Raw genomic sequence first — 72,089 nt, 5'->3', positions numbered from 1 at the left:
GTAAAGGTACCCTGAGAATTCATATTTAATCCGATAAGTTGCTTATTCACCTGCTAAATTTTTGTTCGGAAAGTCACTGACAATCAGATCTTACATCGATTTCATCATCAAATACCTAAAGGCTAAAACATTGGAAGTATTATTTATGTTTGCATTATTCAGATAACTGTTAGTAATGGAAATACCTGAAAAGGAAAGGACTGAAATACCTTTAAATCACAAAATAACCAAAATACCCCCGAAGAGTAAAATAATCCAAAATATCTCTAAGCCTGGAATGACTAAATTGTATGACATAGTTGAACTGAATGTATTCGAATTTCAGAAATGATCGAATTACTCTAGAAACTCAAAAGTAACTGGGATAGACTTGACTATTAAATGACATGCGTACCCTCAATGACCTTTAATTAAGCGAAAACTTGGATAAGTCTGGAAACACTGATGATTATATATATATTGTACCGTCCCTAAGGATTATGAGCCACGATTCAAGCACGTCGACATTTCTTGATATCACTGCAATACAAGAGTGAAATAAATACCATTAAAATTACATGTTCGTCTCCCTAAGATCCATTCAACAAAGATTCTAAAGATTATCAGTTCGACAAAAGTTGTCAGTATTAAAGTGTGAATACCTTGAAGTGCAATGATTTGACCGGTTGACAGGTATCATTTCTGGGATTGTATAGTTCGAGTTAACTTGATATTCTGATATATTTATACAAATCGTAAATGCCTCTGATTTATAAATAAGGGAATCACTCCTATCATACATAAAAACACAAGTAACTCTGTTGCTTAGGATTTTGAATACATTTCTGATTGCATAGTGCCTCTAAAAAATATCTGAATACTTTATGATCCTGATAAATCACGTTCTGAATAACTGATGATTCTGTTAGCTAATGAACTCTTTCGACAGTGATTCCAACTTCCGGCATTTTATCGGTATACTGAAGATCCATATTTCCATGCCTAATAATATTATCAAGTACCTCTGAATAATATCTGGAACCTCTAGTGTGTTACCTGATCACACAGATGCTTTCTCTGATTTCTGTTCTGATTTCTGATCTCTGCTCTGATTTTGATATCTCTATTTATTGGTTGAAATTAATTTTTTTTGTACTGGTATTCTGGGATCTAGTATGAAGACTCTGGTAGGTTTAGTCGTCTTGGTAATTCCTGGTATAAGTTCAGCACCAACTGGTAATTCCTTATGGACCTAAGGTGACCATTGGGTAGGCTTTGTGGCCCCAAGAATGTTTCTTGGGTAGGCTCTCAGGCCCCAAGGTGCTCCATTAGGTTATGTAGTTTTGGGGAACTGCATATGTTGTTCGGTTAGAGGGTTTTACCATGGTTTTTGAAAAATACGTTTTAAACTACTTCTATTTTAAAAATATATACTTTTTCACCGGTTTTGTAGGAACACACTGGACACAATTTTCTGATCTCTTGAACCCAGTCATCCGAGACAATTCCACTAACTGAAAGCTTACTGTCTTTCACTATTTGAGATATTAGTGGGCCTCAACTCAGTATAAAAAGTCTGTAGATGTTTGAATCAATAAGAAAACATATGTTTCTGTTAACTGCATGTTATTCTGCATCATCTGGTAGTACTGTATTACTGCGCTTCCTAAAGCTCACTCAGTTACTCACATTTTCATGTTAAAATGATTGAACCAGTGCAGTTATCGTCATCAGTATTGGAGTTCCATCGATTTTGCTTGCAGAGTACAATGCATGTGTTTAGGGGGCATTTATGTTGTGTTTTGTTTTTATATCTGAGTTTGGAATCTGTTTTATTCATGAATATTGGCAAATTTTACTTTTGTATTTATAAATTGATTTATGCTTTTAATTTTTTTAACAAAAAATTTAATTTTTTCGAGATTTTATGGTGGGTCGCTCCGGTGGCCCTAATGTGACACCCTGGATCGGATCGAGCCACCCGCATTGGTCTGAGGGAGTTACAATTGAATTACAATTTTTTTTTGCATTATGTGGTGATTAAAGATAATATATGTTCATAATATTTTTTTAGTTATTAATAATATATACACACCCTGTAAATACAACTGTATAAATTCGGGACATCTAGAGAGAACAACATTCCTTTCAACCATTGATATCACTGAATGAATTATCATTCAATACAAATTCTAACTCTAGATAAAAGCACGATGCATGAGTTAAATAGAATTTTTTTTTGTTTATAAATGGAAGTTATGGTTTTGAAATAAGAGAAGGGATTATAAGCAATGTTATCAAAATCGGACTGGACTGGCCAATTCGACCGGTTGAACCGAGAATCGGTTGCCTGTCTGGTCCGGTCAGCCTCCAAAACTAGTTTTGCAATGAACCACTAAAGAACCGGTTGAAACCTGGCAAAACCAATGTGAACAGGCGTTTCACACTGTTCTATTTCCATCTTTATGGAAGAAAATTCAAAAGCACACTTGATAATTGTTCATCATGATTAAGCATACTTATACATAATATGGACAACTTTTTCTTTTTGGAGGGTGGGTAGGGTACATACAAAAGCTTGATTAAGATATATCTATATATATTTGTTCGTCTGTTTTATTTGACTGAAGTTTCACGGTAAAGCTACCCTTAGAAATAAACCCTTTTCACCTTTTTTTTCCTGAGAATATTATCATTCTGTTAAGTAATTTTTTGTTTCTTTAATCAGGAAACTATCTTTTGTATGGGGACTGAATCTGCCGAAATAGTGGAAGTAGTCGAGACTTTGGCTTATCCTATCTCCTTTAAGGTACAATTCATGAATATGTTTTTTTTAAATTAAACTAAACGACGTCGTTTGTTATGATTTTTTTTTCAGCCCCAAAATTATTTTTTGATTTTGCCAATATTTTGGAATTTGAGGGAATCAATTTCAATGAATATTATGATGATTGATACTTGTATCAATTATGTACTTTTTTTTATTTAGTTGTTGATGAATTTCATTAGGTATTAACCTTAAATATTATGTTGTACTTGATTTGAATCTTTTTGTTTCATTTGATATTATGGTATTTAACTTATATATGTTATGACTGTGATATTTTTATACATTTTAATATTGTAAACTTAAAAAGAGTGTTATATATATATATTAATATTGCTTTGAATATTATGTAAAATTTTAAAATTTTTTTTATATAAACCGGTTCAACCGCGATTTAACTACGGTTGACGGTTGAACTAGTGAACTAATATATTCACCGGTTTAAGGTCCGATCTGATTTTAAAAACATTGGTTATAAGAGTGGAATCTGAATCTTATACTTACAAGTCATCTTTTGAAAGATAATTATATGAGTTATTTAAGTTTTGAGCTAATCAAAATTTCTATTTATAGATAAAAAGGAGATTATAGTCACAGACCCCAAAAAAATAGAGAGAGAGAATATAAGGGAAGAAGATTAAATTCCAAACTTCTTTATTATCATCTTTTAAATGTGATCACGTAGAAGTATATTAAATAATGGAGTTCATGAAAATTCTAGTGGGGGTTTAAAAATTAGGTTAATGAAATATGTATTAATATGGATATCCATATAAGCAAATGGAAGAATTAGGTAGCAAAGTAACATGGATTGTTTCATATGTCCAAAAAGGAAAATAAAATTGGCCAAGTGAGAATCCGAGTCAATCACTAATATAAAAGGGGTAAAGTACACAAATTGTACCCAACAATATGATATTATTTTGTTGAGTTATCCGATGATTAAAAGTTACGAAATGCTTTCTCGACTAAAGACATTGCTTTGTTGAGTTCCTCGACTATTAAAAGTTACAAAATGATCACCCGACTGTTCATATGTTCCAAACTTGTTCCTTTTCGTTAAAAATTGATGACAATCTGAGCTGGACGTTAATCTGTTGTCTAAGATGTGATGGTCGTTTGAGATTTTATAATAAGATTTTATCACATCACAGTCAGCATATCAATTTTCAGCTTAGACTACCGTTTTTTTTTAAAAATGACGATTTGAAACAAATGAATATTTAAGCGACTATTTTGTAACTTTTAATAGTCGAGGACTCAACAAAATAATATCATATTTTTTTAAATCAATGAATTATTTCCTAATTTTCAATAGTCGATAACTCAATAAAATAATATATTATATTTAATAATTGAGGACTCAACAAAATAATATCTTAAGAGATCATTTATATAATTTATAATATAAAAAAACTACTGTATGCATTAGAGGCAAAATTTTAATTATTTTTTAAACAAGGGAAAGAGGGTAAATTTTGGCACATCTTTCGTTTAAAATATAGTTTTTTGAAAAAGAAAGAAGGGAATCCAAATATTTCCAAGCACTCCCAGACAAAATGAGGTTCAGAATAGAAAAGCAACCTTTGCTTTAAGAAGAAAAGGAGATTTCAAACACCATAAACATTAGCTTAGGAAATTGCGTGGTTACTAACCCAACCACCTCCTTTACCTATATAAAAAATATATTCACTCCGTCTCACTAAATGTAAAGTTAATAATTTTAAATTTTATAAAAATATATATTTAAAAATTATTTGATTTAAGATTTTTAAAATATATTTTTTATATTTTATTAATAATAAATTTTAAATAATAATGAGTTAAAGTTAGAAAAATTAATTAAGAAAAATCAACAATGGACAAATTTAATAGAACATGAGAGTAATGAAAAACACAAATATAAATATAATAAGAAAAATAAACATAAATATGCATTCTCATTTACATATTGAACATAATTTAAATATAATTATGAAAAAATAAAATAGATTAAGATAAATTCGTTGAATAGATCTAATAATAAAAAAATAATATTTTTTATTCTTTAAAATTTGCGTTCGAATAATTGTGTGTGTAAAGAGTGTGCACATTGTCATTTCAATGATTAAGAAGATTTTACATAAATGATATATTGTAAAGGACTTATCATGTGATATAGTGTTTGCAGAAAACGTTGTTCTATTTAGAGATTTTAACATGCAAGTTGTATATGATGTCAATAACTAATAAATATTATAAACAGATACTAGTTTACAATCATATTAGATTATTTTAAAAAATAATTGTATCTTATAATTATCTTGCATTATTAAGAGAAAGAGACAAGACTACACAAAATCTATAGACAAGTTTGATATTTCTTTCTTATTTTTTTGGTCTATATTTAGTGCACAAATTTGGGGATGGGGAGGCATCATCCTTCAATCCCCACAGGTTGTTTCTTTCATTTATCCCAACAGAAACAAATTGGTTTTTTTTAGAGCTCCACAAAATTTAAAGCTCAAACCCTATACTCGTTGCCCTATAAGTTCCCTTCAACTCCCACTTCCTTGTCTGACCTCAACATCTTCTCCTCTTTGCCCTAAGTTTCTTCTTTGCCTGTTTTCTGCCAAATCAAAAGGTTTTATTTTAAGAAATAAGAAAATGTCTGATTAAGACATTGAAGCTTTGCTCTTTGCCTCTCAGATCCCCATAAATACAAGCTTTGTACATCCTTCACATTTGCATCTTTAATTTTCTTTCCCATGTTTTTTTCCATGGAAGATATAGATATGAGCTTTGTCGGTGAGAAGAGATTGAAGGAGAAGATGGTGTTCATCATCACCATTCACCACCATCATCAATAACCATTGCACTTCCCATTCAAAGCACAATATATATATACATATATTCATGTGCATGTATTTTAGCATCAACATGGCATATGTATATGCCTGGCTCCCTGTATGCCATTTGCAGAACCCATCGAACATCGACGGCCCCCGTGAATGGCGTATGAGGAGCCAAGCATATGATCCATCTATGTTAGACATACATACATATATCATGTCCTTCAATATTCTTCTTTTGCTGGATTTTTCTTTCTTTGCCAGGCGCTGAAGACCAATGTAATTTTCCAGGTTCTTTCTCTTCTTTCCTTTCTTTTACTCATCTATATATGAGAATCTCAAGGTACTCCATCATGTTCTTATCTTTATATTTAATCATTATATCACTTTCTAGGCTTTCTTTTTCCTTTTGATTTGATGCCTATTAAGTCTATTGCCTGCCAGATATTTTTAAAGAATCTAAAAAACCAAATTTCTTTTATCAAAGTGTCTAAAATGATCACTTTGGTCAAAATAAATACTTCAATTATTTTTTGAATAAAATATGTATATAAAGTATACTATTTATTTCATTTAATTATTTAAATTATTTTTTAATTAATGTCATATATCAAAATTTTAAAATTTAAATAATAAAATGTATTTATTTGTGATATAAACCTTTAATTTAAATAGTTTAAAAGATACTTTTAAAGTTGGGTTTTTAAAAATGAATAACTAAAGCTAGCCCGGTATAAAAGTTAAAAGTGAATCGCAGGAGCTTAGTTAATGTATGTATATATATTTCTTTTTCTTTCTCTGTCATAAACAAAAAAAAAATTAGTTAAGGAATATTTGATTCAAGGAAAATATTTTTTTTTCTACTTAGATAGTAGAAATATTTTTTTGTTAATTTATATGTATACAATTTTGATTCTTTAAATTAAAATTATTATTTTTTGTATAGATTAACTCTTTAATATAATATATTTTCATCTTAATAATGTAATTGTTTTTGTTTGTATAAATTAAAATAATTTATTTTTCATCTTATATAGTAGAAATATGATTGATGTGACAAATTTTTAGAGTATCTTGGATTTTTTAAAATTTTTTCAAGTTTTAAATTTAATATCGATTATAAATAATATTATATAAAAATAAAATACATAGTATATTACTATAACATTACAAATATACTAAATTAATTATGCAAAAAACTTTATGAAAGAGAAATATATAAAATATATAGAGAAAATTAATATACTTTTGAAAATGTATTCTTAAAAAATAACATGAAAATTTCTAAGTATATAATTATTATATGGTATTCAAACTAATTAAAGGTTAAAAAAATAAAGATATGATATTGTATTTGAGAGGCGAATAATCTACTATAATAGCAACTAATATAACACTTTTAATTTCGTATTACAAATTTAACTTATTGAAAAATATTATAATAGAACAATTAATTTGATATATATTTAAGTAATTTTATATTTCTTCACTTGGAAAGGAACAATTAAATGGGTTGGTGACAATTTCAAGCTGGAGGTTTTTTTTTTTGGCCCTACAGGGCATCTCAAAATTTATTTTGGGATATACGACATTTTCTACAGTGCAGGAGAACTCGTCACATCCATGGGATATATATATATATATATATTTCGGGCCCAATATTTTAATATTTCCCGTTGAACTCTTCACCTTGAGGTGAGGATTTCTATTAAAAATTATTGTTTTTCAAGATTATTATGTGATTTTTTATTAAAAAAATACAGTAGAACTTATCAGCTCGAGGGGACGAGTCCCAGCGTTCAAATGCTTCTAATTTTAACTATAAATAGAAATTGGGTTGGTTGATAGAGTTATAGGAGAACCAAAACATGCACTTGTGAGAAGAATACTTCCAAGTAATTTTAAGAAGATCATCTTTGGTCTGATTACTCTTTAGATGATTCGGATTCAAACATGTCTTCAGATGAGGAGTGGGTGAAAGAATCAATAAAGTCTATTCTTGATCAACATAAAGAGTTGAAAAGGGAGGATGAGAATAATAATAAGAAGGAGGAGAAGGAGGAGAAGAAGAAGAATGAGAAGGATAATGAGAATAACAAGAAGAATGAAGAGTTAATGTCGAGACATTTCTCTGCCGGCGACAAAGAGTGCAAATAGTACACCTCAAAGAGTGTAACTAGTCTCGAAAAAATGAGTGTTTATCCTCCTTGAATCAGATGAAACACCAAGTTGTAGAGTCGCTGCCAATCTTTTAATTTGGTGAGATTGGTCACTAAAATGTCATATTATTCTAATAATATTCCTAAGAATAATATTAAAATAATACAACTCGGGTCTGCTTATTAGAAAAATGAGTTCGGGAGTCGTTACGCATGGGGAAGGATTAGCACCCCCATAACGTCCAAAATTGGTACCAGTATTTATTAATTAGTGTCTTTGCAATAAATTATAAATTTGTTCTTTAAATTTAAATTTACAAATAACATAATATAGATAAATACTAAATATTTAATATAAATATTATTAATCCTATTATAATATTTAATATTAAAACCATATCAAATTAATTTAATAAATTATGTATGATAATAATCCTAATACTAAAAATATCAATAGTAATTAACCATATAATAATTATAATTAATGATTAATATATAAAATAATAATATTAACTATTATAATTCGAAATAATACTGAAATAATGTCCTAATTATGTAATTTACCCTAAATTACTATTATAGAATCAAAATATAAACTTTTAAATATTTAAGGACTAAACATGTAATTTAACCTAAATATATATAAATATAATAGTGACTAAAATATAATAAAAAAATTGAAAAACCGAATTAAAATGCGAAAGAACCAGTTTTTTTGACCAAATTATGAAGAATACAAAGTATAGGCTACATGTATAATTTACCCCTACGTGAATTTACCCAAAGGTCTCTCCCCAAAACGACGTTGTTTTGGGGAGGGTATAAATAGCCCAAAACCGGCCCAAAGGGAGACATTTCTCTCTTCTTTCTACTCTCTCTAACCGAGAGAACTCTCTCAGTTCTCTCTAAATTTCCTCACCTGAGGAAGACCTGCCACCGGCCGGCGGCCAATTGTTGTCGTTTTCCGCCACTGCCGGCCACCAATTACGGTGGTCTAGAAATACTAAACTCTATCAAAAATAGATCTGCTTTCCGTCGTCCCAAATCCGACTTCTAATTTTCCTAAAAGCCTTTAGATTGCCCTAGATCTAAAAAATACCGAAGGCTTTACCTTCGATTTCACGGTGATTCTGACGACGTTGAAGCTTCGACGGTTGGGTAAGCTTCTCAGACTCTTCGTTTCGCTTTATCCTTGCTATTGTGCTATCTCTATCTTGTTTTATGGTTGCTTGCTCTCTCTTTGGTTGCTGTGTGCTCACTTTCTCTCTTTATTTTGTGTTTGGCTCTGTGTTTGTCGTTGTTGGTTGATGTTTCTATCTCTCTTGTTGTGTGTTTCCTTGTAGGATCGGGCTATTTATAGCTCTCAAAGATCATCTGTAATGATGAGAAAATCCGGTGAGTCACCGGACCTATGGTGGTGACTCACTGGACCTATGGTGGTGACTTACCATAGACCAATGCATTGTGCGGTCATTATACGTCTTCTGGATCTTTCCATCGGAGACGAAAATGTCGTGGCAGTATTGGATTAGAGGCATTGGAGGCGGTGGCCGAAATAGACCCTAGGGTGGTAATGATACCCTAGGGTTCATGCTGGATGGCAGTATACCGTTGGATCTGGAGATCTGCTGGCGGCGGTTGCTAGGGTGAAAACCATATCTGATGGAAGATCTGGACCCTCCATCTCTACCATGATCGAATGGCTGAGGAGGCTTGGTTGCTGATGGAGAAGCGTGGGAAACCCAAGATGCTGATGGGCTCCTCAAGTTGAACTGGTTCTGGGCCTCTCGGGTCGGATCTTCTCAAGTTGGGTTTCTTGGTCCGATCTGCTCGGGTTTGGTTGTATTCACGGGTCTGATCTTCTCGGGTTTGGATCTGCTTGGGTGTATTGGGCCTTCGGGTTGCATTATTTTTAATATTGGGCCCCAAATTGGCCTTTGAATTATTTAATAATAATAATATAATAATAATATATCTAATAATAGTAGTATAATATATAATTATATATAATAATAATAATAATGTAATAATAATAATAATAATAAGACCGGGCAAAAATGACCGTCGACAACAGCCCCTCTTTGCTTATTTTTGTGTTAACAAGAATAGAGCAAAGATAAAAAAAATAAATTTTCATCTTACTGACTTATTATTATTAGGAAAGAATAAAAACATCTTACCCTGAGGTTTTACAGATGACCCAAAGGATTTAATTTTCTAGAACATTAAATGAGAAACTTTGAAAATCGCTTTCTCATTTTCATACGAAAACATCCTATCCTGAGGTTTTACAGATGACCCGGAGGATTTAATTTTCTAGAACATTAAATGAGAAACTTTGAAAATTGCTTTCTCATTTTCATGCGAAAACATCCTACCCTAAGGTTTTACAGATGACCTGGAGCATTTAATTTTCTAGAACATTAAATGAGAAACTTTGAAAATCACTTTCTCATTTTCATGCGAAAACATCCTACCCTGAGATTTTACATATGACCCGGAGGATTTAATTTTCTAGAACATTAAATGAGAAACTTTGAAAATCGCTTCCTCATTTTCAAGTGAAAACATCCTACCCTGAGGTTTTACAGATGACCCGAGGATTTACAAATTCGTGGGAAATAATTTACTAGGTAAGAAACTTCTTACTTTTCAAAAAATTCATTTTCTAAAGGGATTAAATGACAACCTTTGAAAATTGTTTTCTTATTTTTCGAAACAACTTGTTGGTTGGGCATGCCCAAAATTAATGTTTTCTTTGCGGATTGTGTCCATCTATTCTTCAGATGTTTTACCTCTCCTAACGTGCTTCATGTATTTCTGATTTCGATTCTACCTTATACTCGTAAGGTATTTTGTTCCTACATCTTCTTGTAAAAAAATGTATTCATGCAAATGTAATCAAACATATCAATGAAATGCATGATCTTTTATGCAAATGATGTTTTTATGAATGGAAAATATCAATTCAATCTTCATTTGACTTCAAAGTTTGATCTTGTTCCATTTGATTATTCATTTCCAGGGCTTTTTCGAATATTATTGTAGCAACTTAAGCTTTCAAGTTTGCATTTCTGAATAGCAATCTGATCAACTTGTATCTTTGTGTCTTCTTTACCTGAACTTGTGTAGAAATCCAATAAAACTTTCATCTTTGAAAAGAGAATCTATCGTCCTTGCAGAATGTAGATGTAAATATGCTCAACTTAGCAAAGATTAATCAGGAGAGCAACGTCTGTTCTGATTTGACTCTTGAAACACTTCACAAGAAGGATTTATCCTAATTCCTTTCATGTCTCCATATATAATCAGATCACAAACAAGGCTATTCAGACCATATCATGTCTAGATGCTTAACAACAACCCATCGTTCAATCTTAGTTGGTTCCACTAATTCTTGTTGTTAAAGTTCCAGCGTTCTTTCGAGGAAAGAAATCTTCATCATTTCTCATTCTGACCTTGGGATTGAAGACAAACTTCATCTAAGAATACCACATGATCGTAATATTCGTTCAGCACCATAATTACTGGTTCGTAAAATTTGACAAAACATTCATCATTTCCTGTGTCTTCTGTCTAGATTTTCAACCACGAAACTCTTTGTATGATGTTCAGAGCTTTTGTATGATGTCACAATGATATTCCAGTAAGAATACAAGTGAGATGCTTTAACTTGTTAGCATTATATCAGGGAATATTTGACAACACATTCATCATTTCTTGCGGCTTCTAGCTAGATTTTTAAACTAGTGAACTTTTTGCATGCTGTTTGAAGCCTTTTGTATGACATCACAATGATATCTAAGTAACAATACAAATGGGATGCTTTAACTTGTTAGCATCATATCAAGGAACATTTGACAACACATTCATCATTTCTTGTGGATCCTGTGGGGATAATGTAATCATATCGTGGACAGAACAGTGATGTATGGTCAACTCTATTGTCATTGTTTCACCATTTTCATTCTTCATACCTTTCTATTTCAGTGGAAATATTTGCTCAAATCGTTGATCCTTCCATAGGATGATAAGGGTTTAACATGCCCAACATTTGCTTCTTGTTGATGTTGGTTTTCGAAATGTGCTCAACATTGTTTCTTGTGACATGAGCCTTTAAAAATGCTCCAACATTGATGCGATCGTTCAAAATATCCTACTTGAATCATTTTTTTCTGAAATGGGCCTTCAAATGCCCCATATGGATTATTTCTGTCTGATATAGGCTTTCAGGATGCCCCAACATTATTTCACACTGATATGAATCTTCAAAATGTCCCAAAATTATAAGTTGTAAGGTTTTCTCTCAAAATCTGTTTAATTTGGATTTCATGCTTCTCATGAGGTCCCACTTTGATAATGCCCCCTTTGTGGGTACTCGTGGCTCTCTTGATGCCAAAACTCTTAATCTTGAATGCTCTCATTCCTTTGAAAAAAATGTTTGATAGACATGCATCTTTCGAACGAGGTAATCATCTATTCCTTGACTGGTCGCATTCTTACCTTTTTGCTAGGCTCTAAGATATGTGCCTTTCTTTCGAATGAGGCGATCATCTTTTTCTTGACAGGTTATCACAAAGGAATGTTATAAGTCCAATTCCTCAGACTTTGGTTTCTCGGGCCACTTGGTTTCAAGAATGTGAAATGTTTCATCGTTTTGGCCTTGCTCATTTTTCTTCCCAATAGGGGTAGAATAGGCATCAACTTGATTCAAGATCCTTTCTCGTTTGAAACCATCCTACTGAAAAACATTTCTTATCAAAGAATGAAAGAATTTTGTAAAATATTGCACCTTACAGGTTCATAATATAATCAAATAATAAATATGAGTTCAAAGAATATCAAAAGAATCAACAACTTCTACTATTTCAGAGTTATAGTTCTTTGACAAGTATCAAGATTGAGAGGATAGTTTCAGGTTGGCTTCCCTATTTTATATGGTTACATCTTAGTGAAGATGTCACTCATCTCTCGCTCTTTGTGAACATTGTCACATGTCTCACTTTCTTGACTTGGTATTTTTAACCGGATGCGTACAAAATGACACAACTAGCACAACAGTTACTAAACCTTCTAGAATACTTCCATTTCAATTCTCTGAAATCCTCGATTCTATCCAAAGCAGTGTAAAAGCATCGATCTAACAATGAAATTTCTATGTGCACATGTGTGAAGTAGACTATAACAGGTATTTTTTCACTCTCTTTACAACAACTTTTTCTTTTGCCATTTTGGCTAGCTGAATTTAGCTTTTTGAAATTAGCCTACATTGGGCTAGCTGAAGGATTTATTTCATCACAAAATCTTCGACTTGACAATCACAATGGAGCAAACACCGAACTGCCGAGTACCCGAACAATGTCATGTTTTGAACATAATCTATTCATAAAGCCGGGGTTTTTGAGTTTCCTCTAGAACCAATTGTTTAGTGGAATAACTCAACTTTATTGACTATATAACATCATGGATATATGACTCCAACGTTTTAAGCTCGTTAAGAACCTTTTATAATCTATGTGTTGGTGGAAGTTAGAAAATCTCATTACCAAATTTCAATTCCCAAGGAACTCACTCAGATTAGAAAAAGTTTCATCGTCAAACCTCATCAATAGAAAGGTAATCTAGTCAGATTTGCAATGTTACAAAAGATTCCCCACGTTGTATGCTTCTAAATATCAATACCAAGCCTTTTGTCTAATTCCTTGCATTGGAGAAGGTTCTCTCATATTAGTGAGACGGTGCAATGTTTGGGTATATTTCATCTGAGGTAAGGTTAGGGTCCATTATTTTTACTAGTTTTCAATCTTGATACTTTGTCAAAGATGTATAACTCTAATTGTAAAGAGTTTTTAATCCAGTGATATTCAAATAACTGCAAGATTGCAAAATTGATGCAATGCTCATAACCTTAAAAGCAACACATTTTTATTATAAAGGCAGAGAAAGGAACAAAAACATGTTCAAACAAGATGTTATAAAATAAGATAAAGCTCCATGACTGATGAAATGATATATTCTTTGATCAGGATGCCCCATTATTCATCTGATGTGATGACAATTGACTTAATAATGCTTTGATGCCCCACTTGAGTTTGTCATCCATTGTTCCACCAATTCTCATGTCAAGCAATGGTTGGGTATATTTCATCTGAGGTAAGGTTAGGGTCCATTATTTTTACTAGTTTTCAATTGATACTTTGTCAAAGATGTATAACTCTAATTGTAAAGAGTTTTTAATCCAGTGATATTCAAATAACTGCAAGATTGCAAAATTGATGCAATGCTCATAACCTTAAAAGCAACACATTTTTATTATAAAGGCAGAGAAAGGAACAAAAACATGTTCAAACAAGATGCTATAAAATAAGATAAAGCTCCATGACTGATGAAATGATATATTCTTTGATCAGGATGCCCCATTATTCATCTGATGTGATGACAATTGACTTTAATGCTTTGATGCCCCACTTGAGTTTGTCATCCATTGTTCCACCAATTCTCATGTCAAGGTCCCATTGTCAATAAGCATCTCTATCTCCTTTAACAATGGTCTACAATTCCCTATAGAATGCCCGAATACCCCTATGTGGAAATCAAAAACACTATCCTGATCATAACTATAAGCAGAACATAACTATAAGCAGAAGGGTTTGGTGACACTTTTGTTGGCATTGGTGTGATGTATTGACTTTTAATCAAATGAGGGTACAGATCTGAGATAGAAGTTTGGAACACCTCCAAAGTATTTCTTGATCGTGGGATTTTCTTTGGTCGGTCTGAACCACTAACTACTCCTTTTCTTTTGCGATTGCGGGGACTCTGGATGTGACATTCATTCACATCATCAACTTTTTCCTTTTGATTAAGTGGGCTTTTGGATGTGACTTTTAAGTTTCCTTCCGTGATTGAATTTTCAATCAATTCTCTACTTGTCACAAGATACTTAAATTCATCCTTTGAACTTGTCAGCATTAACTCATAGAAAGGAGCCGTAAGAGAATTATGAAACATGTATGATATCTCTTCTTCTATCATAGGAGGCTGAACTTGTACTGCCACTTTTCTCTATTTTAAGGCATATTCTTTAAATCTTTCATTGGCTTTCATCTTTATTTCTTAAAGATCTTTACGTTTGGGAGCTAACTTTTAACATATCGATATTATCCCAAAAATGCATTACCTAGATCAACCCATCTCTTGATCTGCTCTCGGTTCAAATGATTATACCATACTATTGCTGGCCCAACGAGACTATCATGGAAAGAGTGAATTAACAAATCATCAAGATTTAGGTAACCTTCCATTTTTCTGCAAAATATTCTCAAGTGGATTAGGGGACAACTAGTGCCATCATATTTTTCAAAATCAGGCATCCTGAATTTATAGGGAATAACCAAGTCTGGAACCAAACTGAGTTCTCTTGCTTCTAGTTCTTTGTAGGAGGCATTAGCACCTTTCAGAGTTTCAATCACTTCCTCTACTTGCTTGAATTTATCCTCATATTGTGCATAGTTAGTGAGGTTATTCTTTATGTTCGAGTGGGATGCCGAGGGTATGTTATCATTTTTTATGCATCAACCTGATAGCATTGTTACTCTTTAGTGATCATCTCTTCTTCATTAGTAGTCTTAGTTTCCATTACTTGGACCATATGATTCGATCTATCCTCTAATGTTTCATTATTTATATCTTGATGGAACTCGTCAAACTGTTATTGCAGTTGATCTTATGATCCCTCGTGTATTGCCTCATTATTTCCATGATGATGACACAGTAATATGAATGAATGATATTGGTTTTACTGTTACAAAACCTTTTATGAATTATTTACATGTATATAGCAATACTTAAATAAGTAAATGTGATGTAAATGCAAAAAAATGCAAAAATGAGAATACAAAATGTGCAATGGAAATGTATGTATGCAAAAGTTATCATTCGAGAGTGATTATCTTAAAACAAATTTTATTGAACACAAAAGTTTTGATATATCAAACAAACTTTACATATAAAGGATAACTTTAACTCCCAATTTTTCTATTTCCCTTAAAAGCCAAATTAATTTCCACTCATGCTCAGGTGTAGAGTTGTCAATCTGCTTTGATTCTTGCATAAAGCCAGCTAAATCAATAAGTTTATGAGCCACATTGCTTGCTTGGGCAACGACTTCCTTTATGGCATTATCTTTTTCCTCCAACTTACATGTCAATTCCTGGATTTGTAAACAATATTGTTCATTTTTCCTTGTAAGGGAATCTTTGTGATTAATAAGCTCTTGTACAGGATCCAAAAACGTCATCAATCTCTTATTTTTGGCTTTAATGACTTCTAATTCAACTTCAATTCCACACTGATGGATATGACATGAATATTCCATGTTGATTATAACCTTATTCAACTTTTAATTTTCGGCTTGGCATCTTTCCAACTTGATGTCGGATGTATCGCACATTTCTTATGCAACCAGTTGATCATGAAAAAACTTCTTGCCCTGGTCTTCATGTTTTTTGCAATTCTTTTTCAGTTTGGTGACCCTTGTTATCCACTCTTCCAGGGTATTTCCTAAACCAACCTTTTGAAAGACTTGACTGATCCTTTGGAAATCCTCATGCATGGTTTCCATCTCTACGCTCAATTTTTTCTTTTTCATTCTTCAAATAACGTATTTGATCCACATTCTTCAGCATATCTTCTTCTTTCTGGATGCCCACACTATTACTCTTACCTTTGACTACCTTTGATATCAACCTGCCAGGATAATCAGTGATCAAACTAGATTGATCATGAGTTTCTGAAGTTGGGAAATGATTCTTAAACGATGATGAGTTCTGAATACATGGTTTCTTTTCATATCTGGGAACTTTTACAATTATTTCCTTAGGTCTCCTGACAAATTGTTGGTATGGATGGTAACTTTGCAGAATTTCTCACATTGGTTAGGATCAGAAGTCCCTTGTATATCAGAAATTGCAGGATTAGGTTCATTGAGTCCCTCTTTTTTTGTGCATGAGTCTCTTTTTGTGCACGAGTCTCTTTTTCATTGGTTAAAACATATATTCTATCCATCATCTTGAACATTTGCTCATTTATCTCTTGCATCTCCTTTTGCTCTTCAACGGACATACTATCTTTGGGTATGTCATGATTATGCAATGCAAGCAAAAGAGATTAATATAAACAAGTTAGAGTAAATAAAATGTATATACATAAAAAATCCTATTCTCATGCTTTCTAGTTCCATGATTTATTTAGAAATAAACCTAACCGCATGATTTCTAGTTCGCATGTATTTACTCAGAAAATAAAATAATAGTAAATAAATAAAAGACTCAACATGCTTTTCCTTGTGTACTAACCTTTCAAGATTTATTTGGGTTAAGTTCCACTTATAATTGAGTCCTAGGTTTATTATATGATGTGTTTTGGCTCTAGGGTAAAAGGGTCAACGAATTGTCCATTTTTGGTTCCCTCTTGGACTGCCAACCCCTCAATCATGGTCCATTACATATTTTTGGATTAAGTTTAATTCGAAGGAACACACTTCCTTATGTCCATACGGAGGTGAAAACCACACGGGGAACAAAAGGTGTGAACTCAAAGAATGGTCCCCTATCCCATACGGAGGTGAAAACCACACGAGGGAGTAGTTTCTCATTCGCTTAAATAGGATAAGAGTGGAGTTTTAGCTCATGTCATGAATGTAGTGCATAATGGGTGAGGAAAAGCCTAAAAAGGAATAAAGTACTTTACACCCTATTATTCTATTTTAATGACCCAAAATTAAATATGTACACATATAAAAAAACAAAAGTTAGTAAAATAATAAAAATAATTATAACAAGTAAAATAATTTATTATTTTATTACAAAGACAAGTAATTAATAAATTGGTGACCAGACTCTATTTTTCAAATCCCCAACGTAGTCGCCAAGCTGTCGAGACGTTTCTCTGCCCGGTGATGGAGAGTACAAATAATACACCTCAAACAGTGTAACTAGTCTCGAAGAAGTGAGTGTTTATCCTCCTTGAATCAGATGAAACACCAAGTTGTAGAGTCGCCACCAATCTTTTAATTTGGTGAGATTGGTCACCAAAATGTCATATTATTATAATAATATTCCTAAGAATAATATTAAAATAATATAACTTGGGTCTTCTTACCAGAAAAATGAGTTCGGGAGTCTGTTATGTATGGGGAAGGATTAGCACCTTATTGGTACTGAATTTATTAATTAGTGTCGTTGCAATAAATTATAAATTTGTTCTTTAAATTTAAATTTACAAATAACTTAATATAGATAAATACTAAATATTTAAATTAAATATTATTAATCCTATTATAATTTATATTCAAACCATATCAAATTAATTTAATAAATTATGTATGATAATAATCCTATTAGTAAAAATATCAATAGTAATTAACCATATAATAATTATAATTAATGATTAATACATAAAATAACAATATTAACTATTATAATTCGAAATAATACTAAAATAATGTTCTAATTATGTAATTTACCCTAAATTACTATTACAGAATAAAAATATAAACTTCTAAATATTTAAGTACTAAACATATAATTTAACCTAAATACATATAAATATAATAGTGACAAAAATATAAATAAAAAATTGAAAAACCGAATTAAAATGCGAAAGAACTTGTTTTCATGACCAAATTGTGAAGAATACAAAGTATAGGGGCTACAGGTACAATTTACCCCTACGTGAATTTACCCAAAGGTCTTTCCCCAAACCCAAAATGACGTAGTTTTGGGAGGGTATAAATCTCCCGAAACCGGCCCAAAGAGACATATTTCTCTCATTTCTCTCTTCTTTTTTCTTTCTCTAACCTAAGAGAACACTCTCGGTTCTCTCTAAATTTCCTCGCCTGAGGAAGATCGGCTGGCAGCCAATCGTCGCCGTTTTACGCCATCGTCGGTCACCACCCACGGTGGCCGGGAAATACCAAACTCTATCAAAATGTAGATGTGATTTACCTCGTCCCAAATTCGACTTCTAACGTTGAAGCTTCAGCGGTTGGGTAAGCTTCAGCGGTTGGGTAAGCTTCTCAGACTCTTCTTTTAGCTTTATCCTTGCTACTGTGATATCTCTATCTCATTTATGGCTGCTTTCTCTCTCTTTGGTTGTTGTGTGCTCCCTCTCTCTCTTTATTTTCTGTTTGTCTCTGTGTTTGTCGGTGTTGGTTGATGTTGCTATCTCTCTTGCTATGTGTTTCCATGTAGGATCGATCTATTTATAGCCTTTAAAGATCATCTGTAATGATGAGGAAATCCGGTGAGTCATCGAACCTATGGTGGTGACTCACCATAGACAAGTGCATTGTGCGGTCATTATACGTCTTCTAGATCCTTCCATCAAAGACGGCGATGTCGTGGCAGTATTTGATTAGAGGGCATTGGAGGCAGTGGCCGAAATAGACCCTAGGGTGGTAATGATACCCTAGGGTTCCTGCTGGATGGTTGTAGACCGTTGGATCTATATATATCTAACGGTGGAAATCTGCTAGCGGAGGTTGCTAAGGTGAAAACCCTATATGATGAAAGATCTAGGCCCTCTATCTCTACCTTGATCGAACGACTGAGGCTTGGCGGCTGATGGAGAAGCATGGGAAACCCAAGATGCTGATGGGCTCCTCGGGTTGAACTGGTTCTGGGCCTCTCGGGTCGTATCTTCTCAGGTTGGGTTTCTCGGGTTGAATCTTCTCGGGTTTTTTTGTATTCCCGGGTCTGATCTTCTCGGGTTTGGATCTGCTTGGGTGTATTGGGCCTTCGAGTTGCATTATTTGTAATATTGGGCCCCAAATTGGCCTTTGTATTATTTAATAATAATAATACTAATAATAATACATATAATAATAGTAGTATAATATATAATTATATATAATAATAATAAGTAAGACTGGGCGAAAATGATTATCGGCAGTTAGCAAGCCAACGTAGCAAATGAACCATCGAAATGAATGAGAATAAGAAAAACTGTAAAAAATGAGAGGAACATATGTTTATATTGTTGAAAAATATGTTAAATAAAAGTATGAATTTTACTTTAGTTAAGCGTTATAATTCGTAATTTTATATGAAACATAAAAAACTGTAAAATTATCATTGATATTTGTAAAATCAGAACATGAGAATACGATTACAAAGGATTTATCGAACTGCTCGATATCTTGAGATGTGGAAGTGCTTCTTATTGTGGCATTCACCTATGCAGTGGCCACATAGCTTCGGCAAACCTTGCTCTCTTTGAGGGTCATCCATATCAGTATGAATTCGACTAGATTCAGGATAACCCCTCAATTTCTTTCATAATTTTAGATTGGGTAACCATTCGTCAGAGATAGTAGGTGGCAATATTCATCGTTCGGGAGGTACTTGAACTTGAAATTGTATATATTGCGCACAATATGCAATCTATAACAATCATCAGCGTAAATATATGGATCTACATTCAAATACATAATGCAGCAACCACATGAGTGCATGAGTATCTGAAGGCTTTAAATCGACCATAATCACACCATCTTCTATTCAGATTACCAGTATAGGTGACAGAAGTCCCACCCTCATGTGGTCAAACTAGTGTTTGGACAATATAATCAGATTTCAGTCTAGTGAAATTACAAACATGCATTGATCTTGCATGGGTTTGATATTTGGTCATTGCTTTCCCCAGATCTGGAGCTCAATTTCTACCTTCATTGAGCATTGGCTCTACCTGGGCATTTTTGTAAGCCCAAACTTTACCCAACTAAAAGTATGTCCCTTGAACAATACTTGCCATAGAAAGATGTCTAGTTCCTTTTAGCACTGAATTGATATACTCGACAAGATTGGTTGTCATATGTCTGTAACATCGACCTTGATTATCATATGACAATGCCCATCTTTCTTGAGGTAACTTAACTATAAAGTTATATACCTCTTCTTCATACATTTTCAAATTTTTTAGTCCTGCACGGAAGCTTGGTTGTAAGTTTGGAAAAATAGTTAGGTGTAAGTATAATAATTTTAAACAAAGACCAAGACAACCAAATAAAAGGTGAAACCGAATAAGTTACCCATGTTGATAATCTTTTTCTTTATATTCTTATTCTTGAACCTCATCATATAATTTAAAGCAATATGACATATGCAATATGCAGGGAATGCATGAGGAGGCGACCACCTACTTCCTGGTTTGTATGTAACCCTCTAGACCCAACCTATGCATTACGACCAGATCTAGCAGATTACGATAAAATTTTTCCAAAACATTTTTCAATAGTTTAAAACAATATTATGAATAAAATATCTTTAAAAATATAGTTGATAATAGTAGAGCTCAATTCCATCAATTAAAGTCGTAAGGACTGAATAAAAGATTATATACTCAGTATCGAAAGTAAATATAACATCAGTAACAAAAGCAACATACGTTGTAAAACAAGTATTTTCAAAATATAGACACATGTCACCCAAAATAAATGCAATTCGAAAGTTAAAAACATTACAAAAAACAATCTTGTACGAATGCATCAATCCTCCAAGCCCCAGGTCTGGGTAGCCTATAAAAAAATATCTGAAAGGGAAAAGGTTTGGGGAGGGAGCTAGGAGATCAATGTGTTCCAGCAGTGCAAAATAAAAACATACAGTTAAGTTTCAAAATCGATTCATTATTAAATTTATGAAAATGATAGTAGAGTTGTAGTTTAAAATACATAACAACCCTCCAACCGTACATCATATGCAGTTCCCCATAGCTACATACATAAGGATTTACCTTAAGCCCAAATGAAGTAAGTGCCAACCTAAGAGAGCATCTTGGGTCTATAACATCTAGCCCAACACCCTAAATGAGTACCTTAGGGTTCATAAGGTCTTACCACTAGGCCTATTGGGCCTAGAAGCCCACCCAAGGGTCGCCTTAGGTTCATAAGGAATTACTAGCTTGATTGGTTTTGAATTTATTTAAGGAACTACCAGTTTGATCGAAGCTGAACCTGTAAAGACTTCATACTAGATCCCAGAGTACCCCAAAGAGCATAGTTTTCAAACAGTAACTAACAGTAGCAAGGAAATCATAGTTCAAAAATATATCAATTAAGTAAAAAATAGTAACCAGATAATATGATTAAGACAAGCAGTCTTAAAACTTTAGTAAATCAGAAATCAGTCTTGAAACAAATAAATAATGTGAAATTAAATCAAATTATCTAGCCATATTGCAAATCAGGTAAAACAAACATGTACACATGATATTTCAAACATGTATATAAAACAATATATGTATATAGCATACAAGAAACACACCTCGTAAAAAGAATCAGTCCGGTAGATCTATCGAGCACTATCTTCACTACGCTCTTCAACTGTATGAGTACCTAAGTCATATCAGAACAAAATTATTATCGGAGTAGTACACTAAACTGAGGATTTAACAGGGATGCAGAAGTATACGAGTAATCACGGGCTCTCGCAGACGATCGGGTCGGGAGGAAATGGCCAAGCAGACAAACGGTGTGGAGAATCAAGAGCACCTTAATTAAATGATATAATAATTTAGTCTTTGACCCTTAAATTAGATGCACTTAATTAAATCACTTAAATGAATATTTAAATTACATATGCATATTCGAGTTTAAAGGGTTAATTCAGAGGATTTCGGGTTCCATTTTGGCAAAAAAAACTTCAGATTCAGACTTAGGACATCGAAAAACATAAAACATGACTTTTAGAAAATTTTAACTTTTTTGGCAAAGTCAACGGTCAAACTGGTCAAAGACAAAGTCAACGGGTCTGGTCAAAAGTCAGGCCAAAGTGAATGGGTCAGACCTATTTTGTTTAACTCAGTTCGGTCTGAGTTGACTCAGATCAGTTCTACGAGGTTCCAAGACCGGGGAGAAACACCACTCACACACGACGGCACGTTGCGGCAGTGGTAGCCGATCACACGAGATCACCAAAACATTATTTCCAAAATATATTAGACTTAAATCAGTCAAAACCTACAACCAACAACAGAGAAAAATATTATCGGGACTTACCCAATGGCAGACAAACGGAGGAGCATCATCGGATGACCACCCCTGTTGGGTTTTGGTCGAAGATAGCCGGGGAACATAGTGTTGGGTGCGGCGAGGTAAACCGAAGTTGGGTTCGACTAGAATCGAGGAAGATAAGGGAGATAACAGTTTGGGTTTCCATGAACCCATGATCAATCCTCCACGGTGGACGACTGAGAAACATGACGAGTGACCAATTGGGTTATGATCGCAATGACCAGGTGTATCGGATGGGAACGGCGGTGACACTTCCCAACACACGATAGTGAAGAATCACGATTGGGGTTTAACATTTTCTCCTTCTTTGTGACAATCGAAAGTCGATCCGAGTAAACTAGGGGTCGAGGTTGGTTTGCGGGATGACTCTAGTTCTACTGGTGGCGAGGGTGACTGCTATGGATGGTCGGGGGTCAGTGGTCAGCGATGGGGTGATTGTTTGAGGAGATGGGTTTTAGGGGCTTGGGGTTGGTTCACGAACATGCGAGGGGGGTTTGAAAAATGGGTTAACACCTAGTATATTAAACATAAAATAAAAATTTGATTATTTCCAATCAAAAACAATAACCTAGCTCAATTGGTAGGGGCATGGTCGTCCGTGCAGTAGATAAGGTGTTCAAAACCCCTCAGCTATACACATTTTCCATTTTTTAAAATTTTCTCTATCAACTTAAAAAGGGAAAATTCAAGGCAAAGTCCCTAAACTTCCCAAACATTCGAGATTAACCCAAAAAATTTCAAAAATGTCCATTTTGGTCCCTTAATTAAATTAAATATATTTTAAATTAAAATTTGGGGTGTGACACTGTCAATCGTGGCCAACAACCTAGGTGAACAGTCTGAGATCATACAAACACCATATTGGGTGAGAACATGGGAGCGCAAGTTTGACAGAAAGAAATTTCATGTTTCCTCGGACTCATTTTTAACAATAGTGAAGGCAATGTGGAAGATGGTTCTATCACCATCTTGTGCAACAACTATCATAAGGAGGGATGGTTAGAGTAATTAGAGTTTATCTTTGCAACAACCATCTTCATTCAACTTTGTAAACATATCTTTTTTTAATATAATAAATTAGAGTTTATCTTTGCAAGTGTTGATTACTTGTGCCTTCGAAGCTTCTTTTCATTGAGTTTTTCTTTGTAAGAGAGTTCTACAAACTCCAATTTGCCTTTTCATTGCGATTAGGAGGGATGGTTAGAGTAATTGATCGAATTTTGCTTTTCATTGCGACTAGGATGGTTTGATAGGACGGTTTGATAGGACAGTTATCCATCTATTTTCATCATATCCATCTTCATTATCAATATCATCCACGCCACCATCTGCACGATTTGGCCATAAACCCTAATTTGGCTAAGTCATATTATCTTTATCAATTCTTTATTTTATGTTTAACTTCTTTGACTTTATTTATCTTTATTATCTTAATCTTTATTCTTGATTTTTCCAACAACCCTAATCCCTACATTATCCACCTTCCACAACTCCATCACCATCTTCTTCCATTCAAATCATTTCGCTTTCTTCATTGAGTCTAGAGAATTCTAGGTTTGTTCCCTTGATGAGAGCAATATTCACATCATTCACTGTTGCATCTCTATCAATTGGTATCAGATTTATGACGATGCTTGGGAAGAATCAAAGTAATTTGACTTGTTCTTCAAGCATCACCCACCGAAGTACCCCAACGGACTAGTTCACGAAGATTCATCATTTTCATATTCTTTTCAATTTTTTTAAGTTTAATTTCAATTCATTCTTGATAGTTTGCTGATTTTCATTGAAAAAAAAAAAAAAAGAAAAAGCCAAAAAATAAAAACATAATCCACAAATAGAAAATGAAAGAATTTGGGGCTTATTTTTTACAGGTACTTGGTTCGTCCTAAGTTAAATCTACAGTCTAAAATTGAGGCCAATCGGGCATCAATAGTTCCCTCTGATTCAACATTCAAGATTGTTCGGCATATTTGTGCACTATTCATTGACGGATTTTTGAAGAATTTTCCAAAAATAATTTCATGCTGAAAATGTCCAAATTATAGCTTAACTCACTTAAAAAATTAGAATTTTTGGATATCGGTAACCCCCTAAAAATGTTACTCAATTTGATCTAGCGTTTTAGGTCTTCCTGGTTTGGGTTTCTCAATTTTCCTTGACTCTTATTGTTTTAAGGTCCTTTGTTTCTCCTTTTCTTTGTTCTTTTACGTCATCTAACACATTCTCTTCCTTCTGTTAGTATGATTAAAATAGTTTGTATATTTCTTCTTCCTTGCATTTTTTTCACTTGGAGTCTTAACTTTCTTTGGCTTCTTAGAACTTCTAAGTTTATTTTCCTCTTTTTCTAGTGATCAATCTCTGATACGAACATTTAAAAAGCTTTTTGGAGAGAGTGTTTTAAAGAGTACAAGATCGACTTCTTGCCTCTCAAAGTATTCTTTTCTTGGAGTGATTTGTGAGGTTTCTTGTTTTCGTTGATTTTTTTTACACATTACATGTTGCTTTGAGTGTTGTAATCTTTAGGATGTTCAAACTACAGATACCACAATCAAGCATTCTATAGTTCTATGGCGTGGAAGAACCACATGCCTACTATGAGTGGGAAACTGAGATGGAATTCATATTACACGACTATACGGGTTCTAAACTAGACAAATTCTTGGTACCTACACATGGACTTAAAGACAAGCACTATTTTACAGTGTACAAGTCAGATTTAGAGAACATTCGATAAAGTACTAGGATGAGCTCAAATTTGAGATGTAAGAACGGTTTGTTCCAGATTCTTACACTAAGGAAAGCCTACACAAACTTTGAAGGTTACGACAAGAGACAAGATTCGTGGAGGATTTTTATAAAGAGTTGAGATCCTTAGTTCAACGAGTAAGGATTTGTAATAAGTTACAATTGTTACCATTTTGTAAAAGGTATCAATCAAGATATTCATGATGAACTTGCTGAGCAAAAATTTGAACATCTTTAGGGTACACTACAAAAGGCCCTCACAATTAAAACATAAGGGAAAATCGTTTCCAAGACACTTGCCAAGGTACTTCTAGTTACCAAGGTACTTCATCTACTTACCACGGTACTTCATCTTCTACTCCACCTTCTACCATGAATAATGAAAAGAACAATGACAATGATGAATCTGATAGTAGTAGACTTGTAATAGAAGATATAGATAAACAACCACTTAACCTTACACTATTGGAATTAAAAGATGAACTTGAAAGCCATGTGATGAAATTTTGTGAGGATGGTGTGAAAACACAAAAAGATAATGAAGAAAAGGTGAAAGAGGTCACAACCTATAAATGCCAAGAACATGACCCACAAGAGGTGAGTGAACCCAATTGTGAGAAGAAAATAGCGACTCAAAATCTGTGTTAGTACAAAAGAATTGAGAAAAAACATTCATCACAAAAAACCTTGCATCCTTGTTTGCTTTAGGGAATTAATTTTTTCGATTTCTAACATTAACGAGGATTTGCCAAGTGTGTTTATTTCTCTCTTACAGGATTTTCGAGAAATATTAGGTGATCCACCTGATGGATTACCAACGAAAAGAGGGAAACAAGAATAAATAGATCTAATTCAAGGTTCCATCATACCTAGTTGAACAAACAATTTCGAAGAACCAAAAGAATTAGATTTATTGCAAAAAGCTACATCCAGGAAAGCCTTATTCATTGTACCATCTCAGTGACAAAACACGAATTAAACCATTCCACAGGTAAGTACATTGTTTTATATGTTAATGATATTCTTATCCACTCCTATTCTTTTGACCAGGTTCAAATACTTGAAGCTGGGCAACTAGACATACTTCCAACAAAGGTTATCATCCATAGTAACCAAGAATTTTTAAAGTGGTTAAAAGATTGAGGTAAGAAAATCATAGTAAAAGATGCATTATCCTAAAGGTACACTCTTACCTCTCAAATGCATACTACTTTTCCGAGAATTGAACATATCAAATATATACATCATGATGACTAAAAATTTCTACACATTATTTTAAAAGTGCTTTTAATGAGTCTTATCTTGCATATGAGTTTTCGTTTCAAAAGAATAGGTTATGTAGTCCATAATGATCTTAACGAGAGTCATTATTTCTTGAACTACACCTAAAAGACTTCATGAACTACTTTCATGAACCACTTGACATGGTTTTTAAACACTCTTTCTCACCACACACGAGTGAAACCTTGGAAAAAAACTTATGAATCATTCACAGAAAAAGACGACAGTGGTCGGTGCCATGTTGAATTTTAACCAAAACTCTGAATTTCAAGACTTGAGTTTAAAAGAATATTTCAAGACAGTAAGAATTTCATTCCAACAAGGAATAAACCTCTACTAAAGCGCATAAAGAGACATCACATTGATCTAGGTAAGTATTTTACAATTTTTCCTTTTCACATGTCTAATTCTCTTTCTCTTAGATTTCAGACTTGTGGACAAATCCTTTTGAGGAGTGGGGGAATGCTACATGCACTATATTCCATAAGGATGACAACTCATTCTTTTTTGGACTTATGTTTCAACTTGAACCTATTAGAAGAACAAAGTCTCGAAGATTCAAAACATATATATTCGGTAAATATAATATGAGTGAATTCTTAAAAGGATCTAATGTTTCTCCATTTAATGTTTTAGATTCGAGGTTGAATCCTTTTGAGGAGAGTGAGAATGATACATTCATCACAAAGGCTCATATCAAAGGAAGATGGACTAGCGCTTCCAATGGACTCACACGATCAAGCCTTGGAAAAGAAGAACAGTAGATCAATAGATTTGCAGCTGCTTTTTGAATGGGACCCTGATGTTATTTGGTCGACTTTCTTCGGTATTTACGATCGGATGTCTCTTATATTTCCAACAGTTCTTGAATCACATCAATATGATATCGTGAACTCAAGATATGCTTATTTTAGTGAAGACAACGCATTCAAAATTCCTCCACGGGATCTTGTGAATATTACAAATTTTCAATATTTTTATTGATTATTTGTAATATAATTTAATATAGGATGATGCATTATCTTTTTGTATTAGATTTATTATTTGATTAGTAATTAAGGCGATTTAAAACATTATTTGTAATTTATTATTATTTTTTTAGGAATTAGAAGTAGAACATGTTTAGTTTATTATTATTTTTTCATTAGCTATTTAGGAATTTTAGAACTCCTCCCTGTATAAATGAGGTTTCATTCAACTTTGTAAACATATTTTTTTTAATATAATACATTGATAGTTTATCTTTGCAAGTGTTGATTACTTGTGCCTTCGAATCTTCTTTTCATTGAGTTGTTCTTTGTAAGAGAGATCTTCTCACTTCGGTCTGCCTCTTCATAGCGATTAGGAGGGCTGGTTAGAGTCATTTATCGAGTTTACCTTTTCATTACGACTATGAGAGTTTGGTAGGACAGTTATCTATCTATTTCCATCATATCCATCTTCATTATCAATATCATCCACGCCACCATCTCCATGATTTACTATAAACTCTAATTTGGCTAAGTCATAGTATCTTTATCAATTCTTTATTTATGTTTATCTTTTTTGTCTTTATTTATCTTTATTATCTTGATCTTTATTCTTAATTTTTCCAGCAACCTTAATACCTACATTATCCATCTTCCACAACTCCATCACCATTTTCTTGCATTCAAATCCTTCATCTTTCTTCATCAAGTCTAGAGCTTTCTAGATTTGTTCACTTGACGAGAGAAATGTTCACATCATCCACTACCAAATCTCTATCAATATATTTGTATTAAATCCTTCAATTTATGACTTGAAAGCCCAAAATAAGCCTCTGAAAATTCTTTTCTTATGGATAACTTGTCCATAAAATATGGTTGCAGGATAAGTGTAGGAGCGAACAATGGTTCCTGGGATGAAATATTCCATTGCGTCCAAAAGATATGGCAGCTCATTATACGACTGATCTCAATCACCATAGAATAGTGTCATAGTTTTCTGTTTGTCCATTCATGAATTGTAATAAGACGAAATATAACCAAATATATTTCGTATTGAATCTACGATCATTGATACCGGGATCCTAGTAATTTTCTCCACTAGTAGCTTCATATATGCGTATATAATATTGGAGTCTTAGTAATTGTGGTCTTGTGACAAGGAGCTGAACGTGAAATTGTGCTAGTTATGGAACCTTGTGAATTCCCATAACATCTTGTGCTATAGGTATGAGACATGTATCCTCCATTTACAACTGACTTTATTGTTAATAAAACTGACAAAATATGTCTTCTGGTCAGACTCCACAATGGTGAATTCTATATGAGCTTTTATACAAATCACCTTCATAGCTAGTTGGACATCGTTCTTACTCCCAAACTATGACCCAACTCCAAACTCCATTGATACGTCATCTGAAGTCCCCTAGTGAGCTACACATATATATGGCATATTAGGAATCTCAGGATTCCTCATGGCATCCTAGTTTATCTCATACATTGTAACTACATTACGATATTGAGGCATCTAGGGATACAAACTCTCTAGTTCTATGGCTGTTGGGGGATGTGCCCAAACTGGTGGAGCATTCTACATTGATTGACCATAAGAAACAACTTCCTTATATACATCACCCTCTATATCAAAGGCTTGTCCCTTCGAAGCAGCCTCAACGATATCATATTCATCAATTATTAGTGTGTCATCGTCCATCGTAAGAAGAACAAAAGTTTTATCATCCTTGCTAAAATCAGCAAGGATTTCACTGAATCGCCTGACGAGGTTATCTACATCTGATGGTCATTTTTCTACGGTCACCGATACAACAATTGAAGAACTAGGTGTAATACCCCAAATAGTAGGTCAATGATTATTTTGAAAGGAATTAAATTTGGAAGACTAAATTGAATACATGGCAAAGTATAAGAAATGATTTAAGTAAGACCAATTAGTAAGAAATGGAATAATGAAAGGGCATTTTGGTCTTTTAGAGTGAAATAAATTTAAAACCCATTTAAATTCAGGGATTTAAGAAAAAGGGGAAAGTGCAAAACTATGCTAAGTTATTTTACTCTTCTTCTTCTTCCCATGGTTGAGTGTCCTCCTCCATAGCTTAAGGTAAGCTTCATCTAGATAGTGTTTTCTTTCGATTCTGGTTGGTTCTTGCAACCTTTAGTGATTTGTAAGCTTAAGGAAAGGTTATATAAGATTAAAACTATGGCATGGAGGAAATATTAGAGAATTAAGAAAATGGGTTTTAAAATGATATATTAAGATATGAGTGTTTATTAATGTTTAGTAGTAGTTTTGATTTGTCAAAGCAGTAAATGAGAGATTATAAGCATTGGATGGGTTTAACAACAAGTTAGAAAAAGTGGTATGATCCTTAGATTTGAATGTTCTTGGGAGATTTTAGATGTTTTAAGAAGCTAAATGAAAAAAGGTTAGTAGGGATAAGTAAGGAAGATTTTAATAGTATTGTTAGGTGTAAACGTAAGGAAATTGGACCAAATTTGGGTAAGAATTGGGCTGAAAAATGGAAAATCTAGGTAAAGGTATCGGTACTGATAGAACAGTACATATACTATAGGCTTGAAATTGGAAGAATCAGTTGGGAAGTATCGATATTGATGCAAGGAGTATCGATACTGATGCAAGTAGTATCGATACTGATGCAAGGAGTATCGATAATGATGCAAGGAGTATCGATACCAAAAGGGGGTATCGATACTATGAGGAAGGTATCGATACCATTGATAACAGAATGAAAAAATGGTATTGATACCGTAATAGAGTATCGGTACCATAATATAGTAGTATCGATACCATGGTAGGGGTATCGATACTATTGAGCCAGAAATTTTAAAATAGGTTGATATTGTTATGGAAAATTAAATAATATATACTCTTGAGTAATGTTTAAGTATAATTGTTAGGAAATATACTAACAATTGATATTGTATGTGTCTTTATTGGATGCTTGAGTAGATCAAAATCAAACACCGAGTTAAGCAAAACAAAAGGCAAAGGCAAAGTACCTGAGTAATCAACTTTGCGTTTTGGATACAATAGCGAGACAATCCAGGTGAGTACACTTATTATGTAGGTATATGTTACGGTAGTCATAGATGTTTGATTGATTGATATATGTATGGTGATTACCAAATGGCACTGAGTGTGAAAAATTTAAGAAATTCATAATAAGTTTATGAATTTCGTATAGGCACTTTGTGTGCAAAAAGCTAAGAAATTCATAATTATGGGCACTTTGTGTGCAAAAAGTTAAGAAATTCATAATTAATTTATGAATTTCTATATGGGCACTTTGTGTGCAAAAAGTTAAGAAATTCATAATTAGTTTAAGAATTTCCGTATGGGCATTTTGTGTGCGAAAAGTTAAGAAATTCATAATTAGTTTATGAATTTCCGTATGGGCACTTTGTGTGCAAAAAGCTAGTTTATAAATTTCCGTATGACCACTTTGTGTACAAAAAGTTATGAAATTCATAATTAGTTTATGAGTTTTCGTATGGGCACTTTGTGTGCAAAAAGTTAAGAAATTCATAATTAGTTTATGAATTTCCATATGGGCACTTTATGTGCAAAAACTAAAAAATATTTTATGAATTTTCGTATTGGTATTGTGCGTGCAACCCACGTAAATTATAGGAATTGTTGAGAAATGAATGTATTGGCACTATAGGTGTGAACTATAGAGTGTTTAAAGAATTTGAAAGAATTAATGGACATCAAAATGGTCATGATATACTTGTATTTAGAATTTTGCTCATGATTATTTATGCCTCACTAAGAAATTTCTTAGCATGTGTTAATTTCATGCGTAGGTATTAATACAAGCTGAGTAAGGAGACCATCGAACATCAAAGCAAGTATCGCCTCGTCAGTAACAGTACGACATCCATTTCTACTTTTGATGTAATTAGTTGGCATGTAATAGATTTAGTAAAAATGCTCTGAAAAGTATTTGATTTACCATTATGTAAAATGATGAAATGTTTGAACATCACTTTTGTTTATCTACGAAAATTTAATGCATGTTTTATTATTATTAAATTAAAATGTTTTATAAAAAGGAACAAAATTTTATGGGTTTTTAAATATGAAACTATTTTAAAAGTGATGTGACATATGTATTTTGTGTACGGAATGGTATACGGGAGATGAGTGTTATAGTAGGAACATATGTAGTTTTTACAATAATCTCAGTTATTTGAATATTGGAAGATTGATGAAGGCCAACCATAATAGCTAGATCGTCATCATCATCGAGCCGGATTGCTCCATATTTGAGTGTAGCTTCTGAAACGATATGTCAATATCTCAAACTTGAAACAGAAGCTTTGATTATGTTTTCAATTTTCATCTTTATTTGCCCATGAGTTACATTTGCTGGGAACATCATGTTCACGTGATTTTGTGACATGAACTGAACACCATCTTCAGTTTCAACAATTTGGCCATTTGGTTGGACAACTATGAAAAACATGTTTTTCACATCTTCATAAAGAGATTGAGTTTTTCTTGTTCAATACAATTGAAAAAATAACAAGTCTTGTGAAGATTCATCTGAAGAGAGTCAATTTAAAACAAATATGACCCTGCATTAATTACCATCCAACAACTCTCCAGTGAAATGTCATCTCATTATGCAACGATTTAGCTACTTTTCAGTGCTCAATTAATGTATAGTTTCAACTACTTTTCAAAGTCATTTATTACAACAATTATACACTATTTTAGCTTTTTCTGTAACACCCATAACCCGTATAATTATACCTATACAGATTATAGATGTTATCCGAATTTCTAAAACCATTTTACGATTCAAAAGCAATTTAAAATTTATTTTCTTAAAATAGTAAATGATATTATAAAAAAATATCATATCATATAAAATTTTGTTTCGTTATAACAATTTAATTCAAAATATTTTTATTCATGAATAGTGAACAGTGAACAGTGGGGGAATCGATTCCCTGCAATAAGGGAATCGGTACCCCTTTTTCTTACTGGAAATTTTTGCTTAAAACGGGGTCACTGTTCATACAACAGTAACTTTCGAAAATTTCATATAAATCTCATAAAAATTAACCTTTCATCACTATAACAATTTCCAAAATTTATTCAACAAAATAAATTTAACATTATCAAATTCCATGCCACTATCTAAATCAAAATCCATCGTAGGATGTCTTGCTGATATTTAAATATACCTCTCAATGTTTGTTGTCATTTTGAACTCTTTATTTTTATTCTTTTCTTTTTACCTACGCGTGAAAATCATCACACGCTAAGTATAAACTTACTGAGGCAATTAAAACATTTAACAGTGCAATACAATTCATGCATGATTTTCAATATCAAAAATCAAATTTCCATAAAATCATTTTACTAACATATACAATATTTTACCATGATCAAAATAATATAAAATCTCTTACCATTTATCCCATCAAGCTCGTAAGCTTATTTTACCAAAATACTTACCATTTAAAATTCCATAAGCTTGTAAGCTTATTTTTCCAATATACTTGCCATTATTCCGTAAGCTCATAAGCTTATTTGCATGGTTACCATTTATTAACCAATAAAACATAATCCATAGCCAATAGCCCATATTAAACCTTGAGGACCCTGGGTATACGAGTAAAATACCTGTACCGTAGTGCTAAACATGCACTAAGCTTACGCCATAGTGCTAATCCGGACAATACACATAAGGTCGTGCCCACCACCTACATTAAGCTTTCGCTATAGTGCTAATCCGGACATAAACCTGCACTTAGTGTCCTTACACACTATAGTGCTAATATAAACCTGCAGCTGCTATACTCTATGGCATGCCAACTATACCCTATCCCTCAATGACTTACTTTGGGCATATAGTCTATTTTATTCGATCCATCCATGGCAAAGTATATCATCAATATTTAACATTGGGCAGTTCATACCCGAAAATATTCATGGTAAAATATCACATTTTTCATGATCAATGCATTTTAGTTTCATACTCTGACATATCAATGTCAATTTATAAAAATGATATAAAATCATGATGATATAAACAAGGTTGACTTATCGCAATTCTTCCTTATGATGTATAAAACATCCATGTATAATTTCATGCATGTATTGTACTGACCTTGACACTTTATATCTTTCAAAATATTTGTGCCTCACTATTGTCCACAATATACCCTTTTTATACTTGACTTGCTTCAATTGCAAATCAACCATGATCTGTATAAATCAAAAATTAATAACAATACATATGTTAGTATTTTACTAACATAAATACATTCCACCATATCTTCATACTATATTTGAAATTCATCATCTATCAAAATATTCAACTCTTAATAATTCCTTATAACATTGTTTACCCAAAATGGTCTTCACCATTTTACAACTTAAATTCTTAATACCAATAATTCCAACATTGAAATTATTTCCATTCAAATGCTTTTACAAAAGCATAAATACATTTAAGTACCCCAACTATGAAATTGTTGTACTTAAATCACCAATCATTTCAATCTTCTCAAAATAATCAATTTCCAGCATAGTACATCAATTATACAACACTTACACAACAACCCATTAATTTTCTAGAATTCAGACAACTCACACTACCTTAAAGAATCATTATTCTGTATTGATATAGAAACTGGAATTAAATTCCGTTTCTTTTGTTAAAAACTAGACTCGAATAAGAATCTATCCATATAAAGAACTCCTTCTAATTCATTCTGTACAATTTATGGTGAATTTTCAAAGTTCACCAGCATAATCTGTTTTGTACAGAATTCTGCTGTCCGACTTTTCTGACATTTCCTCAGTTAAAAATTCATATATATTTGTATACAACTTGAAATTGATCACCGTTTATTTTAAACAAAACTAGATCCATATATGAACACAATATATAAAAATAACCTCCAAATTATTTTTATATATTTTCTAGTGAATTTTCGAACCTACTGCCAGAATCAAAATCTAAACTGTTTTCTTTAACTTCATCCTTAGGTTCTTCATCATTTCTTACAATCAATTCTTTAAAATCACTTAACTCTTCAAAACCCATAAAACACAAGAATCAAAATCCCCTTCATCAACTCAAGATAAATTTGAACATGAAACCCTAGTAATATTCATGTCAAAATGTAGAGAATTGAAAGTAGAATATTTTTCCTAACCACACTTTGTCTAATTCTCAAGAATTAGCTTCAAAATTAAAACTAAAGACGCTTACCTTCAAGATTGGAGCTGCCGGCCCTTTGATGAAGAAGAAGCTGAATTGCTCCACTATATTTGATAGTCTAATGATATAATATCTAACACATGCTTAATATACATATTATAATAGAATATTTTATTCCATTCAATAGGAAAATTCACTTTTGCCCTTAATGAATTTCCATATTCACCATATAACCTAGCAATCTGATCAATACCATATTGCAAAGTCAAACATAATTTATTTTGTCTTTGACTTCCGAAATTCACCTTGAATTTTCAAATCTTGTGTTTTAGTCACTAAATTCCACTATTTTCAGTTAAATCTGAAAATATGCACCTTTCCAGACCAAATTTCTCTGATCCAAAATATTAAAATAATATTTCCAACCATCTTATAACATCCTTCAAATTTTCGTAAAATTCAAACTCGATCCGAATTACCGATTTCTTATCGACTTTAACCCTTTCTATTTTTCTTTACTAAAACTCCAAATCCAAAAATATTATTTCTATAAAACTCCACTCTCAAGAGTATACCATCTATTTATGGAATAAAATTCTTTTGAGGAAATTATCACTTAATTCCCTAAACTTTTTTTCCCAAATTTCTACTTTGACCATCAAACTTTCAAAATTTATATTTTGGTCATCATCTAGATTTTTGGGGTATTACAATTCTCCCCTCTTTAAGAAAATTCATCCTCGAATTTTAAGACTTTCTATGAAAACCCTAACTTCCCTTTTTATAAAGAATTTTATCAAAAAAATAAATAGATCCCACCAAAATAGGGATTTTTTTTAAACTCTCATCTTTCTCTAAAGATAAGAATTCTTCAATAATCTTTAAACCATCATTAAATTCCTTTTTCCCTTGTATATTCGTAACCCTAATTTAGGGTTATACTGACTTGTAAGACTTGCTCATACTTTAACTGTAGACTTATTTTGGTCTTGCCAACTTCTTATATTCCGATTTTTCCTCCTTAATTTGACAACTTTGTGAAGATCATGCAAATCATTAGATTTGGAAGCTATTTAATCCAAATCTTCAACCTGATATGAATATCCACACATCTTCATATCATCCCCTCTTTCACAATTAACGTCCTCGACATTATGATTTTGACAACGTACTTTGACTAGAAGAATCATCTTATTACGCATTTCTTTGATTTCTCAAGCTAATATCCGAACTGGTTCTTCTTCATAAGTCAAATCCGTTTGTATCTTAATTTCCTCTGATGAAATAACATATGGAATATTCAATCGATACTTTCTAAGCATCAACACATGAAAATATTGTATACTTTGTCCAACTCTGGTTCCCAATTACCTCCAGAGTTAATGTTAACTGATAATCCAACAGTCCAACTCTTTTTAATATCTCATAAATTCCAATGAATCTTAGACTTAGTTTTTTCTTTGCATTTTAGGCGCAACATATTTTTCCAAGGTGATACTTTAAGAAAACTTTATCACCTTCATGAAATTTCAATCTCTTTTCACTTCAAGTCTACATAAGACTTTTGCCAATCAAATGCCATCTTGAGATTTTCTTAAATTATCTTTACTTTATCCTCAACATCATTCAATAAAAATATGGGCCAATAAGATTTCGATCTTTTAACTTGAACCCATTCAATGGTGTTCGTTATTTTCTCCCATATACAACTTTATATGGAGTTATCTTGATACTCAATTAATAACTGTCATTGTAGAAAATTTATACTAAAATTAAATACTTTTCCTTTCCCATGATTCCTTAGAATCAATCAATATGCTCTAAGCATATCTTTTAATATCTGAATAGAACTTTTTTTTTAATTTACCATCCGTCTGTGGATTTAAGATCGTACTGAAATTCAATCAAGTACCCAAACTTTATGCAAATATTTCCAAAATCTTAAAGTAAACTTTGGATCTCTGTTGGATATAATGGATACTTGTATTCCCTGTAATCGATCTATCTCCTTGATATACAAATCTGTATATTTATCCAATGTATAGTCCATTCACATCGGAATAAAATGTGCCGATTTAATTAACCAGTCACTATCACCCAAATGGAATCCTTTTTATTTGATGTCAAAGGTTGTCCAATAACAAAATCCATAGTGACTCTTTACTATTTCCACTTTGGAATAGAAATCAGTTGCAACAATTACGAAAGAACTTTATGCTCAACTTTTACTTGTTGACATGTTAAACATATATCAACTAACTCAATATTGTTTCATTTCATACTTGGCCACCAAAATGACTTTTTACATCCTGATACATTTTTTCCCACCTAAATGCATAGTCAATGGACTATAATTTGCTTCAGAAAGAATATCTTTCTTCAATTCCTCATTATGAGATGTATCACTATACACCACATACCTTTTGTTCAATTTCAGTTGTACCAACACTGGTGCTTTTGTTAAAATATTCTTTAAAACTGTAAAACACTCTTGACATTTCTCAGTCCAAGCAAATGAAACATCTTTCTCAAGAGCTTGATAAAAGGAGAAGCAACCATCGAAAAGTTTTTCACAAACCTTCGATAATAACCAAGAAGAGTAACTTCTGATAGCCAAAACTCACACTTTGACATTTTGGCATATAACTCTTTACTCTTAATTATCTCGAGCACAATACAATATGAACATCATGCTCTATCTTTGTATTCAAGTATACCCGAGTGTCCTCAATACAAACCACCTCAAATCAATCCAAGTAAAATTGAAATACTCGATTCATCAAGTCTATGAATGCTACCTGAGCATTTTTCAACCAACCGGCATTACTACGAACTCGTATTATCTACCGTTTCCTGAAAACTATCTTTGTAACATCTTCCTCTTTAATCTTTAACTGGTGATATCCCATTCGAATATCAATTTTTGAGAACATTGCTGCTTCTTTTTAAGTTGATCAAACAAGTCATAACTCCTTAAAATAGGATATTTGTTCTTGATAGTTATTTGTTTAACTATCGATAGTCTATACATAATCGCATATATCCATTTTTTTATAAACAATATCGATTTACCCCAAGGTATAATTTTCGGTCTAATGCATCCTTCATCTATCAATTCTTGCATTAGTTCTTTATTCTCTTAGCTCAATCGAAATCATTCGATATGAACCCATAAATACAAGATTAATGCCTTGATAACCATTAATATTAAATTTCACCTCTCAATCTAGAGGTAACCCATAATAATAAATCTAAAAAGACTTATGGAAATTCCCAAGTTATGGAAATAGCATATAATCTTACTTCAGATACTTGAGTATCTATTACCTTAGCTAGAAAAGTTATGAATCCTTTTTACATCATCTTAATCGTAACCATTGCTGAAATCACTTATTGATGATTTCACTTTTTCATCAATCATTAATTTTTTTTTCTCTGCATTTTTTCTAAATTAATCGCTTCTTGCGACCATTAACCCAACTTTAATGCAGAGACAACCAACTCATGATCAAAATGATCTTAACTCGTTAGTCCCATCGGATTCATCAGAAACATAAGCTCCTAAATCTTTATTGAATCTTTACTATTTGTCCGTTTAACACTTGTATCATGGCCGTGACCTATGGTCTTCCACTATAATATCACTCGATACCAAGTAGAATTGAATATTTCTACTTTAGAATTCCTTATTTCATTCTTAAGGAAATATTTATAACTTTTCCAGATCCATAGAAATTATTCTTGAGCATTTACAACATTTTCCATCTCAAATGAAAATTTTAATGTTCACATCATTCAATAAGAAAACTTGATAAATTTATAGCGATAACTTCATAGCAATTAAAGCTAAAATCACACTAGTAAACAAATTTACTCATTTTTTTTATCAATTTGAACTTGACACTTTTCAAGTTCTTGAGAATCAATCTCGATCTATACAATAATTCATTTCAGCATGGAAGGTTAAACAATCCATTTCCTCATTTTTACCTTCACAAGGTAACTCTACCAAATTTTATGGACTTGATATTTATTCTCAATCCAACTCATAACCATTTGATTCCCTGATAATTAAACTTTCTTTAAACCTTTAGCAGAAATCATATTTACCGCTTACTCAATTTTTCTTATTCAAATCATCAATGATTTAAATAATTTAATGCTTAGCTTAAATATTTCTCACTTATTTAAGCTTACCTAGATAAACCTCAGAATCATCACAGATTCAAAAATCTCCTTTGGATCCTTATCCGATTCGACTTTTCTTGTAAGCCATTCAAACTTTTTAATCGATTCTTCCAATTTATAAAATTCATTGGAAACTGAAGCATTTCTTCCACAAAATGGAGAAAAATCCTTTATAACATCCTCCCTTCTAAGGTGTTTTACATAAGTCATGTATGTTCCCTTTTTGTCGATTTCAATCTCGACATTCTTTTCAACCATTTCGACTTTATTACCTTTGTCTTTAATTTCAACATCTGAACATAGTCAGAATCATCATACATTAGTAAAGAATAACTTTACTCGCAATAAGCATCATCACAATATATATACAACTATCAGTAACTTTTGACATCCTAATGGCATGTATACACTTTTTAACTCAAAACAAACTCAGTTTAGTCCTAGAATCGGCTAAACCTGTAGCTCTGATGCCAATAAATGTAACACCCATAACCCGTATAATTATACCTATACAGATTATAGATGTTATCCGAATTTCTAAAACTATTTTACGATTCAAAAGCGATTTAAAATTTATTTTCTTAAAATAGTAAATGATATTATAAAAAATATCATATCATATAAAATTTTGTTTCGTTATAACAATTTAATTCAAAATATTTTAATTTATGAATAGTGAACAGTGAACAGTGGGGGAATCAATTCCCTGTAGCAGGGGAATCGGTACCCCTTTTTCATACTGGAATTTTTGCTTAAAAGGAGTTACTATTCATGCTACAGTACTTTCGAAAATTTCATATAAATTTCATAAAAATTAACCTTTCATCACTATAACAATTTCCAAAATTTATTCAACAAAACAAATTTAACATTATCAAATTACATGCCACTATCTAAATAAAAATCCATCGTAGGATGTCTTACTGATATTTAAATATACCTCTCGATGTTTGCTGTCGTTCTGAACTCTTTATTTTTATTCTTTGCTTTTTACCTACGCGTGAAAATCATCACACTCTAAGTATAAACTTAGTGAGGCAATTAAAACATTTAACAGTGCAATACAATTCATGCATGATTTTCAATATCAAAAATCAAATTTCCATAAAATCATTTTACTAACATATACAATATTTTACCATGATCAAAATAATATAAAATCTCTTACCATTTATCCTATAAGCTCGTAAGCTTATTTTACCAAAATACTTACCATTTAAAATTCCATAAGCTCGTAAGCTTATTTTTCCAATATACTTGCCATTATTCCGTAAGCTCATAAGCTTATTTGCATGGTTACCATTTATTAACCAATAAAACATAATCCATAGCCAATAGCCCATATTAAACCTTGAGGACCCTGGGTATACGAGTAAAATACCTGCACCGTAGTGCTAAACCTGCACTAAGCTTATGCCATAGTGCTAATCCGGACAATACACATAAGGTCGTGCCCACCCCCTACACTAAGCTTTCGCTATAGAGCTAATCCGGACATAAACCTGCACTTAGTGTCCTTACACACTATAGTGCTAATATAAACCTGCAGCTGCTATACTCTATGGCATGCCAACTATACCCTGTCCCTCAATGACTTATTTTGGGCATATAGTCTATTTTATTCATCCATCCATGGCAAAGTATATCATCAATATTTAACATTGGGCAGTTCATACCCGAAAACATTCATGGTAAAATATCACATTTTTCATGATCAATGCATTTTAGTTTCATACTCTGACATAACAATGTCAATTTATAAAAATGATATAAAATCATCCCAATATAAACAAGGTTGACTTATCGCAAGTCTTCTTATGATGTATAAAACACCCATGTATAATTTCATGCATGTATTGCACTGACCTTGACACTTTATATCTTTCAAAATATTTGTGCCTCACTATTGTCCACAATATACCCTTTTTATACTTGACTTGCTTCAATTGCAAATCAACCATGATCTGTATAAATCACAAATTTATAACAATACATTTGTTAGTATTTTACTAACATAAATACATTCCACCATATCTCCATACTATATTTGAAATTCATCATCTATCAAAATATTCAACTCTTAATAATTCCTTATAACATTGGAACCAACTTTTCCAATTTACCCAAAATGGTCTTCACCATTTTATCACTTAAATTCTTAATACCAATAATTCCAACATTGAAATTATTTCCATTCAAATGCTTTTACAAAAGCATAAATACATTTAAGTACCCCAACTATGCAATTGTTGTACTTAAATCACCAATCATTTCAATCTTACCAAAATAATCAATTTCCAGCATAGTACATCAATTATACAACACTTACACAACAACCCATTAATTTTCCAGAATTCAGACAACTCGCACTACCCTTAAAGAATCATTATTCTGTATTGATATAGACACTGGAATTCAATTCCGTTTCTTCCGTTAAAAACTAGACTCGAATACGAATCTATCCATAAAATAAATCCTTCTAATTCATTCTGTACAATTTATGATGAATTTTCAAAGTTCACCAACAGAATCTGTTTTGTACAGAATTCTGCTGTCCGACTTTTCTGACCTTTCCTCAGTTAAAAATTCATATATATTTGTATAGAACTTGAAATTGATCCCCGTTTATTTTAAACAAAACTAGATCCATATATGAACACAATATATAAAAATAATCTCCAAATTATTTTTATATATTTTCTAGTGAATTTTCGAACCTACTGCCAGAATCAAAATCTAAACTGTTTTCTTTAACTTCATCCTTAGGTTCTTCATCATTTCTTACAACCAATTCTTTAAAATCACTTAACTCTTCAAAACCCATAAAACACAAGATCAAAAATCACAAGAATGTCAGAATATCCTAACCCACTTAGTCTAATTCTCAAGAATTACTAAAACTAAAGATGCTTACCTTCAAGATTGGAGCTGTCGGCCCTTTGATGAAGAAGAACCTGAATTGCTCCACTATATTTGATATTCTAATGATATAATATCTAACACATGCTTAATATATATATTATAATAGAATATTTTATTTCATTCAATAGGAAATTTCACTTTTGCCCTTAATGAATTTCCATATTCACAATATAACCTAGCAATCTGATCAATACCATATTTCAAAGTCAAACATAATTTATTTTGTCTTTGACTTCCGAAATTCACCTTGAATTTTCAAATCTTACGTTTTAGTCACTAAATTCCACTATTTTCGGTTAAATCTGAAAATTTGCACCTTTCCAGACCAAATTTCTCTGATCCAAAATATTAAAATAATATTTCCAACCATCTTATAACATCCTTCAAATTTTCGTAAAATTCAAACTCGATCCGAATTACCGATTCCTTATCGGCTTTAACCCTTTCTAGTTTTTCTTTACTAAAACTCCAAATCCAAAAATATGATTTCTATAAAACTCTACTCTCAAGAGTAGACCATCTATTTATGGAATAAAATTCTTTTTAGGAAATTATCACTTAATTCCCTAAACTTTTTTTCCCAAATTTATACTTTGACCATCAAACTTTCAAAATTTACATTTTGGTCATCATCTAGATTTTTGGGGTATTACATTTTCAAAGCTCATTCAATGCAGAATTCAAGAAACTTTTCAGATCACGGGTGAAAATAGTAGTGCATTATCATCTTTTGCAACTTTTCAATAATATATCAACTCAAATCAGAAAGCTTTTTAGTGTTAAAATATCACTTCAAATCATAAAAACGTAAATTTTAACCATGCCAAAATTTTCACTATTTCAATTACTTTTCGGTGCTCAATCAATGCACCGTTTCAACTACTTTTTAGAGGTCATTTATTGTTGCAGTAATGCACAATTTCAACAACTTTTCAGATGTCGTTTAATGCAACAATAATGCATCGGTTGACTTTTTCATAGCTCATTCAATGCAGAATTTAAGCAAAATTTCACCAACTTTTCAGTCCTCATTTAATCATCTTCAGCACCTATTAATATGAGTTAGCTGAAAGCCATTTTACTATGATATTGAAGCAAAAAGAAAAATCAAAATACCTTTAATCTTTCACTTCAAAAGATTAAGTTTTTTTTCAAACATGTCAATTGTTTGTGCAACTGTTTTTTACGATTGCAAATATAACATGTGTTTCCCAAAAAGTATTCAACTACATGACGTGACGAGTTCCAACGACTCTTTTTCAAATCTAAAACGGTTATAAATTTTTAAACCAAAGAGGTGATGAGTTTCGTTGTATTTTTTGAAAATAAAAATTCACATAATAATCTTGAAAAAAATATAATTTTTAATGGAAGTTCCAATGGAAATATTAAAATATTGGGCCCAAATAAAAAAAAATTATATCCCATGAAACTCGTCACCTTCCCCTACACTGTAAAAAATATCGTAGATCCCAAAATAATTTTTGAGATGCCCTATTGGGCCAAATAATTTTTCAAGTGTCATAATGGGCTTAAAAACCAGCTGGAGGAGGAATGGCTTGGTGGATGTGAGCCCAGTTGCATCTGGTGAGCTGGGTAAGAATGTAGCAGATCAAATAGATATCCAAAAGGAAGGTGACTTCCTGAACATTGCTCAGTTGATGGGGTCGAGGGATGTGTATGATTTAGGCGATGACACTTGTAACCCTATACTTAAGCAAGCAGCAAAATCCACTGAGTTGCAAATTCGATTGGCTTCGGCATAAGGGGTGATGAACAAGAGGCGATTGAAGAAATTGTGAGACTTGAAGGGCCATAGATCATATTCTCGGAACGGAGTCATGATTGAACTATAAAAGCAAAATTGTTTAATTTTGAAATTAACAGAATCTTTAAAATTTAATAAACTATAATATTTAAATAAAATATGATTTAATTTATTAATTTTAAAATTGAACGGTCTTGAAAAATAATAAACTAAAAAGTTAAAAGTTAACTTTAAAACTGAAAAGGTTATAAAATATAATTAAATATAAAAAAAAAACTCAACAATACGAGAGGTAATAATGTTAGTACCAATTGATTTTTTTGAAAGCGGAACCTTTAGGACTATAAATCAAGAAATTGATTATATGTTGATTTCTAATCCTTTTTCACCCATCACACATAATGATCACACCTCTTTCTTCCCAATAGGCTTCAAGTCTTTCCATTGTTCTTGCATTTTTATAATATTCTTCCAAATACACTATTGTTATAGAAATGGTGACTCTATAACTTTTATAGATAATCTTCATGCAATATTAACTTTGACAGTGCTTTCGCCAACATTACTTTTGTATTTTTCAAAAAGCTTGAAGTGAATTTTTGTTGCTTCAAACTTATTCTAGAATCAATAATAGTGAATGATCTTATAAATTATTCCACTAAGGTTCCCTCTCACTTTTTCTAGAATCAATGATAATGAATGATCTTATAAATTATCGAGTTTAAGAAGTACTACCCACCCTATGTTCATAAACTGAATCTTGATCAGTTTTTCCTCTTTTACGTCATCTTTATTTCCATTCAACTTTTGATCTTATACTTTCTTGTGTTGCAATATTTAACTCGTCATCATCAAAATCACTATCATCATAATCTTCATGATCTCCTAATCTTAATCTTTCTTTTAATTCTTCTTTTCTCTTTTCTCTCATTATGATATTCCTTAAGTTGTTGAACAATGTTTTTTCTAACTTCACCTTAGAAATTTGGGTAAAGTGCTATATTTTTTTTTTTTTTTTTTGTCGTCAAATGCTCTTTCAATCACTTTATCCTTCTTTGATAATTTTGTCATAGAATATACATTGGACATTATTACAATAGTCTTCAACATGTTTTCCTCACCTTCAACTGTAATCATCACTAGACGCTTCATTTTCTTTATTTCTCGAACGTGACATTTTTTATAATTGTACATAAACCATTTATTATGTATTACGTGAGATCAAATCATCTAATAAAATATTAAAAATGAAATAATAATTATGAAATTTAAAACCAACAATTAAAAAGATTTAAAAAGAGAAATAAAATTGACTTATAATTGAAACCAAAAACTGATTCACAATAATACCCTCCAAATAAATTTGTAATTGATGCCTTTAAATCTATTTTATCTTTTATTTTGTTCTTTCAAATTTCAAGTATTTCAAAACTTGTTTTGAACATCAAAATACTTATAATTAGTAATACAAAGGATTCACAAAAATATAAAAACTTATAACTAACACCAAAAAATGATTAATAAAAAATGAAACAAATATTTATATAACAAAATATGAATGTAACTAATTATTAACTAAATATTCAAAATAATAACTTCAGAACAACCCTAAATTCAACTAGTAAGATAAATTTAATTTTTAAACTAAGTAATAAACAAAATAATGATTATACAACATTTATTTTTAACTTCAATATTGAGTTGAGATGATCAAGTCTTAAAATCAAAAGAAAAACAAATGATCTCTTAAAATAGTGAAGAAAATAATATGAGAAATTTAGAAGAAATGGTCCATTGAAATGATAAAGGAGAAGGATAAGAAAATTTTTACTTGTAGCTTCCACCCGTTGATTGTTTACTTCTTTGTGTGGTGTTGTAAATTTTCTTCTTTTTTTATTAACTTCATTTTGAAATCTATTTTTTTAATTATTATCAAACACTTACAAACAAAATCTCGACTATTTACTTTAGTCCTCTGCTTACACATTGCTGCCATTTTATCTTTAGTCAATGTATGTGTCGAAGAATTGATTCTCTACTCTACTTTATTTCTTATAATACTGTTTTTATTTCTTTATTGTTAGGTGAAATAGGTTCTATAGTGAAAAAGTAAACTGTAGGTGCTATTCTGAACATCGAATACCGTCAAATAAAAAAAGAGAGAGACTTTTTTTTCTTAAATTTTATTTTAAAATATGGTATTATGTGGTGGGTTTATATTTTATGTAAAATTTTTATAATAATAAATAAACATAGAATTATTATATTTAATGTCAATTTAAGTGTTTAAAAAATGCAAATTTGAGAATTTAATTTTAAAAATTTGAATTTAATTTAACTAATTTTAATTATAAGAGATGAATCAATTCTAACTTAAATTAATTTAATTTTAAAATAATTCAATTCTTAAAATAATGAAAATGAATAATTTAAATAATTCAAATTTAATTAAGTAATTAATTTCAAAACCAATATTACTAATGATTATAATCCGTTTTAAGGATCAAATAAAGATGTTTCATCTATGTGATTTTATATTTAGGATAATCTGAATGTTGCAAATTAATTTATAACCACTTGTGGTGTTACGTAATGATTTTTCAGACTGTTCAAGTAGTTACGTAATTCCCTCGTCACGTTGAACGATATTGCATCGCAATAACCTTCAAAACTATTACGATGTGGTCATTACAATACGTTACTATCACAATTTAATACTATGCTATCGATTTATCTTCAACATATGTCATTTTCTTTCACGGTCATTTCTCCCTCTCCACATCCTTTCTCACCTTCCGGCGTCTCCACGTTGCTCTACGAATCCATTGGATGGATGCAACGTTCTGGTAAGAGAGCTATTGGATGAACAGAAACTCAAAAAAACCCATCAATACAACTTGTACAAACAAAAACGATAACAATATCAGAAGCAACAACAAGAATCATGGTAATGGCAAAGTTGATAACTATAACAGTTTGAGAAACTGAAAATTACTGAAAACAACAAAACGAAGAATTGCTTTTTACATTCACTGAATTGAAGTATAATACAAAGGTGATATATATACAAAGCAACCCTAACTAATTAAAAAACCCTGAAAACAAAATAACCAACTCATATATGATATAACAGTAACTCTATTACCCCCTCAAGATGGGACTGCATGAATATTCAGTAGTCCCAAGTTGTCTACAAGGAAACGATACATGGGAGAGCGTAGTGTTTTCGTGAAGACATCATCCAGTTGATCAGAGGACCGAACATGAAACAAACATAGAAATCCTTGTTTGAGCTTATCGCGCACAAAGTGACAGTCAAGTTCAATGTGTTTTGTATGCTTGTGAAACACCTGATTACTAGCAAGATGAATTGCAGCTTGATTGTCACAGTAAAGTTTCGCATGGTCAATGGGAACGTTGAACGAAGAGAGCAGGGAAGCCAACCAAACAGGTTCACACGTACGACAACCATGGCACGATACTCCGCCTCACAAGAGGATCTGCTAACAATGGCTTGTGTCTTGGATTTCTAGGAGAGGAGACTATCATCAAGATACGTGCAAAAACCTATTGTTGAATGTCTTGTGTCAGGACAAGACCGTAATCAGAATCAACGAAAGCACTTAATAACAAAGTAGATTTAACTGGAAATAATAGACCAAGATAAAGTGTTTACTTGATGTAGGCTAACAAATGCTTCAAAGCAACCAGATGAGGTAACCTAGGACTGGACACGAACTGGCTCAGTAAATGAACGGTGTGAACTATATCAGGCCTTGTACTGATTAGGTACAACAAGTCAACAAGCGTCCTATTAACCTTCGATACTCTTGAGGATCATCCAAAAGTTCACCCTCATGAGCACTAAGTTTGAAAGAAGGAATCATGGACGAATCAGCAAGTTTCTTGCCCAAACATCTAGTGTCTTCAAGCAACTGCAATGCATATTTTCTTTGGGACAAAGAAATACCATTCTTATTTCTAACAACTTCAAATCCCAAGAAATAACGCAATGGCCCTAGCACTTTTAACTTGAAGTGTTGTTGTAGAAAAAGCTTGAACCTCAGCCAACAACTGCACATTCTTGCCAGCTATGACAATATCATCGACATAAACCAGCAAAGCAATGAAATTATCTCCACATCCAGTTGTAAACAATGAAAGTTCAAAAGGAGATTACTTAAAACCATACTTCAAAACCACACTCGAAAAAGTAGCAAACCACTGCCTTGAAGTCTGCTTTAAACCGTTTGACTTTTTCACTTTACAGACCATATTCGAGCCTTTTAAATCACTTATATAACCAGGAGGCAGTTTCATGTACACTTCCTCCTCCCAGCTTCCATTTAAGAAAGCATTGTTGACATCCAATTGGAAGAGATGCCAACCTATAGCAGTAGCCAATGTAAGCAACAACCTGAAAGAGTCATTTTGGCAACAGGTGAAAAGTACCATGAAATCAATGCCCTCAATATGTGTGAAACCCTTTACAACTAACCTAGCCTTATACCGCTCAACCGAACCATCCACATTGTATTTAAGATAATAAAGCTACTTACAGTCGATTGGCCTCTTTCCTTCGAGTAAAGTGTAAAACCCAAAACATGTATACTTCTTGAAGTACGAGTTGTAGAAGTTATATTAATCTTTCAAATATTCTTTGATCACACGTGTTTTTTTTTTGTTCCTTATTAAACATTTTCTATTTGTTCCTTATTAAACATTTTCTATTTCAACTTAATTTTTTTTCCTTATTCCTCTAAAATCATAAAATACTATTTGATCATTGAAAACGAAATAGATTTCAAGTAGTAATTAGGCAATCTAGTGTTGTTTCATAACTATATAAAGCTGCCTAAATACTACTTAATTTAAAAACCATTTAAAACATAATGTTTATACTATTCATTTATAAATACGATTATAACTAAAATTAATCAAAACTAAAAATTAATCCTAGTTTACTATTACAACCCCTTTTAAAATAAATTCAGTAAAATATACCATCAAGTATAATGTACATGCCACTAATAAGTCAAAGATACAATGTCTTACTAATTTTGTAGGTAGGTTTAACTTCCAAATGATGCTCAGAAAGCTCCTCACTTCACGTCCTTTTCTATATACGAACCTACACATGAAAACCATCACGCGCTAAGTAAAACTTAGTGAGGCAGTAATATAGTTGAACTGATATAAAACATAAATTCCTTAAAGCATAAAACATAAAACTATAATTTAAATAAAAACACTAAAACTTTCGAACCGATCTAGTCAAGTTGTTTTCTTCTTGAAAATCATCATCTCATGATTTTATCAAAAATCATGTAAATCAACATCAAATGTCATAAACAACTCATGTTCTTTTCATTCGAACATATTTTAGAACTTCCATTTCAGTTCCATATTTTTTCTTTCATATTATTGTCATAACTTTCATATTTACTTTTATATCCCAATGTATATGTAAGAGAATGCAAGGTATGTGAGTCAGACGAGTGTGTGCAATAAGCACTTTAGTGCTATCATCATAATCAGAATATGAACTCCAAGTGCATTCATATCACTTTCACCAACGGTGCTACACATAATGTACACAAATGTACTAGATCATAATCATAATTACTCCACCTCATGTCATGCCTATTGTACCTACGACTCTCAATGTAACATAAAATGGACTTTCAAATTATATCTTATTCGTTTTATAATCAGTATTTCAACTCAGAATCATTTTCCAATCATTATCATAAAAATCATAATTTGGGCAGTTCATACCCTAAACATTCATAAGACTTTATATAAGCATTATGAAAATAATATGTATCTAAAATTGAAAACATACTTTAAATAATATGAGGTTGACTTATCACAAGTCGTTCTCAATCAAAATAGCTAAATAAATCAATAAATTGCATTCAATTTGACACTTTATTAATAAATAAAAATATTAGCCTCGCTAATCTTTAGAATTAATTCTTTGTTTTCAAATGCTTCGACAATTTATCAAAATTTTATATTTTGGAAGCTTGCACTACCTTCAAAGAAATATTATTCTGTATTAATATACATACTTAAAATTTATTCTACTCATACCATCGAAAACTATACTCGAATACGAATATAACCATATAAGGTACTGCATCTAGTTCCACTTATACAATTTATAGTGAATTTTCGAAGTTAACTTACATAAGCTATTTTGAACAGATTCCGCTACTCTGTTTTCTTACCTATCCTCAATTAAAAATTCATATCTCTTTATACACTACTTGAAATCATTAGCCATTTTTAGTGATTTATAATTTATAGTAGTTTTCTAAACTTACTGTTCAAATCTTGAATTCTAGGCACTTTCCTTAATTAGCTTCCTTAACTCATTCCATACTTCTATTACTTACCGAATGAACATATAGGTTTGGATCACAATTGACATAATATGAGGAGTCACTTCTTAACGTAGTAACTGCAACACTGGCTCATCACAAGCCAATGTTTGTTCGATAACATAAATATAAATTAAATGCACTCACCTTTCCCTCATTATCGAATCTTCTCCAAGATAATCTTCTCAATCCCACATCTTTTCCTTCCCTTTTGAGTTACTTGTATCACTAGATTTATCGTGGTATGATGATGTTATATAATAACATAAAATATTCAAACTACATGTTAGTATCAAACAAACATAATCGAAGCTTAAACATAAAATTTGATAGAGATAAAATCGATATAAAACTAAATCATGTTTCCCATCAAAATTTCAAACTTCTCAAAATGCTTATTCGATCCCATAAATATTTATTTCCACTATCAACCCTTCAACTTGTGCCAAATACACAATCAAGCCATTAATTATGAATTCTTTCTAAAATTCACCTTATCTTTTCCATTAAATTCATAATGATTTTTCACCATTATGACCATTTCTCTTTAATTTCTAAAATTTCCAACACATTATAAAATTCCCAAATCAATAATTTAGCATTCAAAAACTTGTAATTCCACCCCAAAGCTTCTTATACTTTTCGAATTTAACCATCCATCTATATAAACTTGCAATTTGATCCCAACTCAATAATTTAAATCACTACTAAAAAAACCCCCTTTAATGGCGCTCATTGCGCGTCATCTATGGGTGAAGATACACAAATGCGTGTCATTGAAGCCACCGACATAATCTCATATGACACGCAATTGTGTGTCCTAAATCTATGATGTGCATTTATGACACACATTTATGACGCTCATTGAGCGTCATTGAAGCCCCCGTCATAAATGAAGATGACACACATTTGTGTTTCATAAATTTATGACACGCATGTATGACTTACATTGCGTGTCATTGAAGCCCCCGTCATAAATGAAGTTGACACACATTTTTGTGTCATAAATTTATGACACACATGTATAACTTGCATTGTGTGTCATTGTTGCACACGTCATTAAAAAAGATGACACACATTCGTGTGTCGTGATTGTATTTCATAAATTATATATATATATATTGTAGATTGGCAAATAATCAAACTAAATCACATTTAATGCCTCATTATACTAAATATATATATCATATTATATATAAACAATCCATTTGCATACAATATATTCACATTAAGTTATAAAAAATATTGTAATCATATGTCGATACAAAATATCACTGCATAATAAAGTTTTCCACATAAGATACCCATTCTTTGCGAATATCATCAATGTCATCATCCGTGTATTCTTCATTCCCATCGCCAACCTAAGTAAAAAATATGAAATAAGTATATAATTTATACTTAGTGAAGTACATAACTATCAAAGAGTACTAAAATGACCAATTTCACATATGCATTCTTTGAAGAATATCTAAATTTTTTTACACATTTAATTAGTAAAACTTCCCATATAAATTATATACATTATCACGGCACAAATTCACAGTTTTCAGTCTTGCTAACAAGTACTTGCATTAATTTGTTTAGAATAACATCCTACTTCAAGTCTATATGATAGTTGTATGACTAATGTGTATGTATGATATGACAGACATGTATCAGAGAAGTTTGCTTACATTCTTAATGACCAGTACTTCAAGTCCGTTCTCGACTATCTCTTTCATGAACTTACAAACATAATATCCACACTCAGTACCTCCCGATTGACGGGGACACTACAAACAGTTTACAATAAATGATTAGTCAAAATGAAAGCTAAATTTAAACAAGGAATGATCGATCGAAGTCTTCACCAAAACATTGATCCATTTTAGGCTAACCCTTTTGTTAGATCCACTTTGAGAAGTGTACAATTTCATTGCCCTATAAAAATTGATGAAACATATAATAGAATATACTATAATGTTTTGATAATTTATGTTACTTACGCATCAATAATCTGTTTCAACTGCTGATGGACATTGGTGGGCCCCAAGGAATCAAGATAATAACAACTTTTTGCTTTCATATCTATCACCGCCAACACCCAATGTCTTCTATAAAAACCAAATTAAGTTACTAAAATATATTGATAATCAAATGAAAAAAACCCGGGATTATATGGCACTAGGACGATGTCATTTTCCTTTCTTAGAGACAATCGATCTGCAACGCTTCGAATTGCCTCATCGCTATTTTTGAATTTTGCCTTACGTCCTGATGGCGAGATTGAAGACGGGCTCACAAAGCAAATTCCATGATCTCTTTTTGGTCCATTCTTGATTTCCTCAAATAAGTACCTATATATTAACATACAAAAAAAATGATTAAATTTATTGTGTTTTACTAAAATTAAAATTAAGGGCTTACATCATATAACAGGTAATCACAGAACCGGTCATCTCATCCACAGTAAAAACCACTTCAAAATCTTCCCAAGTTATGTACGTGAAACTCTCGTACCCAAACATATCATCCTCACATTGCACTTTCACGGACTCCACATTTTTAAGTTGTATATCAACCATACGTGCAAACACTTTCAAAACATGGTTGCTTTCAACTCTTAGCCTTGTCCTCATTTGTGCTCTCGTCCTCCTCCTTTGTGGTGTTCTCTCCTTCTTTTTTTCTTTTTTCCCTCTTCAATGTCCTTTGTCCTTTGTCCTCTTCCTTTTTCCTTTGCGGTGTCCCTTTCCCCTCTTCCTTTTCTTTCTTTTTTTTTCATCTTCGGTGTCCCTTCTCCTTTCTCCTCTTCCTTTTAAACAAGTTCTCTTTGTCATTTTTTCCTTTCTTACCATCTAATTCATATCCGTTAACACGTTTTTTCCCCATAAACGCCAACACTTTTTCTGACAAAAAAAAAGAAAAGAAATCATTTAAATTATACATATATAATTTCTTTAAATAAATGAAAATATTACCAAATCAGAGCATAGAATGACTAGATGTCTAGGCCACTTCACTAGGAACCCCACTGCATCTTTAACCTAGTAAATGAACTCATCATCTAGTGGAAACGGTAGTAAAGCGTCTCCTTGCACACTCATTTCCATCATTACTTCAATGTTTTCACCTGTTATATAAAGTTAAAAATAAGATCCAATATTCTAAAAAAGAAAAAAGAAAACTGATATTTTTTGTAATACCTGATAGATCATTGTGCTTCACTATCGTTCCTTTGGCAACTATATTGGAGGTAATATTAATTGCAAGATAACAGGAAGTATCCTACAAATATATAATATTAGTTGTAGTCAAGACTTACATTTAATTCATACTATAATTTAAAAAGACTTACAAGTAATTCCTCGGGTGTGTTGTCTTCAAAATTTGCTTTGTCTCACCCTTGGCAACTTGCGCCTTCAGAAGCATGATTCAGCCCTTTTTGTAGTTTCTCTATTGCACCTTCAATTTGGTTAAACTCTTTTTAAATCTTTTTCTTCTCACCATCTAAGTAGTTCTTCACGGTCTTGGGTAAGTAAAAGTATTGGTGTGGCCTTACAAATTTTCCCATCCCTCGTACATGCCCACGTTGTTCCTGGGTACCTAGGGCTTGGGTAAGCATGTCATTTGTTCCACAAGTGACCTCTCCTAAAGTTTCTGAGTTCTGCATCTCTTCCTGTAGTGAAAGCAAATATTCATATTCAAAAAAGTCAAAGGATTAATGCTCATATGGTTTTAAGTTCTAGCATTGTAAATATTGTTGTTGTTATATTTTCTTCCTAGCACCAATTATTTATCACTGTAATGAAAACTCGATCGAATTCAAGCAAAAACCCAAGGCATATCATTGTCCTATTATGAGGAGGAAAAAGTATATAATTAGTGTGTTTCCTTTTTATTATCATTTTTAATTTATTCCTCGGGGAGATCACATTATTTTATTTGTCGTTTCCTCTTTGGAAATTTGGTGTCACAAGCACATAATGTATTCAAAGTCCTAGATATCAATTAGTCAAAGTATAACTGACCGTGGCACATATGGAATTAGGTAAAACTCTTTTATAACACGCCTCCTAACTAATTCCAAATTAAAAGAACCACAAATTTTTGTCCTATATTTTTTATGTGCACAAAGCTATAGTCAAAGACAACTAAAAAATAATTGTTGGGTAAAACTATTTCCATTTCGACATTGAATATTTGTTAAGTGGGTAGTGACTAGTTAACTTGGCCAAATATTAGGCTTATTAGATAAAATTGCACAAAAAATAACAAACAAATCCAAATAAACAAAAGTTAAAAGTAGAATAAATATGAGGCTTATTAGAGAACATTATTAACGATCGAATTAACACCAATAATAATAAACGGGCCATAATTTATTTTAACCTACAAATTAGGGGTCAAGTGATATTTACTTACGAAATTAAGCAAAATTCATTAAGTCATTCTAAATTAAGGACCAAATTAAAAAGAGATTAAACTTCTAGGAGCTAATTGAAAAGAATTAGAAATATGAGGTTAAATTTAACTTGTTTTCCCCTAATGCCAATGAAGGGCGGAAACTGTAGAAGAACAAGCTTAGAGTCAATTTAACTTTGGTGAGGTTGAAAGGTTGGTTTTGTCAAATAAAGCACCCTTTCATTAATTTCATTAATTGTTATTATTTTCATCTATCGAAAATTTTATCTAAATATAAAAGTCAAAGAATGCAGTTTACTGAATTATTTTCCAGAATTGATTCAGTTAATGCTACCACCATCAAACGTGTAGCAAGTATGGAAACAAATAAAGTAGTTTGAAATAAGCAGACTTATATATACTAACTTGGTGCTATAACAATAAGATGAAAATAAATAAAGTAGGAATGTTCACAGGAACTTACCATTTTATCAACAACAATCTGGACATTCGGGTTATAACCTCATTTTTTTCATTTTTCTTGCCTTTTTCCACAATAATGCTATATCAATCTCGTCTTCCTTCTTTCCCGTTTCTTGCATCTAAATTAAAAAGAATAACAACAATGAATTAACATAAACATGTGCATATCTAAACTATTCAATTAATTTACAACATACAATCTCAAGAGTTAGTCCAACATATCATTTTCTACTCAACCGATGATTGTATCTATGTTGTCCACGCATTTTTTTAGCTTTCTGACTTGTTTCCTGCATTAGAAACATTAAAACAGTCAAGACTGGTTTCTAAAACTAATATATATAACAAATACAGACACAAAAATTTTAACTAACCTCCCACTTCTTTGAAAGTCTTTGTGATACAAAAACTTCCAGTCATCTATCTTCAAATAATGATACATATCTGGAGAGTTGAACATATTTGCATTAGGGTCATTCTTAAACTTCTCAATTAATTTCTTATACAGATAATTCTTAAAGTTCTTCCACTATGTCCCAATGGATTGAAGGGTGTTCTTCCGACTCCTTGGATCAAGTTCAAAATTCATATGAAACATAAAGCATTAATTAATAAATATTATTTTTAACAAAAAAAATTGGATGTTAAGATCAGATGTTAGACTTACCAAAATGTATTGCCATAAGTCTTTTTGTTTTCCTATTCAACATCTCGCCAAGTGGCATAAATGATAGGAACCATTGATCTTGCTACCATGCCCTCAAAGGAAGAAAGTTTTGTTGCTTCAATGCCAATCAGAACACCCTTTTTATTGTAAGTAACGATAACTTTTCCTTTAGTAGTTTTTCCCTTTATTGTCAGACCTCTTTGTTTAGAGTCTTCATCATGACTCGAAGACTGATCTGAATCCATGGTACCAAGTAGAACCTGTTTCAACATGATTCAAATAAAAAAAGTTAGTACATTGCTATTTATTGCAGTTGGGACAGAATTAATAACATACAGATGTTGAAATAAAAACATACCAAAAAGTAAAGATTTTATTTTGCACACAATATTTTAAACTAATATGCCCTTGCCATCCGGGCGTGTACACAAGAAATCATCATCAAGTTCTACTAAAGGGGAGTCTTGTGAAAAATCAAAAGTAGCATGGTATTCCAATATATCATTAGTTTCACCATTTGCTCCATACTTGTACATCTTATGTGGTGTGAAGCCGACAACAGACAAATTGGCATCTTGTTGATCTTGAACATAAACAACTTGTTTGGCTTGACTAGCTAATATGAAGCGTTCAGATTGGTGATCAAGCCTAGCAAAGCTAACCACTGTGAATCCAAAATCATCTTTTTTATTCCAAGATTATCACCCCAATCACACATGAAAACAGGAACAGTGAATATGAGATAATCAAGATCCTATATCTCCTGTATACGACCATAGTAAGTAACAGTGCCATACACGGGATTGGAGTCTTTTGCACTAGCAATCTGCATAGCATGTGCAACTAGAGAACTCCACTACATTGAGTTGTTCTTGATTCATCTCGATATGTTGTATGGAACCGATACTCATTTATGGCAAAACCGCTATATTTATTCATAGCAAAACTTGGCCCTTTGGCCAACCAACGAACACTCTCACAAATGTCTTCCCCGTTAGCCAAATGTGTATCAACCTTGGTCTTAAGCCAACTAATAAATGTCCAATTGTGCTGAGTCTGCAGCCATTTACTATTTCGAGAGGCACGGGGGTTTTGATCCTTCAATTCCAACATATGTTGCCTAAATAATATTAGAAGTTAGAATCATATTAGAAGTTAGAAAAAGTTTAATGCATTACATAGAGTACAAAGAAAACACAGTGGTTCTTACTCTATATACAACTCCACATCAGCAGTGTTTCGTAATACATAAAGATGAGCTTCATCAAGTAGCTTAGCATCTACAACCTCGACTGTACCCCGTGATAAAGGTTTGCCAGTGTGAATTCTTTCATCAGCATGTTCATGAGGATTGCCAATTGATTTCATGTTTTTTAAGTAGTCTGAGAAAAATTCCAAGGCTTCCTCTGCCACATAACATTCTGCAATGCAACCTTCGAGTCGATGATGATTCCGTATATAGACTTTGAGTGTTTTCATGTATCTCTCAAATGGATACATCCACCTAAAATAAACCGGGCCACATAACCTCACCTCTCTAACTAAATGCGCCATTAAGTGAATCATTACATCGAAAAATGAAGGAGGAAAATACTTCTCTAACAAACATAAAGTTAATACGATGTCACTTTGAAACTTGCCTAGCTTATTAACATCAACAACTTTACTACACAACACGTTGAAAAAATGACACAAACCTATGATTGTTTTCCTCACTTTCACATGTAACACCCCCTTTATTGTAAAAGGGAGAAGTTGTTGCATCAATACATGACAATCATTAGACTTCAAACTATTCATCTTTGATACATCATCAGACACGAGATTCTTAAAATTTGAACAATACCCATTAGGCACTTTTATGGTAGACAGGGTCTCATAAAACCGGTGTTTCTCCATGGTATTCAATGTGTAGCACGCAGGCGAAAGTCAAGTACGATTCCCTCTTGGTTGAGTTTGTAATTCATGCTTAATGCCCATTGCCTCAAGATCTTGTCGTGCTCTTAACTCATCCTTCGTCTTGCCAGGAAAATTCAACAATGTCCCATAAACACTCTCACAAACATTTTTCTCTATGTGCATAACATCTAACTGATAACGAATGATCAACTTCTTCCGATATTCCAGTTCAAAAAAAATTGATTTGTTGTGCCAAAATTTAGCTCTCTCATTGATGCTTTCTTTTTCCTTCTTTGACGTTTTCTTCTTAGACATTGTCTTCTTACCCCATGAAGTCTCAAACCCCGTCAGATAGTTGTAAATCCCTTCACCTGATAATGGTTGTTTTATAACATCATCCGCTTGTTGATGTTGAAATCTTGTTTTCTTTTACGAAGAGGCTGTTGAAGTGGCATGAATTTTCTATGACCAAGAAAGCCTACTTTTTTCGAATTTGGAAACCACTGTGAACAAGTATTCTCTGAACATATTGGACATGCATAATAACCTTTGGTAACACACCCTGAAAAATTACCGTATACGGGAAAGTCATTTATAGTCCAAAGTAATATTTCTCTTAGATTGAAGTATTCTTTCTTATAAGCATCATATGTATTCACGCCAGTTTCCCACAAGAGTTTTACATCTGCTATCAATGGTGCCAAGTAGACATCAATATTGTTACCAGGTTGTTTTGGACCTGATATCAATAGAGTCAACATCATGAATTTTCTTATCATGCACAAATAAGAGGGTAGATTATAAGTTATTAAGATAACCAACCAACAACTATGCTTGGAAGTTAATGACTTGTGAGGATTGATACCATCAACGGACAAGGCTAATCTAAGATTCCGTTTTTCTTCTCCAAATTCTTTCCACGTTCTATCAACAAGCTTCCAAGAGGGGGAATCATGAGGATGACTTAGCATACCGTTATTAGCCCGACCTTATGCATGCCAAGTTAAGTCATGTGCCATTTTTGGTGACGAAAACATTATCCTAAATCTGGGGATGGGAGGAAAATACCACAAAACTTTCGAAGGTACGTTTTTGGTATTCTCCTTCTAACTAGATGTTCCACAAGTTGGACATTGAGAAGCATCCTTATGTTCTTTCCAGAATAGAACACAATCGTTTTCACATGCATGGATTTTTTTCATATTGTAGACCTACTCCTTTTAGCAATTTCTTGGCATCATATAGGGAGTTAGGTATTGCATTATTTAATGGTAAGACATCTTTTAGAGCACCTAACAATACTTCAAAACTAGCCTCAGACCACCCAAATTGACCCTTGATATGTTGGAATTTCAATAATCCACTAAGTAAATTATACTTTGACCCTACGTAAAGTGGCTTCTCACATTCTTCAAGAAGTGACTTCAATGAATCGGGTTCTTTTTCTACATCTCTGAAGGCATCATGTTCCATATCTCTTATATAATCAAAGTCGGGAGGAATAGATTTGTTAGGGAATCTAGAATCAAGCTCGGGTTGTCTTTCTCCATGGAAAGACCAAACCTTATAACTTTCATCGAAGCCAGATGCAAACAGATGATAGCGCACGGTCTGAATTGAGTGGTGCCACAAATTGATACAATGTATACAAAGACATCGAATAAGATATGAATTTGGATCATTACTTTATGCAAACTCTAGAAAGGTATTTACACCCACTTCATATGCATCAGATAACCTATCAGACGAAATCCATGATTTATCCATCGACCATTACTTACCAACCTAAATAATTATAAAGTATTAACAAAACTACAACTTTATAACTGATGATTGATGAAATATTTATGTAAGATATGAAGAACAAAATGTTTACCCCAAATTACAGAGTACAAAGTAAACCGAACAAATTCATTTTGTACTATGCTATAGAACAATGTTCAAGGGTTATGACCCATTCATAAAATCTAAAAAACCCAATCAAAACTGGAATAAACCTTAACAATGTTAGATAAATTATTTGAAAACCCAATTGAAAATAAGGAAAGCCACAATGATTCGATTCACAAAAATAAACTCAAATAATTTGATGAGTTGGAGAATGTAAGGTTTGAATTCTATCTTAACTAGAGATCAGTTTATGTGTTACTTCTCTGCCTTTTCTTTTTATCCTATTATCCTTTGGGATTTATGCTCCAGTTTAAGTGTCTTGATGAATTGATGTTGGTGTGGTACTTCTGAAATACATGATTTGTCTAATTTTACCTCTTCTGTACAGATTATTTGTAACTTTTACTCTCCAAACATGAATCTTGGAAACACAAACTTTCTCTCACTTATTAAACGGATTGATGAGTGCATATTGTAAGTTTGCATATGAACCTAGTCCAACTGTTTAACATTTGTGTAATAATTGTCCTTATGAGCCTCTATAATCAAAATTTATTATTATTTTCTCTCCTTATAAGTATGTTGAAAATAATCTTCAATATGCAGAATCTAGTGTTTATTTGCTAAAATTTCGTCAACTCCATGTAAGGAATGAATGGTAACAATCTACAGACTGTTTTGTTAAGTGAATGAAATGCATGCCTATAAATAGTTGTTTTGACAAAGAACTCTTGGGACCTATTTTAATTTCAATCCTGAAATTCTAGAATTCTTCTTGATGAAGTTGGGGATACTGGAAACACCAGTAAGAATCTTGATGTTCTTTTGTTTGAATTTCAATCATAAAATTCTATAATTCTTTTTAGTGACCTGATTGTCATACTTACTAATTAACCATAAATTTTTTTTTCATGATCTATGATTAGACACCAGTTTGAGTTTCAGTTAAAATGAACATTAACAAACACACATTGTCTCTCCCGTTGCAACAGAGAAAGGATTTTCCATACAAATTCACAGGAATATAACATAAGTAATTCACAGGAATATAACATCAATGTGGTAAATGCAAAAGTTTTTAAGCAACAAATAATCGACATTGGGGTAAACGAATAGGCTTTGGAAACAAGATATGTTTGTAAACATTTCAACAAGCATAAAAAAAACATATATCACAAGACAATCAAAATTCAACATTTTGAAACCAAAATACATAATCCATCAAAACCCAAAAAGCAAAAAGAGTTCAAGAACTAGCACAAGAGTCCACTGAAGTATAAAATTTAAATAACCAATTTAAAGAACCTATGAAATGAACAAATCAGTAGTGATTAATCAAATAATAGAAAATTAAACAAGCAACAAATATCTATTCAATTTCAATATATATGAAGTAAAAGCATCAAACCCATTAAATCAAACAAAATAGAAATCAACAAAACCCCAAATATTGGAATAGAGAACGAGGAATATATGTGGAAACCCTTGAATTTTGACTCCCTTCGTTTGCGTTGTGGTGAATGGCCAACCCAATGGATTGATGCAAAGAGAAAAAGGGAAAAAAAGAAAAAGGGGGGAAGCATGCGGCGTGAACTGATTATCGAGGGGGAAGAAGCGGGAAAGGATGAAAATAATGGGGGGAAATTAAAAGACTACTTTTACAGATGACACACAATTAAAAGTGTACTCCGTGTTTTTACAAATTTTTTGGATTATGACTATTAAATATGACATACATTTCTGTAAATCATAAATCGGTCAACTTTTAAAAAACATGACATTTTTTATTACACACATTTTTTGCAAGTTATAAATTAACGTGTGTCATCGTTCGTGTGTCATTAAAAGTATATTTTCTTGTAGTGAATTCAGGAATCAACATGCTATTAAAATTTCCAGAATTGTTCTATTTTACCCAAATGATAATTTCACAATTGAAAACTTGCAATCAAGTCACCAATTTCCTAGAACTTTTCGAATTCCACCTCAAAGTTTACCAAATTTGCAAATTGGCTCCACTCAACTTTCTAACTTAAAATTTCCAGCATTTCAAATATTAAAATTCACATTAAGCAACTCAAATATCACATTCTTGCAAAAATATCCCACAATTCTTAAATATTACATATTAGCCTTTTGACTAACTCAAGGTTCCAAATTGATCCAAATTAATCTCCAAATCAAATAGAACACTTCAAATATCAATGCTAGACTATAGGAAATTTTTCAATATTTTTCACCTAATTTTCTTCATATGGTTGAATACTTCAAGTAGTCTAAGGCTTGATTTTCACTCAATTTCAAGCATGGATTCAACTTCTTTACATTAAATTCATGCTATTCTAATCATCACATCTTCAAATTACATCAAAATCCAAATATTCCTAAACACTCTAATATGGTCGAACCAACTACAAGACCTTACACATCAATTAATTCATCACACATGCTTTAGAATTAATCTCCAACATCAAAAACATAATAATCTTTCATAAATCCTTCAAAATCATAAACCCTAATTTTTCAATCTCAACATATAAGCTTATTCACCATGCAACATTTATACCAAATGATAGAGAATTTCATGTAGATTAATTCTCTATCCAAAAATCGATCGAATAAACATAAAAATCATGAAAATTCTTACCAATTAAGAAATGGTGGTTCACGGTTTTGAAGAAGAAGCTACTGATTCTTCTTTATTTTCTACACCATTTTACTAATACACGTCTTATAATTATTTAAATGAATTTAAAATTCATTTAATATGAAATTCCGACTTTTATCCTATAAATTTCTTGATAATTTCCACCATGCCACCATAATATCTTCCCATTTAATATTCAATGTCAAAGATGAACCAACAAAAATTAACTTACCAACGTTATCCTTGACAATTTTCAAATTTTGCAATTTAGTCACCAGATTTCACAATTTTGACTTAACATGAAAAATCAACCTTAATTCTTCTGATCCATGTTAAATTCTATTGCTCGAAATTATGGAAATATTATTTTCAACATTTTTCTATCATCCTTTAATTTTTCATAAAATTATAGTTCGATCTGATTATCCGATTTATATACCAAACTTTATCGCTTTATAATTTTTAACATAAATCTCGTACCGAAAATCTGATTACCACGAAAATTTTTGTTTTTAGCCAAATCGTTCATTTATGGACTAAAATATTTAACTTTTTAAAAATAATATTTTTAGTCCCTAAACTTTTATAAAGTTTATATTTTAACCCTCAAACTTTCAAAACTTATATTTTAGTCACTAGCCAAAAATTGAGATAATTCACAAAGGAACAACTGACCAAGTATCGAGAGCCTCCATCGCTTGTAATTCTTGATGCATGGCATCTTTCTAGGCAGACGACTTAATGGCTTGATGACAAAAACTTGGTTCAGACAGTCGAAATATTAGCAATAAATTCACTGTACTGGGAGACATCTTCGATGAGGAAATATGTGCTTCAATTGGATAATGACACGTGGAAGAAGTATTATTACAATAATATTGTTGCCAATAGGAAGGCTTTTGTGAAACACGTGAGGACCTTCGAGAAAGTATCTGATCAACATGTACAGGACCAGGATCAGAAACATGACAACCACTGTCTGTAACTTTGTCTTCAACCAAATCATCATTACACTCAGGTAAGTTTTCTTGCTGAACACCCAAATCACCAATAGGTTCCTGCTGCACTTCCTAGTCAAAAACTTCTTGCTGTGTTACCTGCTCAGAGCTACAATTCAGACCAGAACCTTCTAAATCAGGAATAAATTTCGTTAATGAGTAGTCTTTGATTGGATCAATAGACTGTAAACTGATATTATGAAAAGGAAATGTATCCTCATGAAAAACAACATTAAATCGAAATAACAAACTTTTGAGTTTGCAGAACAAAAACCTTACCTTTAACGCCAGGAGAATGCCCCATAAAAACAGCTGGTAAAGCACGAGGGGAAAATTTGTCTGGTGTTTACTTCAGAGTTGAGACAAAACAAAGATAACCAAAAGTATTCAAGCTATGATAGTCAGGGCATTGTCTAAACGGAAGTTCATAAGGAGACTTGCCTTGCAATCGAGATGAAGGAAGCCTGTTTATCAAGTACACAGTAGTGAGAATAAAATCACCTAGAATAGGCACTTTGGACTGAAAATACAAAGCACGAGCAACTGATAACAAATGTTGATGCTTCCTTTCAACAAAGAAATTCTGTTGTGGTGTTTCAACACAAGAAAAGTGATGCATAATACTTATTTTGGCATATAGATCAGCAAACTTCAGCTCAGGAGCACCGTCAGACCTGAAACACTTAATGTCAAAACCAAACTGTCAAACCCAAACTATTTCTTAACCAAGTTGAAAAAAATTGGTATAATGATGATAACATCCGATTTGTGTTGAAGAAAATATACCTAGGTAGATCTTGAAAAATCATCAACTAAAGTCAAGAATAATGTTTGATTGGGGTATATAGCATGTTTATAAGGCCCCCATATATCACAGTGAACCAAATTGAAAGCTTCCTTTGCTTGAGTATGAGAAATAGGAAATAGAAGACATTGTTGTTTAGCCAAATGAAAAATCTCACAAAAATGTTTTTCATTAATATTCTTCAATGACAGTACATCTTTGAGAAGAAGAAGAATCTTAAAACTAGGGTGCCCTAGTTTATTATGCCAAGAAATATTGCTAGAGATAATATTACAAGGAACATTAGCAATACAAGGAACCATTCGCAGCAAATAAAGCCCTTGATGCAATTCACCCTTCCCAATCACTTGATGTAAGTCCTGAATCAATCAATTTGTGTTGCAAAACAATACAATAAGATCAGATTCACTTGTCAATGCATTTACTGACAAATGATTAAACCGAAATTCTGGAACAAACAAGGCTTCACGCAAAACAAAATTCGATGAAAACCGTAATGTACGAAGAGAAAAGAATCAAAGAGAATAAAAGAGGTCTTCTGATACCATATAACAATTTGAGAAACAGAAAATTACTGAAAACAACAAAATGAAGAATTGCTTTTTACATTCAATGCATCGAAGAATAATAGAACGGTGAAATATATACAAAGCAACCCTAACTACTTAACAAACCCTGAAAACAGAATAACCAACTCATAACTGATATAACAGTTACTCTAATAATAGCTTTTATCAAAGCCACAACGTAGAAGCAATAGGAAGGCCAAAGTCCAAGTCTTTCTCTATATCTGGTTTAATAAGGTGACACCACCACAAAGGACCTGACGTTAGAGAAATAGAAGAAAAAGAGAACCAGAAGACGATGATGATATTCGACTTGAGACGTGTTTTTGAAGAGGTACGGAGGATGGTTCAATCATTATTGTCTTTCAGAGGAAGGAGAGAGAACTGTCATCTTCGTAAGCAATCTCGTTCTTTTTTAGGCAATTTAATTTGAAGAAAGATTTGAGAGCAAGAAGAGGAGAACCGCCATCTTCGAAGGCAATTTCGCTCATTATTTAACATGTCATTCTCACTTTTCACTAACTTTTACGTTTTTTAAAACTGGCTTTAATTTTAAACTTAAAAAGTCCATAGATTAAACTTTTAGTCGCCTATTTTGATTGAAAAATACTTTAAGTACCTAAATAAAAAAAATGATATATTTGAAGTATTGATTTGTGATATAAGGAACTTTAAATCTCATGATTTTTATTTTTTTTTCAATTTAATTTTTCAGTTCCTATTTTATGACTCTTTAATGATTTTATTTCAATTAAAACTGGTTTTGAAATTCGTTTTAAACCAAAAGTAATCTTTAATGTCTAAGTAAAGACTTTAACTCAATTCTAAGTTCGTGTTTCGGTAATCAATATTTTTTCGAAATGATAATTATCAAATGATATATTTATCAAAATATCTGAAATTGAACCTTAAATTCGAACATTTGACACTAACCCAAAACCATTAAACCAAATTTTAAGACATGAAAAATAATAATTAATACATAAAACTCACTTATAATAATTAATTAATAATTACAATAATATAATATCAAGGGAGGACATAGAAGAGTACTACAAGGGCCATGATAAAATTTAGCATAGTCCCATTAAAAATCATATTAGATTAAAACAATATAGAACTATATTAGATTAAAAATCATCTCTATAAAACATACAAAACGTAAAAATTCCAAACAACAACAATAATAATACAAAGAACAATTATGATGGTAAATAATAATAAATATAGTTAAAATGTTACTTTGAAGAATACATCAAGCATATAAAGAGTTTGATTCATTATTCTTATTCTTATTTGGTTATGGTTTAAGAAAATAGATCGAAATCATACAAATTCGGAATAAATGTGTCATAAATCTATCCTATTAAAGTTACATAAGATTATACGGTATTTTTTTTATAAGGGGTTATAATAATAAACATATGGTATTGAAATTAACCTTTATCATTAAAGTTTGTCATTGTTAGTGATTACATTACCAACTCAAGATAATATTTTTGAGCCGTGATAATCTAGTTATTGAAATATTACATTCCTACCAATAATCTCATGTACCTCGACTCACACTTCATCTAAATATTTGAGTATTAGTTAAATAATACATAGTTGATGTTAGATGGTACAAATAATTTAGAAATTCAAATAAAAATAAATAATTTTGTTTAATCAAATAATATCATCATATTAAAATGAAAATATCACTTTAAATATATTTAATTAAAAAATTATTTTTGGATAAATTACATTATTCATCACTTTCGTCTAAGTTTTGTACGTTTTTCCTCACCGAATTTAAAAAATATAAAATTTGATCATTTTTTTATTTAATTAAGATGTGGTTACTTTTGGTTAATCATCGTTAGACTTTTAACAAATTGTTGATGCGACATAGTAAATATATAAAATTAAAAAGGGATAAACTACACAAATAATCAATTAATATTTGAGTAAGTTTTCTTTTGCCCCACTAAAGTTTCAAAAGTAACAAATTGATCGAGACCATTTGCAGTATATGTCCAAGAATGATCCGAACCGATACGAAATCTCACCAGCACAAAAGGTAGCAGTCGAAGCATTTTTATTGATACACACAAATATAGGGAAAAAAAAGAAGACAAAAAGACAAACTTAATACCAGATTCTGGGTTTTGTTCTTTGCATTGATGGATCAAATGTAAAACTTTAATTGTTCCGTACGATATAAATGCTTAACAATGCAACACTTGATCATAGGCTTTCAGATCAGATGTAGGTGAAATATTGGGTCATGCCGTTCAGAATAGAAGGAATGGTATTTTGGTAGCATTAATGGTAATAAGATAAGCAGGAACAGTGCATAATTTATGGTACTAAGATAAGCGGGAACAGTGTGACTACCTCACATTTGTTTTTCATTGATGACAGCTTTATAGCATTCGAAATATTTGCGTTCGACCTGACGCAATTACTTTTGTTTCAAAGCTACTCTGCAACAAGGTTGATGGAATCATATTTAGGAATAAGAAACCAAAGATCTAGAAAAACCTCATCCGTTTCATCAAAATCTATAAGGGTATGAAATTTGAGCAAAAATATGTAACAAAAAGAAAATGCAGTCCCCTGGATCAAGCCTGTAAGTTACAAGTAGATCTAGTGGATTACAATAATTTTTTTTTCTGAAACATCTTTAAAATCGTAATAAGAACCATACAGTCAAATCAAGTAGTCTAAAATAGAAAATATTGCAGTAAAGATGAAATATCCAATAAGTAGTGACAAAATAATCCATACATTAGTAGTAACATAAAGTATGTCATAAAACAAGTATATTCAAAATATAGACACATGTCACCAAAATAAAGACAGTTCGGAGGAGAAAAATATTAAAACAAAATACACTGTACGAAATGTGTAGATCCTCCAAGTGTTAGGTCCAGGGTGCCTATCCAAAAATATATGAAAGGTAAAAAGTTTGGGGAATGAGCTAAGGTGCTCGATGTGTTCCAATAAGTATAGAATAAAACATGTGATAATTTTCAAAACTAATTTCAGAATCATAGTGTAAAGTGTCAATATGATTTTTATTTCAAACGTAGAGTTACCCTCCAACCATACACCATATGCAGTTTCCTAAAATTGCATTCATAAGGACGTACCCTAGGCTTATTGGACATAGAAGCCACCCTAAGGGAGCATCTTGGGTCCATAAAGACTTATCCTAACTGAAGTGTATAGCAACCACCTGAGGAGTATGCCTTATGTCCATAAGTCCTTAGGGTGGCTCCATTGCTTTATACTCCCATATTAAATAGAGAAAATAACCTCAGTGACTGAAAATGCCTTATAATATACGATTTTAACCAACTTTTTTTGGTTTTGCCAAAATGACCAAAAAATTCGCAACGCGAACTCCAATTTCGCAACTCAGTTTCCAATTTCGCAACGTGAATAGTAAAAATCGTAACGTGAATAGTAAAATCGCAACGTGAATAGTAAAATCACAACGCGAATTTAGAAAAGCGCAAAATCGCGTTGCGAATTTCAAATGGTAACTCTCTGCTTCTAGACTGGGATTTTAAGTGGAAAATAAAAGTTATCTACATGTGTACAGGAATCATCTTTTTCTTAATATAATTCAAAATTTAATTTTTTAAATGTATTTCATTAGTCTGAGTTAAGGATTCTATCAAATTTCAAACTTCAAACTTTAATTAATTGAATTTAGAATAATTTGTAATGAAGATTGACAAATGAAATAGATTTGTTGTTCATTTACAAATAATTTTTTTCGCGTGTACGAATATTTTTTTTATAAAAATTATTTATGTACTTTTCCAACAAATTATTATAGATGGATGATAAGAGATAATTTACATATAGATTCGTTGCGATTTTACTATTCACGTTGCGATTTTTACTATTCACATTGCGATTTTTACTATTCACGTTGCGGTTTTTACTATTCGCGTCGCGGTTTTTACTATTCGCGTTGCGAATTTGACTTTCGCGTTGCGAAATTTGAAATTTCGCGTTACGAATTTGACTTTTGTGTTGCGAATTTGACTATAGCGTTGCGAATTTGACTATCGCATTGCGAATTTGACTTCTGTGTTGCGATTTACAGAATCGCAACGCGAATTTGGAAAACGCAATGCGATTTACATATTCGCGTTGCGAAATTGGAAACTGGGTTGTGAAATTGGAGTTCGCGTTGCGAATTTGACTTTCGCGTTGCGAATTTATTGGTCATTTTGGCAAATCCAAAAAAATTTGGTTAAAATCGTATATTATAAGGCATTTTCGGTCACTGAGGTTATTTTCTCTATTAAATATTATAATTTTAAAGCATGGAAATGACATTTTTACCCTTACTATCATCTAACAAAATATCTCTGATTTTCGATTCGATTCGATTCTATTATCTGAATTTTTCTCGAACTTTAACACTTTATACCCTTTAATAAAAATTACGTACCAAAAAATTTGAGTAACACAAAAACATTATTCTTGGGCTAAACTATTAATTTATAAGATAAAATACCTATTTTAGGATAATTACCATTTTGGTCCCTAACATTTTCCTAAATTTATACTTTAGTAACCTAACTTTCAATTTATTCATTTTGATCATTGACCAAAATTTTGGGGTATTACATAATCAGATTTATGGTGTTTCATTTAGTGGTATCAAAACGTCAGTTTGAGTCCGTCCTAAGAACTAATGGTTAGTTATAGTAAGGTGTGAGTGAATACATGCTCTTAGGTACTGAAGGTACTTGTATAAGGCTAAAATTCTGGTGGTTTTTCCTTGCCTTATTTGTGTTGTAGAAATTTTCAATGGCCGATAGTTTCAAGCGTAGTCTTAAGGATAGGATAGAAAGTCGTTCCTTTCATCCAAATAACGTCATTAATGAGTTTTTACATAGGGTACATGATCATGGGGTTTCATTATGTGCAGTCACATAGGTGACCTTCTTTAGAGGTTTAACTTTCACTCTTGGGGAGATACTGGATGTTATTTCTAAAGCGCAAACTGTTCAGTTGGCTACCTGGAGTATGTTAGTGTTGATAGAGTCCCTATTAGAGATAGTGGATAGGTATAATATAATCAATTTCTATGGTTTAGGCGATGATGATTTGATTTCGGCCAATCGGTGGTTGAGAGAGACTGAGCTGACATCACTCTCATTTGTTCACTAGAATTTCTATCCCTCTTTGCTGCTACCTGCTAGTGAACAAATCAGAGGTTACCAAAGGGTCTCATAGGAAACTATCAGCTCCACTATCTGTTGTGAGCTTTGAAAGCTCCGATAGAGTATTTGGATATTCAGTGTATGCATTGCGGAAAGAAACATCAAAAAAGGTGATTCAGACTCTCTAGAAAGTGCTATAGATACGGATCCTTGAAGCATGTGGTGAAGGATTACCCTAGTTCGGATAATGATGCCTTAGCTCGACCTAGGGGAGCGATTCTAGTAGCTCAGTATGGAAGAGAGTCTACACAAAGAGGTGTCAGTGCTATACTTGGATAAGAGAGCAGAGGAGCGAATCGACCTATTTCGGTATGACTGTGCGTAATCCAATTTTTCTGATTTTATGATACCTAGAAAGGATGTTGGTGACACATATGAGATGTTAGGTACGTTTTTAACAATATCATTTATTTATGTTGTGCTAGTAGTCATAAGTTTGCATATTCCTTCGTGACATCAAGCAAATTATGTAGGAAAAGCATTCATGTAAAAGATTCTGGCGCAAGGATCCAAGTGTCTAGTTAGTGGGCCTTAATATAATAGACAAGGTTTATTTTAGATGTTCATCGAGGGCTTGACTTGGTCTTGGTAGCCAACCTAAGGGAAATTGTTAGCACAAGTGTTACTTTGATCTTGGAGTTATGAGTCTAAAGATGTATGTAACTTTATGAGAATATGTGATTTTTCCTCATTTAGTTAAGGTTAACTCTAAGAAAATGTTTAGCCGTATAATCCTCCACCCTTATATTTTCCCCGGTGCAGCATCCTTGTGGGTTGTCAAGTTAGATATGAGATTATAATTATGTTTTGCATCTTCAGTTGAGAGCTTGTGTGACCGAACCCATAGAGATTAGAAATCCCAAGTTTTGTCTTGAGGTAGAGATCTCCATGCGAGTGTTAAGAATACCCAAGTTACTATAGCCAATATTATGATTATTTTGTTTCCTAGAAATAGTAGGATATATCTCAACTAGGGCCAGGGCACTTCAGTTGCTAATCAGACGCAGATGCTCCAAGTACTTAGAAGGAGTAAGTTAGTCAGGTGTACGTTTCAGGTGCAGTAGTTATGGATCTCACCATGAGTACTAAGGGCAATATAGGTAAGATAGAGGGGTGTGAGTCTCGAGGTGCACTGAACCAACAACACTATGATGTTTTTTTATTTACAACACTTAATAGCATGCAACACTGTGTAATATCATGGATTTTAGTGCTTGAGGCTATAGTAGACAAAGTACTTTAAGTGTCGATTGACTAGTGTTAGCTGACATAGAATGTAACACCCTTAATTCGTATATGTACCCGAATACGAGTTAAATATGTCACATAGCTTTTACATACATTTTATAGTTTAAAACTCAGTACAAATTTGAACTTTAAAAATTTATCCAATTTAATTCTTTCAATAAATTAATACAATTACGTAAAATATAATATTTAAACGTTCAAATCAATATCAGTTTTAGGCAGTAACTAGACAGTTCTATACAATTTCACATCATAAAGTAAACTGCCTAAAAATTGATTAATTTAAAAATATTTCCTTATTTTAATAAAAATATAATTTTTATCTAAAACCGAAAACTTAAATTCATTTTTATATTGCTAATAACATATCTTAGACATTTCTTTTTTGTATACATGCCATCTAGAAAAATTAAAATAGTAGGATGTCATTACTGATACATGTAATTAGTATTTGTTCATTGATGCCAAACTCAACTCCTTACTTCACTTTCTCTTCTTTACATATGTGTGAAATCATCACACGCTAAGTATACACTTAGTGAGGGATTATAAACAAACCAAAGTGATGTAAAATATTAAACAACTTAACAATATTAAAACAATATAATTCCTTATATAAAACTTAAAAATATCATAACAATATAAAACATTAAACTTAAATTGAAATAGAATCATTAAATATCCAAACCGCTTTATTCAAGCCATTTTTCCTCATCATAGACTTAAAAATCACCATCTCACGATTTTGTCAAAACCATAATAAACAATATCATACATAATAATCATATCATATTCTTTTTTATTCACATACATTCTGAACTTTCATATTTTATTTTCCACTTTTACTTTCATATTCATTTTCACATTTCATTTTCTTAACCAATACTTTCACATTTCAGAATTCATTCTCAGATTCAGAACC

This window comes from Hibiscus syriacus, unplaced genomic scaffold, assembly GCF_006381635.1.
Source record: "Hibiscus syriacus cultivar Baekdansim isolate YM2019G1 unplaced genomic scaffold, ASM638163v2 tig00000452_pilon, whole genome shotgun sequence".
Lineage (NCBI taxonomy): Eukaryota > Viridiplantae > Streptophyta > Magnoliopsida > Malvales > Malvaceae > Hibiscus > Hibiscus syriacus.
The sequence above is the reverse complement of the archived record's forward strand: the minus strand, read 5'-3'. Positions refer to the sequence as shown.